This window comes from Pseudopipra pipra, chromosome 17 (genome assembly GCF_036250125.1).
Source record: "Pseudopipra pipra isolate bDixPip1 chromosome 17, bDixPip1.hap1, whole genome shotgun sequence".
NCBI classification, from domain to species: Eukaryota; Metazoa; Chordata; class Aves; order Passeriformes; family Pipridae; genus Pseudopipra; species Pseudopipra pipra.
The window spans coordinates 1,108,522-1,172,312 of NC_087565.1; the positions used below are offsets into that span (position 1 = coordinate 1,108,522).

Consider the following 63,791-nt stretch of genomic DNA (forward strand, 5'->3'; position numbering starts at 1 on the left):
TTTTAGACAGAACTCTCTAACAGCCACTTTTCAGATCTTCCAAGAACTGAGTTTACTTAATCAAGTGAAAATGGCCGCACACTCCACAGAAATCACGGCATGCTGTCACTCTTCCAGTGCCACTGCTGAGCTCTGATCTTGCACTTACTTATTCCAGCCCAATTTTCCACGGAGGGAACGTGGCCAAGCTCCCCATGTGTAAAGTACTAAAGGCAGGGCTCTCTGGGGACCACCCTGCTGCCAGGATTGAAGGGTTTAACACCCACCCTATAAACCTCAGCCAGGTTCTCTGCTCCTATCCCTTCCCTGGGCATTTCTGCAACTGGAGCTCACAACCAGGGGATAAATTCCAAGGCACTCCATGGAGGAAGGGGGTACAAATGGTGTGGATCCACTGCCTTTGTGCAGAGCCTGGGGATTATTTAGTCCATTTTATCTCCTTGACAAATTTATTGGCTTCATCAGATGCTCTGTAGAAAAAGGGGGGGGGGGGGAAGCAAAATCCCTACCTTGTTTGGGCAATGGACACTTTCCTATTTTTCACTGTAGATCTTGTGTTGAGATAGTCTTTAACAGAGAGATAAGGACAACAGGAGCATTTCCACATGCCAGCAGGGGTAGGAAGCCCTGAGACTGCATAATCAGGGAACCAGGAGCATAAAATTAGAGCTGCCTCCCCTCTCTGGCTCAGCCTGGTCCATACCCAGGTGTTCACGGGCATCTGGGGGTCTTATTGTACGTGACTCCATGAAGGTAAGAGAGGGATGGCTTGGGTGGCAACCCATCCCTCAGGAAACCCCATCCAGTGATTCTCCACAATGCTCTGGTAGCTTCTTTACTGTGCTGAAACTCTGACACCAGAGAGGCTTTCTCACATGGTTGGGAGGGAAAAATAGTTTTTAATATCAGATTTTAAAAAAAAGAATGTATGGCCCCTATAAACTGTTAAACTTCACTTTATTGATCATAAATCTGTGTTTTGCTCAATGCAAAAGTTTTTCATCTTGCACAGAAAAATGCTGAAACAGCTACAAATGTCAAAAACACAAAGTTTTCTCTCCTGGACAATTTATATGGAAGTTATTGGATTTTTTTGTTGTTGTTTAAAAGCACTCTTACCACGCTGCAGTCGCCCACTGGGTTAGGAGAAATTGCCTTTCAGTGCCAAGCTTTGTTCCTGTCCTTCATTGATGGGAAGAGACCTGAAAAATAAAGCAAGGGTGTTAAGTCTCTTCTACGTACCACTAGGGACAGAAGGGCTGAATTGGCTAAGAGATCCAAGCAGTGGGAATAAGACCTCAATAATATCAGAGAAGGAGATATTCCTTTGCAAAGCCACTGCTAAAGTAGGGCACAGGCAGGAAAAGTGGTACAGAGCTGAGCACGAGGCTCGGAGCAAACCCCTCACCCTGAGACTCCTGCCCAGGTCCACACCCAAACACAGTGGCTGTGCCAGTGCAGGATGGCCAGGCAGGTCCCAGGGGGACATTGCAGGGAGTTAAGGTGGCCCTGGGACGTGTCCCCCTGCTCTGTGACCAAGGGCCGGGTCCCATCGGTGTCCCAGCCTCTCTCCCTGCACCTTGGGACCGAGAGATTAACAGCCCTGTCTTGCTATTAATGATCTGCAAAAGCTGTGAAGGTGCAAAGCAGGGCAAAGAAATCTTGATTTATTAATGGCAAAGCAGAAAACTGGAAGGAAAAAGTGGAAGAAAAAATTCCAGACCAGCCAAGGGTGGTGTCGAGAGAGATTTACCCTGTTGTATCATGCATTTAAAATGGGTCATTTCAGCTAAGGCAGTTCTGTGTTAGCACACTGAATATATTTGGTCTCCTATATTTTTTTTTAATAATAAATCCCATCCAGGAAGAGGAATAATAGGAAAAAGGATTTTTTTTTTCATCCCGCTGTCCAAATTACAAGAACTGTGCTTTTCCCTCATAACCTGGAAGCCCCCTTTTTCTGCTTGTTCTCCATCACATGGTACAACAGGTCTCTGTGCTCCACTACAGTGGTCAGCATCTCCCTAGAGATAATGGACTGGATCATCAGCTGGATGCAATGCTTCTATTTGGTCATAAATCACGATGGGAATACAGTAACCAAAAGCCATGAAATATGAAACCACATAAATAAAGGAAGGGAAGGACTGTGAATTGTCTGGGGAAATCTGTGCAAAGAAAGGGAGGAGGGGGGACTTGCACTGTTGGAGGAACCACGACAAATATACATCCTGATTTTAAAGTTGAACTGTTGCTATAATTATTTAAGATTGGCCTTCTCCTGTGTCTCACAGGATGAGGCTTTGTTCTCCTTTCCGCTAATTTCATGTGCTTTCTGTTCCTCTTGGCCTTTGTTTTGATTTCTGTGCTTTTCCCACTTCTAGTAGTTCTGTCTACAAATACCCCTGTTATTTCATCACCCCTCCCAGCACACACAGTCCCCAGCTCCTGGACACTTTCTTCTTCCTTAGCCTCTGTTCTGTTAAATTCACACACATTTTGTTACCAACCTGAGAACTCCAAACAGCTCCTACAGGGAAAAGCACAGGTCAGTCAAGCCAAGGATTTTAGCTCTCATCCACGTCCAAAAGGTGGGGTCCAAGCACATCTACATGTTTAATTAAACCAGAAATGTCAAATCCTCCTTCACAGCTGTCCAGCCTTCACCACTGTGATCAAGTCCACAGTTTAGGAGATGCAGTGAACAAAATTTGGCAGATTGATCTACTAGGAGGAAAAGTAGAAAGAAAAGGAAAACAAAATATTGAAAAGTTTAAAAAAAGAAAGAGTATTAGGACTCTTGGATGGGAATCCTCAATGCTAAAACTTTGCTTAATCTTGTAGGCAGAATTTCAACCTTTAGGTTTATTAAAATGAGGACAAGGAATCTGTCACTGCTTTGTTCTACACCAGTAACTGGAGCAAACCTGTATGTCCATTGCATTGTGGAAAGAGCTCTGTTTTCCTCAGCATCATTGCAGACATACCAGGTAGTCTAAAATACCCTGGGATTTATAATTTGAGCACAGTTATTTTATATATGTCAAAAGCAGTGGCTGATCCTGCAGTCCTGAGGCTGCTCCCATGTGACAACCACAGCACTAAACACACTAAACACTTCCTCCCCAAACTGCCACCGGTGGTTCCCTCGTCCCTGGGATCCAACACCAGGGGTTTCACTCAGCTGAAGAACCCTATTTAAAAAATATTATTCCTATTGAAACATGGATGATAAGATTTTTAAAACATTTTATTTTCACTGACCCTCTTGGGTTTTAGCTTACCCTTATGGATACAGCTACATATTCACATAGGTGATATTTAAGATGTGACAAACTCCCACTTTTAGTGGTTTGTTCTTATGGTCAGTTCAGTTTCCTCCTAATAAATTAAAGCATCTATGAGGATTTTTACCGTGGGTGTAATTTTATTTTCTACAATAACACAAATCTATCTGTTTGGTGATGTGTGCATATTAGAAGACAGGATAAAATATACAGAGTGTGGGGCTTTGATTTGAACCACGTTTAAGAGGTACAGGTAGACCTGTGTTTATTTTGGATCAGCTGCTTTGCTTCAGCTCTGCAGTGCAGTTAATAAATGCTGCAGACTGCTCTTTCAGAGCTTATAAACTTAGCAGAAATAAAAGGAACTAAGGGGTCTGACAACTGAGTGAAGCTTATAAATGCCACTGAAAGCCTTTGGGGCCCCAGCTAATGGGGGATATATCAGAGCCCCTTCAGGGTTTATAAATTCTGCTTATTTACTGGCAGGTTTCTCTCCTGACCATAAAAACCATAGGTCAGAAAGGATTGCTAGATGGGAAACATGAAGCCTAGCTTTCATTTAACTCCAACTTCTTCTTTCACAAGTCTGTGCAGCCCATCAGCAAGCTGTGGTGTCTAGTGCTGGATGTCACACTGAGTCCCTCACAGGGAAAGCATCTGCAGCTCCTGACGTGATCTGGGACTGGTCCCCTGCAGCAGGGAGCTCCTGGCTCCTGGTCAGGTTCTGTTTGCTAGCTCTTCACACTTTACAAGCTGGAGAACTGTGCTAGGAAGCTCAGATAGGACTGCTCTGGGGTCAGTGTTTTAGAAGCACATGAGTAGGTTGAGCTGCTTCTACAGCAGGGGACGAGCAGGACCAGCCCCCGGGGCTGTGTCTCTGCTCACCTCGTGTCCCCCACTCCCTGGGCAGGCTCCCAGCCCCAGTGAATTGAAACTGCTGTTTGCTTCCCCTCTGCAAACCCATTTCCATTTCAACTTCAAGGAATTTGGGCTCATGAACAGACCAATTTATTTGTAGGAACCCAACAGGCCCATCACCAATTCTGTGCTCCTGAGTGTTATAGGCAGGCATCCAGCTTCCAGGAGGAGGAGGAAGCACTGTGAGCCCGTCAGGTTCCTTCTCAGCATCCTGATCCCAGTTCCATTCCGCTGCTCCCGCTGCCTGACAAGCTGTTTTAATGGATGGGCACTGGCCTTCATGCAGGGGTTAAATGTAAAACTTCCCGATGCTTCTCTTGTCAGAGTTAAAAGCTTTTCACGTCTGTGTTAATGTTTCTTTTTTTTTCCTCCTGTCTGCTGGCACCCATGACAAATACTACATCTTGCATTGAGTAGCAGTATATTGAATGGCTGGCAGAGGCAGAATACGGCACCTGTAATTTATCTCCGGGAGTTTGGGTTGGATGACACTGCTGGGAACAGACGGGGGCTCGGAGCTGTCACCTGATTACTAATTCTAGGATTTCTCCTCCGAGAGTGAGAAGGAGTGAGCTGGGATGAAGGGTACAAAAAGCAAATCAATAAACAGGTTAGTGTTTGCATCATTATTAACACTCGGGCTGTCAACACACCCATTGAAACTATCGCTCAGGGCAGGCTCCGATTTAATGGTCAGTGTAACAGATTTACTGTAAATGTTAGCTAAGGCAGGGCGGGGGGGGGACCTCATTGACAAATAACAGGGATTTCAGGGGGCTGAGTGAAGCCCTCTCTGTGTGTCCATAAATAATGCCTGGATTGCGGGGCGCGGGCGGGTGGTTTTCCGCAGGATTTCTCGGGGGGGGCTGTGCTGTGTCCCTCTGTGCCCCCCTTCCCTCCCCAGAGTCCCTGCCTCCCTGCCCTCACAGGCAGCAGCTGCACATCAATTAAATCCCCAAGGGAGCTTTGATCTTGGGAACCCCTCACAAACCCCTTAATAGCCCAGAGAAGGGAGGGAAGGAAGGGAGATGCTGTCATCTTCACACTAAATTAGCCTGTGACAGGAAAGAGCTTTAAATGAAGTTGGGGTTTATTGCCTTTACCCAGCTGATGAGCTTCTGCCATTTTCCTCTTTCCCTGGAAAAAGTCACCTTTACAGAGGTTTCCTAGGAAAACTCCTGACATTGCCCCTTCCCTGGTGATCTGTCCTCACACTTTCCCAAGTAACACACAACCGAGCAGCTCTGAGCAGAATAAATGAATGCACGATCAAGTGTCTCTGCTTAAATTACTGATGAAATGATAAATCTGCTGCAGAGTAAATTGGCTGAAGACGAATCTTTCTGAGCCCTGTCGGTGCTGCCACTTTTTCAAATGAAAACCCTCATAGAGAAATTAAACTGCTTAAAATGAAAAGTATCTAAATTCAAGTAGCTTTTGCAGTGGAGGGTTTCCCAGATTGCACTGTCATCCCAAACAGATCCTTCTCCAGAAACACTCTGCTGCTTTACTTGCTCGTTTTAAATGGTTCCCACATGCACATTTATAATAGTGCATCAATCTCCAGGTAACTGTTTTCACTCACTGCTGCTGCCAGGAGAAGGAGGGACCCAGAGGCTGAAGCCTCAGAGTGTCAGATGGACCAGCCACATGCAGCTCTCCCTGGCCCCAGGGCTCTCACTCTCTTGGAGATTTGAGGCTAATGGTAAAATATGAAACACTGGAGCTCAGTGTTGATATTCCCAAATGACATCTTCATCTCCTGTCCTTCAGACAGACACCTCAGGAGCTGCCTCACTCAGTGCAACCTCAGAAAGTGTTGTTTTGTACAACAGGGTAAATCCCCTGTGCTCCAGGGTTAAGGAATCCTTGGGAATGCCCACTCCAGTTGAACTCTGCCTTCAGAGCATGGACTCAGGACAGAATCAAAGAATGCTTGAAAGCTCCTGAGCATGTCCCAGTAAAGTTATTTCTATTGTCTCTCATGGGAAACTCCCACCCAGAGCAGCTGCAGAGACCCAGCAGGAACCCAGAGCAGAGTCTGAGGCCGTTTGAGAGCCACATCTCTGCAGGCACAGACCAGTCCCAGAGCCCCAGGAGGTGTGAAGTTGGTCACCCAGGAGGACTCTGAGGAGCAAGAGCAGCACAGCTGTGTCTCTCCCTCACTCCAGCCTTCACCTTAGCTGTGATGGTGTCTCAAGATGCCTTTTCTGCTTATCTGCCCCAGTGATGTTGATAAGCTCTGTCATTAGTGCTGCCACTCTTAGAACACACAATACAGTGGGGACAGGCTTCTCTCAGCCCTTAATTTCATCAGAAACAAGCCCAAGATGAAACCCATGGAGCTCATAGCAGACAGTCCTGAATGCCCTTCTGCCAGGAAAAGTCCTGCCAAAGTGGCAGAGGATTGACCTGCTCACACCAACATCTCTGGGACAGGCCATGCACCACCTGCAAGTGTCTTCCACATTTTGTGACTTGCATTATCTTCTGGGACCCCAAGCTCTTCCAAAGGACTGGTCAGGAATCCCAGGTTTAGTAGGGCATGGGGGATGCAGGCAAGGCTGTCTGGTGTTACAGTTTGTAGCTGCAAGTATTGAAACCCTCCAACATCTGGCTCAGAGCCCAGCAATGTGGATCTCTGCTCACATTACTTGATTTTGTGGTGCTACATTGTGGTTCAACCCCAGATCTCCTGAGCAGATCTGGTAACTCTGTCCATTGTGTGGGGAGACCTCACATGGACATCCCAAAAGTGCCTCCGAGATACCCTGGGGCTGTGCCATCCACTCACACAGTCCAACCCCCAGCCCTGCACAGGCCCATGCCCAGCAGTCACCCCCTGTGCCCCAGAGGGACATCCAAACCCTCCCTGAGCTCTGGCAGCCTTGGGGCCGTGCCCACTACCCTGGGCAGTGCCCGACCACCCTCTGGGGGAAGAACCTTTTCCTAAAATTGAACTTAAACCTGCCCTGACACAACTGCAGCGCTGAGCTCCTCTCCAGAGGGCACATCTGCTTTGTGCCACAGAGATGTCAGCTCAGCCTCCAGGCTTCCTGGGACTTGCAACGTTAGAAACTCAAAAAACCAGCTGCAGCAGCTGCAAAATCAGCACTAACGTGTTTCGGTTTGATTTTGATTTTTAAAGGGCTGGTGGCAAAGGGAAGCTCTGGAGCCTCTCTGAGGAGCTGAGCTCTAATTCCTGCAGAAGAGAGCAGCCCCCATGAGTTCAGAGCGCCGCTTGCTCCCTTTAATCCTCACACTATTGACTGGAGGAAGAACAAACCTCCTTGGAAGGCTTAATTGGAGCAAGTGGCGTCTGACGAGTTTTGTTTAAACTGTAAAAGAAGACTCCTCCCTGGTGGGAGATGCTCAGCAAGCAAAATGAGGAGGAAAAAGCCAAAGCTTTGCTGCACACAGCTTGGCTGTGCAGTGGATAACCCAGTGGAGAGCAGCCCTGGGAGCTGCTGGGATATTTGGACAAGGTGACCCCGCTCCGAGCACATTAGCTGTGTTATCGGCCTATAAACTGTCTCACTGCTTTACATATCTGGATGGCCCACATATTGAAGGGGAAGATTAGCTTGATTATCAATGGGAGAATGAGCCAAACAATTACTTTCATTATTGAATATCCAATTAATTATTCAGGAGGCAAATCAATTATTCATATCTCATTTAAACTGGGTGGAGGGAGAAGCGTTGCCACTTGACAGAGCTGTTCACAGCCTCTCTGGATACAGCAACAATCCTGCTGCAACAGGGAGGGATTGTGCTGGGAGCAAAAGCCATCCCCAAAATTACATTCCCTGGGCTATATGGATATCCATCCATTTTCATTTGGTGGTCAAAGCCAATTCTAGAGAACTGTGACAGTCTGGAGTTCCCTGCAGGGTCACTTCAACCATGATTACTGCCACCTTTTTATGGGATACAAAGCCCCCTCCAGGTCAGCACCAACAGGGGTTCAGAAGCCCATGGGAGTTGAGCACATCCCATAGGAGCACTGAGGCATCAAGGACTTGAATGTATTGGGTCTTATGTTATCACCCAGATAACAAGAGGGAATATCCTGGAGAACAGCAGACTCTTAATCATTTTTCCAAACATGATGTCATCACACTGACATTTTACCAACTAAATATCTGTATCTTGCTTCCCTCATTTAAATAATGGAAATTTAAAAAAAAAAATGGTTTTGCCCACTCTCTCGTTGCTTTCCTGTGCTTTTTTTGGAGGCAGGAATGGGGATATCACACTGACACACAGCATCAGCCACAGTCTAACCTGCATCCAGACAGCATCACCCCAGTGCTGCAGTGCCCTTTTGCCATGGCCACGTGTGCTCCCACCCCAAGCACCCCCAACAAACAGACTGGTGGGTCCAGAGCAGCAATGGCCCTGCAGTGACCACGAGAGAAACAGGAGACTGAGACAAGGCAAGGCAAGAAATGCAGCCATGGAGAGAGTGGATCTGGGAATACAACCAGGGTGCAAATGATGTGGAAAGGCCAAGGTCTGAAAACTCTGCTTTTCTGTAAAACTACCCACACAAGAGGTGACAGCTGGCTACAACTGTTTGAAAAGCAGGGAAACAGAGAGAATCACAACTCATGTGTGTGTGTGTGTGTGTGTGTGTGTCCCTGGGACAAGCAGAGTCTGGGAACACTCCTTTCCTCCACACTCTCTCACGCAGTCACTTGTCCTCACCATGGCCAAGCCCAGCCCTCTGGTAGTCTCAGTTTTGTTTCTTTTTATTTCTTTGCACAAGGAGGAGTGAGTGATACCATATTGGAAACAAATTGTCAATTACTGAACAATCAAGCCCTCCATTTGTTTGTTAGATTGACTCTCAAATAGCCCGATTAATTATAACGGCACTAATTATTAAGATACACTGGTAGTCATCTCCTATTTCAGAGAGAATGAGAAAGTCTTTCCTTCTGCTTTTGCTGTCACAGTAGCAGCCTTACCCAATAGGGCGATTTATCTCTGTCAAGCCAGTAAAATGATAATGCCAATTAAATCACACAAGTAATTGCTGTGGGGGTCCCCACGGATTTCTCCCAGCAGAGTCAGGTGGAATATGAATGCAGGGCTGGATCCTGCACAGGGAGCACAAGGATGCACTCCACCTGCACTAGTCCTTGTCCCTCCCTGACCATCACGGTGGGGACACTGGGCAAAGCTCTCTCAGGCTCCCTGGTAGCCCCAACAGAGCACTTTTAGATCCAGAAGCAGGTGAAGTTGCTGAGTCTCACATAGGGATGCCACTGAGGACTCATGGCCTAAAGAGGTAAAAGGCTGTTCCTTTTTGTTCTCTCCAGATGCAGCTGGTTTTCATCTTCTCCTGGCTTTTCCTCCAGCATCTCCTGCTCCTGGCCTGCTTGGACCTGGGCTGTGCCCCCATCCCCTCAGACCAGAAATGCAGCTGAACTCTGGGCAGAGCTGGTGTTTTCAGCCTCCCTGTGCACACATGCTGTAAAAAATAAAGACATATGCACAACACACACAAACATGCAGTCTGGCCTAGAGAGGCTGGAAGGATCACAGCCACAGATAACAGTGGTTATGATTGATACAACTGCTGCCAAAGGAGGGGATGTGCCCCCACCCCTGTCCTGTGCTTTCTGCTTATAGTAATGAATCGATGTCTCTGCAGTTGGGCAAAGCCCACCTGAAAAGAGCAGTGTGATCTAACCCAATCTTCCTTCTCATTGGATTAAAGCCCGTGAAAGCAGGCATGTAACCTTGTTAATATCACCTTTATTAGGGGGAAGGGGGACAGAAAATTAAGATATACTTCATGTTGTTGCTAATTAGAAAAATTGAGACTTTGCATCTGTGCAAGGCAGAGCAACATGTGGCATTAACAGATGTGAACTCATTACACAGCTGCATCAGAGGAAATTGTGCCACCACAGCGACAAAAATCTCAAAATCAGATTTCCCCCGTTGCCTCAGCTTCCCATGGCTTTCTCCTTCCTTCCCCTAGAAAAGTTCACTCTCAGGTTGTTGGGGTTTTTTACTGTTTTCTCTTGGCAGCAAAGAGGAAGGGGGGCAGTTCTTTTTGCAAATATCCACTGAACCCCCAGGGAAGCTCTGAGGGGAAGCAAACCAGCCAAAAGGTGCTGCACGGCTGCAACAAAATTTATCCTGCCTCTCCCTGGCTGGGGTGTTTTCCACGGGGGAACAGGCAGGGAGCAAAATTTATCCCACCTTTCCCTGGCTGGGGTGTTTTCCACAGGGGACCAGGCAAGGAGGGCTGCTGGCAGCTCTTCCCCAGGGCTTTCCAGAGACGCCTTCTCTGCCAAGTGGAGGGAAGTGGGAGTAATACCTTAAATGAGGTGTCACCGATAAAGTGCTTCAAATCCTGCCCTCCATCCCCCTGGGAGCTGTCTAACATCACCAGACCACTTGTCATCAGCAGTAAAGAGCAGCCAAACAGCATGAAAACAGGCTGCTGGTTTATCATTTCCGCTGCACGTCCTGCTTAAGTTTTTGTCTCCGTGGAAGCCAGTCCCAGGGGGCTGGTTTGGAGCCTCTGGGAAGAAGAAGTCAGATTTGGGATTCCTCCCTTGCAGAGCTACCAAGAGCTGATTTTCTCCCTGGCACAGCTGAGAGCAGCCCTGCACAGCAGCTGTGTAAAAATGCACCAACTTTGCTGAGGCTCATTTCATTTGTGCCTTATTCAGCTCTGGAGAGGCTCAGCTGCATTTCTGGGCAGTCAAAACCCTCACAATGTCAGCAAGAGGCATCACTGCAGCAGGGTAATTGGTTTGGGGAGGCACAGGCAGGGTGATGGGGGAAAGGGGCTGGAACCCTCTTCCCAAGTAGGTGAACACTGGATAGAAAAATAAATAAAGCCCCCAAAATGAGCCCCAAAGGCAGTTTCTTTCCCTGAGAAGATTTTGCAGGGCCAAAAGTGGAAGTTTTGTTTGCAGCAATGCAACCTTTTTCTGCCTCCCCTTTCATTCTCAAAGATTTCTTTCTACTGATTTCCAGCATTACACCCAACACCTGATCCCAGCACTGCTCCCAACCCCTTGGAGCAGGAGGCAGTTCAAGAGCCACACTTGGGACAGCATTTAGAAAGTGAAATGCAGCTTTCCTCCAGGTCATAAGCTCACAGCCTTGGACATTTTGCTAAATTAACTCTTCTGTTGAAGAGCTGTGCTGAAAAACCCTTCAATAAATACAGTTGGTGCTCCACTGTGATTTGACTGCTGCCTCCCTCATCAAAAAAGCACCGGGGAGGGGAACAGAAACAAAAATCAAAACCTTATTTTTTAAAAAAATCTATTTGGTGAGCATGCTATGGACTGCCTGGCAAAGTTCTTCCCTTAATTTGCACAGGCAAAGAGCAAGCTAGCCCGGATTTTACCCCAGCTGCTCTGAGCAGCCACAGGCAGCAATGTTCCTCACTCACACTGCTTCATGGAGAGCCCTTTATCATCCCTTTGTGCCAGGCAAACATCCCACGTGCAGCACAGAAACCCATCACCCCAGCCACTGCCGAGGCCCTCGGTCCCTTTGTGCAGGCTGTTTCATTTCATAGACTCAAGGGTCACTTTTATTGTGGTCTCTGCTAAATGAAATCACAAAAGCAATTTAAAATCGCTTAAGCAAATCATGAAAGATGCAATATGAGGAAAGGGCTGTGAATAATGGTTAGCCTAAAGCATTGCAACAAAGGGGGTGACAGTGCTTCTGTCAGGTCCTTTCTCTTGGTCTGTATCCTTCATGCTGAATTCCTCATCTTCTGCCTCAGATTTTGGGCAGGAACTCATCAAAGGAGAAAGCCACTATCAAATTTCTAACATTGCTTGCTATTCTTCATGGAAAATGATCTGCAGGACGTAGGGAGAGCTACAACTGAGTATGGCATTTCAGATATGCAATAGCCAGAAAATAATAACAAAAACAGAGGATAGCATTATTATCCTGGAAATTATTTTTCTAGGAGAAAAGAAATGTCACTGTACCCTGTGAACTTCATCCTTATCTGACCATCTAACATTCAGCAGAAGCTTTTGGCTGCCTCCAATCTTTGTCCTAGTAGGCAACGGTCCAATATAGAACAAAGTTAGAGGTGACTAAAATGTCTGTGAGATAAATTTTCAAGCAACTGTTCTGCCCATTCCATCATCAGGGATGCCTTCACACCACATTTTGGTTGCCCCGTGGATGACTTCCTTGCAGCTCTGAAAAGGTCTGATCATCTTTCATCAGCCCTTTCAGTTGTATGGCACTGGCTCCCATCCTGCCCTATCCTGCAAGCACAGTGAGCATGTTTTCTCAGGTGTTCCCTGGTGTCCTGGATCCTGTGAGAGCAGAATTCCCAGTGCTCAGTGCCCAGGTAAGGGGTGAGAACCACACTGAGCAAGGGGCAAACCCTCACTGCAACAGATAAGCTGGGCAAGATTAAGATGGTTTAAGACAAAAGGCAGCTGGGCTCACTCACGAGCCAAAGTCATGGCTGAGGGCTCAGAACTCATTTCTATCCTTATTTTCTTGATCTCTGTGTTCTCAGGCAGCTACAAGTCAGCAGCACTCAAAGACTTTACAAAAACAGTCAGTTTTGGGGCCTCAGTTTCTGGCTGGGAAAGGGGAGAGAAGAAAATGAGAGGGATTGATCCAGGAGTCTCAATGTGGTTCTCAGGAACTGCAGTCAGCACCACAAGAGGCTTTTGAAAAGCCTGGACTTTTGCTCTGGTGATGCTCAGCCTTAGGGAGGGGGAAGGCACAGCCAAGTTTCCCTCCCATGGCCAACACTTCCCAGCTCCCAGCACTGAGGTTTCCAGATGGACCTACTGGACAATAGTCAAAACTGGACTCAGTTGCTGCAACAGACCCTGATCTATAAAATGTGATCCAAGAAGAACCTACACACCTGAAAAGGCAGAAATACTGCAAATGGTGGGCCAGATGTGCCCTTATTTTTATCCGAGGATCACATTGGATCCCAACACCACCTTTTCAAGTGGCCACGCTCTGCCAGTCACAAAAGGATCCTACAGAGTCACAGCCTGAAGAGCACCAAAGGCTGGAGAAGATTTGGTGCTATGGAAAGGACAGGTGGATTCCCACTCCAGCTGTTCATGACATTCCAATCCCGCTGCACCACCCGGTCCCCAACTCTAAGGATGCCCAGAGTGTCTGCATGGCTCAGCATGAAGGCAGCAGAGAAGATGGCCCAGAAAAGAAACCTTTCTATTCCTTCTCTCAAGAAATGTCTCAGTAAATGCTTTCAGCATAAGCTCCAAAAAAAAAAAAAAAACACCAAAAAAAAACCAAACAAAAAAAAAAGTCCTTCTAAGCTTATGCATGATAATATTTCCCACATTTTCAATTAGCTCAAATAATCTTGCTAAAAGCCATTAATAATCCACCTTTAGCTGCGAGCACAGTGCACCTGTGTGTGCGAGGAGACAAGGCATCTCCGGCGGAGGGAGAGCGGCAACGAGGAACGAACCGCCCGAAATTAACTTCGAGCGTCCAAGTGATTAAACCATTGTGCTGTGATTGTGTACGATGCTCCCTTTCTTCGGCAATTAAGGCTGTATTGATCAGATACGGCGAGGAAAGGGGCCGGCCCAGCGCTGCTCATTCAGGCTGCCGTAATTAAGAGTGATCAGCTATTGTTGTGGAGCGCACGGCACAGCCCAGCCCCACCGGGCTCTTCCCTCATCCCCCACGGGCTGCACGAACACCGGCACTGAGCATCTGCTTGGAGCACCGTTTGGAGCACAGCTGGGAGCAGGAGCTGGCTGGAGATGCTCTGCAGCAGGTCAGGATGAAACCTCATCTTTCCCCGTCCGTTCAGCCTCCAGACAAGCAGCTTCTGCTATTTACCAGCAGGAAGGGGGGGAAATGGGAAAAGGAAGGGAGTAGGAGGGAGCACAGCCCATAGCAAAGTTTTGGCCTGATCAGAGGCACCCAGAGTTCCTCAAGACTTGGGAGAAAAGACACCTCTGCATTGGTGGGGGTCATTCCAGCAGGAACGAACAATTCCTGCTCCCAAAATCAGAGCAGGAAAACAAACAAACAAAAAACAAAAACAAAACCCCCAAATAAAAAAACAAACAAAAAAGGGAAAAAAGAAAAAGAAAAACAAATAAACAAAAAAACCAACTTTTTTTTTTTTTGTTTAGGGTTTCCCTCCCCACCAAATATACTCAAACCAATCTTCTGCCCTTAGATACAGCCTGAAATTGGCTCTCTATTTATATCTTACCTAGTGAACTTGTTTCTTACAACTTCTGATGAGCCCTTGCTAATTTGCAGCGTGACCAAACCCTCACTTTGCCTTTCTTCACTTCCGTGACTCCAGCCTGGGAAAATTGGCGTGGAATAACAGCATTTAAAATATCAGCTGACAGACTGTAAGTTCATCATTTCTGTGACAGCAGTCCTTGGGCATTTAAACTCTTGTGGTAAAGGATATTTCCTTGCTTAATTTTTCTAGTTCCCAGAATATCATTTCTCAGGGTATGGATGGTACTTACTGCGAGCCTCAGAAAAATAATATGTGTCAATCAAAGCGTGTTACTGTGGACTTGGGGGAGGATTTGGGTCATTTCCTCATGAAAACTACAGAATGCAGCACCTGAAAACACACTTCCCCAGAAAGCAAGGGCATGTGGCACTGAGCCACCACACTCCAGAAGTGATGCAGTGATTTATTATTCATCAAAAAGACCTTGCAGAACCTGATGCTGGCACCTAAAACTGTGATAATCACTGATATTTGTCTTCACCTCTGTGGGTTGTCATCAAACTTGAAACAAAGAGAAAAGATTTGCATACCTGGGTGACATGTCACACCACAGCCACAAAACAAACCAAGACAGCCAATTTTTAGCTTGGTGTTTTAAACCTAGGAGTGACTTCCCAGCCGTGTGGAAGCCGTGACTGCAGCTGTCTCATTTTCTGTCTCTGTCCTACTCATCAAGCCAAAAGTCTCGATGGCAAACAGGGTTGGCACAGGGTGGTCTGACCACGCAGTCCACAGTCATGTGGGACCTTCAGAAAGAGAAATCAACGGTGCAGTCCTACTCTGGCAGCCTAGTCAGCCTTTATTCACTTTAAACACATCTCATACTTTATTCACAGTTCTGGTTTCTGTAGATGAGTTGTGGCCTTGCCATTGTTTTTACGGTTGTCTCAGTCCTGGCCCTCCTGAAGATCATTGTTCAGCTCTGTCAGCCCATGTCCCCTGCTGAACACAGGTTTCCTTTCTGCCTTTCAATGAGGAGAGTTTGCTTTTCCTGCTTGACAGAACCCATGCCAGTGATAACCAGCATGTCCAGGTGCTGCCAATCTGAATCCTGGCACTGTGCAAATTCACTGGGTGCTGCCCTAGACCCAGCCTGCTTCCTTGCAGGACTGAATGGTCCAAGCTGCTGCAGGGTAAGAGATGGAGATCCCTGCTTTGCTCCTTTCTTTCCTTCTTCTCTCACAGTTACTCAACAGCTGTTGCCCAGGCAGAGCAGAGTTAAGCACGAAGACCTGGCAAAGCCTGTGCTGTCCTGACACAGTGCTGCCCTTTTGCCTCTTCCTCACACATCCCCACTGCTCACATAGCCTGCATTCCTCCCCAGTTAACACCATTAAGCTCTGACCTGAACCAGAGACAGAGCTAAATATGTGTGCACCTGTCCTCTTATAATGACCTGCTATTATCATTTCCCACCCCTCTTTTTTGATTGATGGGTATTATATGCAGAGTGACCCTCAGGATTTTTTTTTCCCCTCTTCTTTTTGTTAGGCTTTGCTAAAGCAACCTGCAAATTAATTTAATATCCTCTTTTGGTTGGGAGCTATGAAACGAGGGCTCGAGGCTGATGATGCGTAAACCATTTGTGGCATGTATTTAATCTCTGGACAATGGATAGAGATGTTAGTGCATGCTACACTAAGTTCTATTTACGCTGGCTATTAAGTGCAGTCAAGCTGAAGGCAATCGGAGCACATTACAGGGCCTAATGGGAGAGGATGCTACACAACAGTACATTAAAGACTGAAAATGAATTAAGAAGGAAGCATGGTAGAGAAAGCAGACAAGGAAAGGGTTCTGTATACAGATAACTCTTATTGACAGCACAAATATTCATGTACTCTGAGTTCCCAAATCCAATTTTGGTATTGGATACCACTCTGGAGGGAATGTTTTGAACTCCATTTTCATGTGGATACAGAGTGACTCGCAGTCAGCCTGCCCCTCCCACCTCCAGCTCAGTGTTTGCATAACCTGATGCTGGGAAATGTGTCCCTGTTAGCTGCCCTGCAAACCTCAGCCAGATCCCTCTGGACCACCTAAATCAGGCCAAACTTTCTCAGCCTGGTCCCTGGAATGCACCTACCCCAGGAATGATGAGTGCCTCGCTGCACCCCCAGTCCTGCTCACTCTCCTTGGTACTTTTGCACTGGCTCTCACTGAGAAAACTCAAGCCCCCTGGGAAAGATGGGACAAAAACACACAGTGAGAGAAGTCTATGAGCTGAGAACACTGTTGTGAATCTTTGCTTCTGACTTTTTTTCCCTTGTTATCTGGATGGGAAGAACTTGGAGATGACAAAATAATGCCCTTGCTATCTTTTCAAAACCAAGCTCCAGAACCCAAGACTGACATTGGTTTACTCCATCTCACACACATGGTTTTATGAGTTTACTTTTATGCACAAAAATCTGCCTTTCCTCTTAGATGACAAGCTCCTTGCAGGGGCTTCTCCACCAACTTGATGTCAACAGAAAATATCTTGCAAGAATCAGAAAAAAGTTTGAGGTCTCTTAAAATTCTAGCAGAGTAAAAAATCAATTAATTGCTAGCACAAGCAGAAATATACTGAAACCAGTACTTGAGCTTAAAATACTACATACACAGGAATTCAAACTAATCTTTTCAAGGAAGGCATGGACCAACCACTGACTTTGTCTGGTTTCAAGAGCAACCTTGCAGTTAAGCTCTGCAGAGAAAGAAGTGCATTTGTGTGCAAGCAAATCTTCCAAGTCCAAGACAAATGACTTTCACATGGTACTTGGATAGGGCTGAAGGGAAGAGGAAGGAAAAATAAGTTGTTTCATGGAGGTCTTTTGGACATAGTGAAACACTTTCCCCTCTCAAGGATATTCTTGTTCTTGTACAAATAAATGTCCTTTTTGTTTTCCAGATGAAAACGTCTTTTGGAATAAATATGTCATTTACATTTTCTATGAAAGGTACCTTCATTATTTATTTTATAATTATTTTCCTAGAGAAAAGAGCCTTGTTTATGTTTATAGGAATTTGAGACCTCCTCATATTTCTGCAGTAAGTTCCTCTGGTCACTGTCATTACTGTTTGCAGCCTCTTGTGACACCAAGCCAGTCTGAATTAACCCTGGGGTGTTTGTAGAAGGCAGATGCTACACAACTGCCATGGGCTCTACTGTCCATGATAATTTTAGCACAGCCTCCTGCCCCTTTCCTGTAACCACCACCCAGCACACTCAGTACACAGCTCACAGCTACAGTCTTTCAACAAAGCCCCAGGTTACACAGTGTGATGACATCCAAATCCCAAACCCAAAATATCTTCATGGGCGTCTTCTTCCTTTTTGGGTGTTGAATATGATGCTCAGATGCTGTGAGCAGCAGAACAGTTCAAAAGGGACCTGGTCTGAAGCCAGTTTGAGATTTTACCTATTTTTAAAAGCATCTTGAGAGGAGGAAGAGTAAGGGAGAGAAGTGAGCAAGTGTTTCCTTCTTACTGTCACTGTAAATCCAAGAGAGACTATATCAGCACAAGGAAGAACAGGTAGGGGAGGAAATGTTCTCAGAGCTCTTACAGAACTCAAAACCTCCATCCAGAAGAGTAAGGACTGGATGGACATCATGCTGGGAAAAACTTCCAGCCTTGGAGGAAAGAAGAGTGCAGAAGTGAGTGGGGAAGTGAAGCAGTATCACACACAGTCAGCAAGAAACATTTGTCAAAGACCCAGAGTTCCCCTTCTCCTGGGGTTTACAGGAACAAATTCCCACTGTGACCACAGAAGAAGGTGCCCCTACCTTTGGGGCACCCCACAGTGCTCTCTGGTACAGCAGGGACATTTCTGGGGCCTCTTGTGCAGGCCTGTGAGGAACACAGGGCTGGCAGTACTTTGCACTTTGCCTTCTCACCCAGCGTTATACAGCTTAACAAGTTCTCCACAGTTCAGTGAGGGTTTAAAAGGTTCAAAGTTTCTTGTTGTTTATAAGAAGAGTGTCTCTGGTTTATCACTGAGGCAATAAAGCTGCTGAAAATAATAATCATAATCAGTGGCTGCAGCCCAAGAGGAACGTCACAGTCCAAGGCAGCCCCTTCCCAGCCCAGCTACAACTGTCACTGCAGGTAATTAAACTCTCTGGGAAAGCCAAGTCCACCAGTGAGAACCCGTTGGGCAGTGCCATAACCCTTAGTTAGGGGTAAAAAAATCTCTTAGCAACAAGGCAGCACAGAGGACTTTGAAAATAACCCTGTGAATGCTTGCTTGCTGGGATCCAGCTTCACCTGGAAGGTCTCACCACCCTCACCTTGATTAATACACCTCTCTGGGCACTCTGCACATCCTCAGATGGTTAAACCAGTCCTTGGTGCTGTCTCACATGGGAAGGTAACCTGAAGGAAGGGGGCAGAGTGTCTTAGACCCACTACTGACATGGCAACACCATCGATTTGAATGTACTGCCCTAGAAAGAAAGACTTAGTTTCGTTTTAAGTCTCCATTTCTAAAACTATCATAAACTATCTCTGATCCACTGGCCCATTCCAGGGCCATTGCTCACACAAACATTGGAACATGCCCTCTTCATGCATGTAACCAGAGAAATCTGTGGGTGTGTGGAAGGAGAGGGCAGGACAAGCAAACTCTCAGGAACAGCAAAAACTTCCATTGAAGACATCAAGGAAAGACAGAGAAGGGTGGGAAGGCACTGAGCAAAACACAGGAATGCACTGCTTTGTCCAGCTGCTGTTGCTGATGAGCAGAACAGGCCCATGAGATGTGAAGTGGTAGAACCACAAAAATTACGACATAGGATTAATTTAAGATAGAGACCAACTGAACTGTCTGCAATCCCTGACTGGGTTTTCCACATCACAGGCTCACATGTCTGCTGCCCAGCATTTGTGCATTGGGCAGATGGCAGAGGGTGGAAAACCCACAGTTCCCATACCAGTTACAGAATACTTCTCCTTTCCCAGAGAATCCACTTTTCCTTTGTCCTGATGACTTTGTGATGTTTGTGTAGGTGACAGATCCTGACTGTTCCCCTGACACCCTTGGAATGCAGGGTAAATAGAGGTGCTGTAGGTAGGAAAAGCACATTGTCCTGATCCAGAGGGCTGATAGGAGAGCACAGGTAAACACCAGGAGAACAGGAGGGCCAGGCAGAGAGGTAAGAGCCTGAGTTTTGTAGAGAAAAAACATTAGTTCAGCAAGATTGCTGGAGAAGTATGGCATGATTCTGCATGAGCTGCTTTATCAGGAGTTAATCATTCATTTAGCTGACTTAAAATCATTTCAAAAATCCACGCAAGGCTTTTGGATTCTGAGACATCACTGGCAGCGCAACAAAAGGACAGAGGCTTTAAAACACTGTTATTAAACAGGAAATTGTGCAGCTCTCCACTGGAAATCTCTTCCCCACCTCCTTTTCCGCATTCTTTTGCACTCTTCATCATTCTGGAAATTGAATTTTTAGGCATTCTCAGAATGGCCACAGCAGATAGTCTTGGCAAATCCAGCTCTCCAGGAGAAAGGCAGATGAAGGGTCTGTAGCCTCATACTATCCCTTTCTGCCATAGCTGACACCTTGTATCTTGTGATGAGCCTTGCTGCTGAAAGGTGGATATTTTTACTTTTCTAGTTCCCCTGAGGAGTTTCTAAGTAACAGCCTTTGCCTGTAGGTCAAGCAATTACCTCAGTTATATCCATCTACCAAACTGTAGCTTTCTCTTTTTATGTTTTTAATATCATCTTCAATCAGAAGGGATTGAAATAATTACACCTCAATATTTTCATTTCCTAAAAGATTTTGGGAAAGCACATTAAAATAATCCTTTGTATACCTAAAGTGTCTTGTCCTCCTCAGTATTGTTTCCTCAGAGTTTCTGTTTTCTTGTTCTCTTTTCCCTATAGAAAACTTCATTCTCTAATTTTGATTTGAAAAGGTATAAAAATCTTTGACTGTCTATCTCAATTCCAATAGTTCTCAGCAGCCCATAACAATGTCAGCTTCTCCAAGGATCATTTTTATATGTTTTTTCCTAGCTTTGTCATTAAACTAGTAAAATGAGGAGCTGTTTCATTGTTAACCCACTTTCTATAATTTCCTTTTATATTTTATAACAACTCTGATATTTCAAAAGACAGCCCTCTGCCTCTCTCCTTTCCTTTCCACTGTGTTTCATTAACCAGCAATGCACGATCTGAGCTGCAACATTCACAGAATCAATAACCAAAACCTGCCCCTCACTGAACATTAGACCATAACACCCTTTGGAAAATATATATTAGTGATGTTACGAGGTCTGTTGTTACCAAACTCGATTCATTTCAGCCCCTTCCGTGCAGGACCAATAAACACGTGCTCTTTTCACCTACAAATCCCCAACAGCCCCTGCAATTAATACCTAATTAACAAACAAAAGCAGAGATGCCAGGTGGAACAGCACAAACCCATTCACAGCTCACAAAAGGGAGCAATTAACTCCTGCCAGCTAAGGACAGCAAGAAAAATATTTTGTTATTGAATAAGGCAGTGTTGCCAAGATTGGATGTGTTTAAAAAAATGGAATAAAGCAGCTCCAGCTCAATTGCAAGATGTGGGCTCTGAGTCAGGAACTGCTTAGAGAAAGCCAGGGGCTGGACCAGAGGGTCATTATAACTCCCTTCTGGCAGTAAGGACCATAAATCCACTGTTATTCCAATAGTTTCTAAAACAGATTATTTATGTCTTTTCATGTAAGACACGAAGTTGCTCCCACAAGAGGTAACGCACAGAATGAGCTAAAAAAGGCACAAACTGGCTTCTCCCAGCAAACTTCACACTTGTACACGGCCAACAAATTAACAGCAGCGTCTGCAGAGGGGAAAAAATATCTTTGCTGCCCCCAGCTTGAGGGTTGTGGCTGCCAGACCATGACCCTGGTGCACACGTGTGTCCTGGCAGGACACATGGGTGCCTGTGCCCCCCTCAGTGCCCAGGAAGGTGGCTGTGCTGGCTCTGCACTGGGACAGACTGTCCTCCCACCCCCTGCATCCTTCTGCAGGGTGGGCACTGGGGATGTGCCCATCCCACTGCCTCTCCTTGACCTGTTTTCTCTGAACCTGAACACTTTGTCTAGAGGATACACCTGCCCTCAGAGCTTTCAGTTTGTTTCTCCTCCCATTCCACACCCTGTGACCCCAGAGAGGCTCTGGTTTTGCACGTGTTCGTGTAAAGAGCATCAGAGCTGGGTCACACTCACCAAGGCAGGGATGGATCCTCTCCACTGAGAGTGCTGCAGTGGGCAAAGAGCAGGGTCAGCCCCTCCTGCTCTCCAGCTAGAAATGACACATCATTTAGGTTTAAGGATAAGAACTTTTCCTGTGTCTGGAGCTGCACAGTTGTCAGGCAAGGAACACCATGCTCACTAGTAAGAGTGATATTCCATCATCCCTGGAAGTGCTTAAGGCCAGGTGGGATGAGGTGTTAAGCAACCTGGTCTAGTAGAAGATGTTCTTGCCCATGTCAGGGGAGTTGGAACTACATGATCTTTAAGGTCCCTTCCAACCCAGATTATTCTCTGAGTCTACAATTCTGGGATAATAAAAAGGATAATTCTGTAAAAAAATCTACTTTGCCCTCAAGTCTGAGTCTTCCTCACATGTGTTGTATTTCTGTTGGTGCAAGTACCAAACCAGGACTCATCACAGGTTCCTCAGCCCTGGTTCTGGGGCCTTCCCTGGACACCAGGACAGATTAAACTCTGTGTTTCCCACCAGCTACCCAGGCCTTTAACTCCCAGGTATCAGCTCAGCAAACAAAGATGTGTTTGGGGAGGAACAGATGCCAGTGGAGCAGCAGCAGCTGTCCCATCCATCCCTTCCCACCAGGGCTCACGTGGTGACACTCAGTGCCCACCTGCCCAGCTCTCAGGTTTATTTTTGGACACTGTGACGCAACACTGGACTTTGCCAAACCCCGCAGACCCAAGCCAGTCACATCCCCACTGCAGCTGATGCACACACAGTTCCCAGCCCATGCACGGGCTGGCCAGTAAATCAGGGCTGTAAAAGTATTTTTGGCCCCCTGCCCAGTATGTGTACCTCTTAATCCCTAATTCCAATTGTGTAAACAAGGCATGACATAACGGGTGGGCCATGGAAATATGCTCTATAAAGTTGATTACCACGCTTCATCCTATTAGAACAGCAGTCACTGTAAAACTCTAGATAAGGCTAAAGCAATTTATTTGTGTTTCTGAAGGAGATGGGCACATTTCGGCTTCTCAGGGCATGATCAGACTTGACAGGCAGACTCTAGAGCTACTCTGTAGCTCTTATAACAGCTCGTTTCAACCTGTACCGGCCAGGAATTTTAAAAACAGATATCCTAAAAGGTCAGCTCAGCTGTGGCCTTTTCTCAAGTATGCAAAGAAGGAGAGCATAAAAAGCCTTGGATTGCCTGGGTGACGTCTTCAGCCAGATTTCTTCCCAGCTCCTGTTCTCTCCCGAGTGCAAAGGCACCTCCTGGCACCTTTGGAGGGGATCAGGAGCTCCAGGCAGCAGGAAAGGAAGAGCTGTACTGTGTCCCCAAGCAGCCAAGGTGACTGTCACAGGAAGATTTTGTCCTAGGATGACAGGGGGAAGCTGTGGTCCCCTTGTCCATCCAGCAACCTCCAAGAGCATCATCCAGCTCACAGCTCCTCCCTGCAGCACATGGGTCAGGCCTGAAACCACCTGCTTGGGGTCACAGCCCCTGTGACAAAGCTGGGACTGCAGCCCAGGTCTCTTGGGTCCCATCCCTGAGCACACTCTTCCTCGTTGCCTGCTGCTGAAGGGTAAAGACTCAGGTCAACACTATCCTACAGCCCCACAACACCCACACAGGGCTTAGCTCGTGGCTGTCTCCCATCCAAGATCCTTCAGCAGGGTTAGACACTTACATTAAAATGTTTGGGGCATGACACAGGTCCCCCAGACTCCAAATCTGAGCCAAACCCTGCTCTACCTGCAGGTGGAAAACCCTCTCCCTGGAGAAAGCATCCATTACCTCTCCTCTGCTTCCCCTGGTGTCACAGCTCCAAGGGAACCAAACACAATTCCTCCTGGTTCCAGGAGGAATTGTGCTCATGGACAGGCAAAAGCCAGAGCTGTTGAGCCTGGGGTTTCCTTCCCTGCTCCGTGGGCCAAGGCCACAATTCTCCAAAAGCACATGAAACCTTGAACCTGCCCCAGCTTTTCAGCAAGCAGGAAACCTCTGCAGCTCAGATCTCACTCACAAATCAGCTCCGAGGAAAACAGCTACTGTGATCGGAGGCATTAAAGACTGATATAATTAACACAAATCAAGGGTATAATATACAGCAACTTGTGCCTGAGTTCAAAAGCTCTTTTTAAAGGCATAGGAGCAGAGGAATTTTTCCATTATCTCAAAAAGAGCTTGATAAAGTCCTTTGCTTGTAGAATTAAGCCTGTAGCAGCTGGTGGGGTTACTGAACCAGCGACAGCAGCCCTGTACTGTGTTATAAAGACATCTCTCTCGCCAGAGAAGAAACCATAACATGCATTCATACAGGCATTTTGTAACCTGATTCTTTGGGCACCGCCATCTCCCGCCCTCTCCCTCTGTCACCTCTTGAAAAGGTTTTTCAGACTGGAACTGTACTTGAATTTAGTCTAATTGGAAGGAAATGTGAGACCCAAATCTTGGTTCTCATTGGCATGGAGACACTTGCATACAATCACGGTATGCAAAGCAGCAGAAGTCTGAATTCATAATTGGACGTTCCAAAATGTAATTATGAAAGATGAAATGCTCCTTTCAATGAGAAGGCTGTAAATAGAATAATTAATTTTGTGTTTGCTTGAACAATTCTGTATTATGGACCTTACACTGGAACTGAAATTAATTAAGTGCACCAGGATTTATGGAGGAGGTGAAGAGAGAGGGAAAAAAAAGAATTAATCTGAAGTAAAAGATAGATGACTTTGTGAGTGTAATGATGCGTTAGTCTGGGGTATTCTTTAACAAATTTAGCAGGCATGTTCTGGGTACAAACAGCACTCACTGACAGAATTATCTCAACTAATGCAGCTGCTGGACTCTGAGCAAATTGAGATTGCAGATGAGTACTTTAGATTTAGATTTAGAGCTGTTAACCCTCCGTGTGCTGGATATGTGTGTCTGTGCCCCAGGGAAGGGAAGGTTGGCTCTGTGTCCCCTGCCAAGGCCACAGGACACGGATGTGCAGCAGTTCCCAGGGCTCCTGTGGGCACACACGGGAACACACATGAGCACACATGGGAACACATGTGTGCACACACACAGGAACATGTGTGCACACATGGGAACACATGTGGACACACACAGGAACATGTGTGCACACACACAGGAATACATGCATGTGAATACACAGGAACACACATGTGCACACTCAGGAACACACATGTGCACACACTCAGGAACACACATGTGCACACTCAGGAACACACATGTGCACACACAGGAACACATGTATGTGCACACTGAGGAACACACATGTGCACACATAGGGACACATGTGTGCACACTCAGGAACATGTGTGTGCTCGCCAGCCCCGTGCCCAGCACAGGGTGCAGGGCAGTGCCCAACACGAGGCAGTTTTGGGGAACAGCGGGACAGGGGCAGAGCACTGGCAGGAAAGGGAAAGGAAACGAGGAGAGCAGAGTCCAGGGTAATGTCTCCCAAGGGACTCAGGGAAAGGAGGGATGTTGGCCACTGGCAGTTGGGATTTTTAAAGCAAACAAAGCCAAAGTCAGTGCTCAAAAGAGCACAAGTGAGCTGAGCTGTGTGGAGCTATTCCTGAGGTCATTTCATATGAAAATCCAGAGTTATTTCTTTTTTCTGCTGAGGTCAGGCTATAAAAACCCAGGTGTAAAAATCTCTTCCGATGCTTCATTCAGGACTAAAGTGTTTTCCAGCCCTGAATGAATGAGGGGTTTCAGATTTACCAGCCTGGCAGAGACCCCTGAGGCAGCCAGGGCAGTGAGCACTTCCAACATCTGGAGCAGTCACTCAGGAGACATTTCCAGTCCCATAAATATTATGCCTTACTGGTATAATTTTGAATAAAATAATGTAATTCACTATAGATCCACGAATAATCAATGAGACACTTCCCTTGCTAAGAGTCCCTCTGAAGCAGCACTTTCTGAAGGGTTGGCTTGGCCGTGCAGTGTCCTTGCACCATGCAGGGACACTCTGGAGTTTAGCATGTTGTGCCTGTGGAGTGTCAGCTTTCCCTGCCCAAGACCCAGCTGCTGAGAGACACCCAGCAGCTGGAACCAGCCCCCTGGGAATTTTGTGAGATTCCAGGAAGGAACCAACGAGGACGTGCTGGTGCAGCCCTGGAACGGAGGGAGAAGCAAAAGTATTGAAGAGTGGTTCCCTTATCTCTGCTTTATCAACTGCTTCTCCTCTGCTGGGATTTCTTTGCTAGGGAAAAACTTTCTCAAGGCTGGTTTTATTCCTTAGTGGGATTATGACAGTGTGGGACCTCCTTGTGTTTCATGGACATCTGCTCCCAGAGATTGACAGCCCAATTAAGCACAAATGGTACTACAGTTCATCAAAGTTCAGCACGACAAACCTCTCCCAAGTCACTTCTCCCTGCAGAAAGGCCAGTGGAAAGCTGTGCTTGGTGAAGCCCCTGGGATGGGAAAGGTGTGAAATCCATGGGTCTGTAACCCTTAGGTACAACCTGAGGAATTCCCAGCCAGGGCAGGGGCAGGGGGTGAGTCTGAAACATTCAAGCATGTTGTTCCCAAGACCCAGGGTTACCTCCAGGCTGGAGGGGACTCCACAGAGGTGTGATTGCTTTGTCCCAAAAACTGAAGCACCACAGTGTGGGAATAAGGGCCTCTTTCCTCATGAAAGAATGAGCTGGGATTGCACAGCAGCATCTTGCTGCTAGAGAGAAAACACCCACAGACATGCTTCTGAGAGTTATGAGCTGCCTGGATGATGGTTACCCAACAACATATGTCGATCTCTGGGCAGCAGAGTGCACTGGGGACCAATGCCTATTTGCTTATTGATATTTATTTTCATTTTCCACAATAAAATGCTAAATATGAACTACTGTTACTTTGCCTTAAATTGCAACAAGAGCTGCATTTTCCACTTGCTTGGTTATAGCTCTTTAAGTGATACATTATATTGTTTGCCAGAATACTTCTACAAAGTCTTTGCTTCATTTAACTTGTAGAACAATTCAGCCAGATTGGTCTATAAAAGGTGTACTTAAAATCAGGATTACCCCGGGACTCAGAAGTGCTGGGTGCTAAAATGCAGTCTCTCATTTCCCATGGCCTTCCGAGCATCTGAACATATTTATACCTTCTGCATTGCAGCAAACTTAATCAGAAGGACAGGCTTGCTAACATCTGTGCATTCCATTCACTTCTGGAGTCGTCTCAGCCTCTTCTGAAACCTGATTCTGGCTGTCAGAGAGCAGAGCTCTGCATGCTGGGCATTGCTGGGACACGGAGACATCTGTCATCAGCAAGGGTGATCGATGGTTTGATTAACCCACAAAGGCAAAGGCTGTGCCAGCCAAGGACTCTCACGCAGGGAGAAAATATTCTGCAAACCTCACAAGTCCGTTCCACCCTCTTCCCAGCCCGGGGCTGCTGCAGGGACCCAGCACTGGGGAGAGGAAGGTGTGTTGCACAGCTCAGGCTGGACTTCTCCCCCACCAGCTTTGGCCAAAACAAGTCAAACAAGTACCACAGGTGGAATGGCAGCCCCAGAAGCAGAAGGGGAATGGCTTTGAACAGAAAGAGAGTTGTTTTAGGTTGGACATTAGGAAAAATTCTTCCCTCTGAGGGTGGGGAGGCCCTGGCACAGGTTGCCCAGAGAATCTGTGGCTGCCCCATCCCTGGAAGTGTTCAAGATCAAGTTGGATAGGGCTTGGAGCAACCTGGGCTAGTGGAAGGTGTCCCTGCCCATTTCAATGACATGATCTTTAAGTTCCCTTCCAACACAAACCCTTCTGTGATTCTGTGGTTCTATGACAAACTGATGTCCAGAGCAGAAACTCCTGCAAGAAAGAGTTTTTGTAGCAAACTGTAGCCAGAAATTAAGATTGTGCTTGACAAATAAGTTTATGGAAAATGGAAACCTCCTTTAATAGAAATCATGACAAATATTTCATTTAAATCATTCAGGAATTAAACACAAATTCATCAGCTAGTCCCCACAGCTCTTCTCAAATTCCTTCTCCTTCCAGTGTCCCATCAGGCAGTCACCTGCAGGCAGGACTTTGCTCCAATAAAAGGTTAAGGCAAAGCCTAAAGCCAAAATGGAATTTTGGGATGCTTAGTTTTGGGGTTTGGTCTGTATCCATATGTAGTTCCAGCCTGAGTAGGGACAATCTGTCTCACAACCTTCCAAAAAATAGTCAAGTGCAATTAATCCTTACTGGTTTTCCATTTCCTGTGATTCCAGGATTCCTGTGCTGAGGCTCCCAGAGAATTAAGACCAGATACAGACAAGAACACATCCCTACTGCTTCTTTTCCAGAAAGCCTCTTACTAAGCAGCCAAAGGCTCACAGCTCGGAAGTGACGTGGCTCCTGTAGGTACAAATAAAAAATCCAAGGAATTCTGGGATAAGATCCTGTAAGGAGCAAAGTACAGGGACCTGAGCAGCCTGTCCTGAGAGTGCTGGCAGTGTGCTGTGTTACCCCTCACACAGGTCAGGAGGTGGTGCTTCTGTGGTTAACATAGAATTTGGACAAATACAGTTTAACTTCCATCTTTTACACCAATTTCCTTTGTGGTCCATAGAAAATCTTGTGACCTGAGTCCTTTGCAGGATCCAAGTGCTCTCTCAGCCTCAGTGATTGCACTGCTGTATTTGTTTGCCTTGTGACTCCAGTTATTTGCAGTCACAGAGCTACAGAGCTGGTGTTGGAGATCCAGGGACGCTCATTTTTCCCTCTCCACCTGCTTTAGGCTGAATTTTATGGTTTATTTTTGGGAGCAACGTGGCTCCCTCACACTCCCTCTGAGCCTGGATTTGATCTGAGCCCCTGCAAACATGCCAGGACACGTGTGTGGGGGGAGTGTGCAGGGACACACATCACACACACAGACACCAAGGGATGGAGAGCCACAAACTGCTGGTGAACCTTATCTTTCTAAGGGCACCAGAGAGATGAATAAGGCAAAATCAGTTGTATCTTTTTATTTACAAAGGTGAGTGATTGCACTCTCTGTTTGCCTTTGCCATTTGGGAAAAGCTGCATTTGAAGCTTTAGATTTGTAGGTTTTGGCTTGTTATATATACTGCAAACATTTCAGGGGAATCCATGCTGTTATGTCCCATGACACTACTGCAGATTGTGAGAGATGGATAGATAGTGATTTTCTTTAAGCCCTAATTTCTGGAAACAAATGACTGTCTAGAAACCTTAGCTTTCAAAACGAAAAGAAAGATAAAGAGGTTGGTAAAATTTCTGTGTATGGGAAATCTAAAAATGGGATTTAAGTGGAAGGAAGAGTCTTGCAAACCAGACAGGATTTAAAAGTTTATATGGAGCAATGAACAAACAAACTCATAACCCTGAGCTGACTTTTGTCCACTTGCTTTGACAATGATGCCAGGCACCTGCAAAAAATTACATGTTTTATCTCATGCAGAAATGCAAAGGTTTATTTTCAGAAACACTCTGTCAATAAAAGCAGAAAAAAAAGGCAAATCTCCCAAATCACTGTAACAGGATAACTCAAACTAATAACATAACCTGCAATTTTGCAGTTCTATATTATTAGAAGGAATGAAAAAAAACCCTCACCAATCCCCCTGACACTGATTCATCAAATAAATTAACTGTGTTCATCAGTTAACTTTCGCTGGTCAAATAGGGTTAAAATTCCCGGATATAATTCACATTGCTAATTTTGCAAAGGGGAAAAAAGCACACCGAGATAGCAGGAGCCAAATATGCTATTTTGCCATAACTGACTAAACCTTGGGGGCTGGTGTTTTATTCTTGCAATATTTCTTTTAATAAAAAAAGTGCCTGATTAAAATAGCCTTTTAGAAAACATTAATTCAGGAGCTTAAAAAAAAAAAATTCAAATGAACTCAAATAGATTTTCTCTGGTACGTTAGCGTTGCATTTAGGATAATGGATAGGGGGAAGGATGGATTCTGCAGGTATAAATCAATAGGCGAGGGGGGTTGATGAAACTGCAACCTGTGAGAGTGAAGCCCTGGTGGTTTGTGATATCATCAGGAGCACAAGATTAATTCGTTTGACAGTCCAGTCTCCTGCATTCATTATTTTAACAACAAGCACACGGGCCCAGGGTACACACGTTAACCAGGCAGCCCAGGCACCCTCACCCAGAGCCCCGGGGTAAAGCCCAAATCCCAGCTGACTTGTCAGCAGGATCCATGAGTGGATTATCCTTTTCACTGCTGTAAGGGAGCTGAGAGAGGAGGGGGAATTGTGGAGAGATGGAAACACAACTGGCAGTTGTGGCTCAGCCCCACTGCTGGTCACGCTGGCCGGGCACACACCCGACTCTGCCACTCCTGCAAGGCTCAGTGCTGCCCTGATGAAGATGTGTTAATGATTTCATTAGGGTTTCAAGGGGAATGTGACCGGATAAATGAACAGCACTCTGCTCCCAGCCTGCTTTCTCCATGGTTTCTGCCTTTGGATTTTCTCCGGCTGAAAATAAAAGTTTTAAGAAACGTAATTGTTGGTTTGCAAGGAAAAGAAAAATGAGTTAATGTAAGTCAGTCAGGTGCTGGGAACTCCAAATAACCTTATATGCTCTCCATTTTCTCTTCAGATATCTCACTGCCCATTTTTCTTGCAAGCTTGTGACCAAATCCTGCTTTCCTCATGCTGAGGGCCTCTGAAACCCCATGAAAGGGACATTGATTTTAATGGCTATTGGATGTGGTCCTCCTTCTTAGGGATGGCCCCATTCATTTCATATGGCCTGTTTATGTGAGTAAATTGGCCCCAATTTGGCCCCAAGTCTGTGACTTTCCCAGCCCCAGTAAAAGGCAGAAATCCCTGTCATGTTCTGCTGTACAGCCTATCCCATCCAGCTGGAGCTAAGTGTACTCATTACTCAGGGAAATTTGGATTTGGACAATTCTTCACTGATAAACAACATACTGCTATAATTAGCACGTGTGGACTGGGAATCCTGGAAATGGAGTCAGTCCAATCTGTCAATTCAGGAACATATTGTTTAATTTACACAGTGCAGAGCATTGTGCAACCTGAGAAGGCTCCCCCAGCCCAGGCTGGAGCAGGGCTTGCTGCTGCTTCCAGCTTGGAAAAGCAGCTATCAGCTTCAGACAGTGAGTTTTACACTCTTCTTGTTCCTCTTGACCTCCTTCTCCAGGTTGAAAGTGAACATGGGTGGCTGAAAGAGGCCACGAACAGTTCCTGTGCAACCACCCCCAAGCTGTATTTCACAACTAAACCCTGAGATTCCCTGTTTTCCAAAAGGAAAGTCTTCCAAAAGGGGACACTTTGTGCAAGAAATGTTGTGAGAGGGACAGTACAGCCCAAATGACAGAATCACAGAACGGTTTGGGTTGGAAGGGACACTAAAGGCCATCTTGTTCCAACACCCCCACCATGGGCAGGAGCACCTGCCCCTCGTCCAGCTCGGCCTTGATCCCTTCCAGGGGTGGGATATCCACTTCTCTGGGCAACCTGTGCCAGTGTCTGACCACCTTCACAGCAAAGAATTTCTTTCTAATATGCAATCTAAGCCTGCCCTCTGTCAGTTCCAAGTTGTAACAATTGTACTGAAGTGCCAGGGTTAGGGAAGCCACCCAGCCTGGACAACAGCACAGAGTCCAACATGACCATCCAAAAGCTGCTCCACAGAGGGCTGTTGGGCTTGTAACTTACCTCCAGAGCCATGAAAAGGCCAACAGAAATGCACAGCAGAGTGTTTTAATACACATACACACCCTTAGATTTCCCCCCAGACTGAGCAGGCTCATGGAGCATCATGTTTTGTCTCCCTTTCTCCAGGCCAGATTCCTCTTCAGTTATCACACTTCCCTTTCGTCCCCCTGCTTGTCTTCTAATCGAAGCAAACCACTCTAACTTTCAAATTAAACTGATTTTCATATTGTCCACATATACATACAGTTAAGAAATTACTGTGACAGTGATAAAAAATGTTAATTTTTCTTTCCAGATGCTTGTAAAACAGCCTTAACATATGTCCGCTGTTTAATTAAGAGAGCGGCAGCACGGTGGAGGGAAGCCAAACTAATAATTTAAAGAAGCATTCTCCCTCCCTTGATTTGAATCCCAAAACACATCCATCATGTGCATTTCTGAAACTGCAAAAGATTTAATTTTCTGAACTTTCAGCAAACATCATAAAACAAGTCAAAGAGAAACCTGGAGTCAGGAGTGATCGCCTTTGAGAGAGTTCAGCTTCAGAACTTGCACAGAAATTCATTTCATTAAGTGACTAAAAACTCCAGTGCCTTTTTTTTTTTTTTTTTAAATTAACTTTTATTGTCACCTCTGGCTGGGTGGCCAAAAGGTGCCATTTTGCTGCTCAGGTTCTGGTCCTGAGTTGTCCCCTTGCTCAGATTGATGAGGGTGTAATTCCTTCCTACAAACAGAGCCAAGATGAAGCCACTTCATCTCTCACACTCCAGGACCCTTTTGCTGCAATATTTGTGAACTGCAAAATTTCTGGGGTATGTGTGTCTACCCCCCAGGAGGTACAGACATGCCGTTGTCCCAGCTCAGAGGTGGGGGGCTGAGACAGTTTAAATTTCATGTTCAGCACATGCATTTTAAGTAACTCCTCTTTTGAAAGCCAGCTGTGCACAGGTCCCTCAGCCCAAGCTCTGAGGGGAGCAGGGAGGATGCTGAGGACCTTGGTGCAAAGGGAAGGTCTCAGTCTTGCACCCTGGGGCAGACAAAGCCAAGAGTCCCAGCCCAGCCCACAGCTGATGTCCCAAGCTCTGTTCTTCCAGGGTCTCAGACAGAGCCAGGCTTGCTGTGAGTGGTGGGGACAGAGAAAGGGCTGCTCTCTGAGCTCATATACACTCACAACACTCCCCTTTGTGCCCTCACAAAGACGAGGCCACAGGGACAGGGCAAACTTAGAACTGTCACTTGCAAAATTGGCACAGAGCTCACGTCTCTGCAGCCAAAGTGAACCTCGCAGTGGGGGACCTGCCCTGACTCCAGCAGCACATCGAGAGCTTCATCCCCTCTCTGCCCTCTGCATGTCTGGGATGACTGTAGGTTATTTAAAGGTGCAAAAAGCTCTCCTTACCTCCCATCTAATAGTTGTCAGCAAACAACAACTTGTATGCAGAAGGGATCAAATCCCACATGGAGATTACTCTGAGATCCACGGGGGAGGAGGAGATGCCAGCTCAGCCATTAACCTCTTCTGGGATAACGAGGCACACAGAACATCAGCACTGCCCACTGCTCACAGTTGGAAAAGATGCTCTTGCCCCCATCCTCTGCAAATCTAATGACTCCTCCCGAGGGACCAATATGCCTGGGGAAAGGAGGTTGTGTTTTATCAACCTGACGGAGCATCCTCCATTCCCACACAGACACAGTGTGAAAGATAAAGCAGCACGGTGCCAGCTGGGGAAATACACCCTTTCCTCTGTGAAAAGGAAGAGATTTGTCAAAGGTGATGCTATATTTTATTAGTGTATTGAATGGAAGAGCACATTAAAAGACTTCTGTTAAATATTAGCCAGGAAGAGGAAAGACGGGGACAGAGCATTTTCCTTCTACAACTTTTGTAGGGAACGCTCAGTCATAAAGGAGCTCAGAAATTAATCTGCTGATAGATTAGAGACTGTGAGTGTTAATTGACCCTTTGGTCTCCCAGTTGTTATTTTGGGTCTTTCAGGGAGGGATATTAATGAATCTGAAGTTATTAAATGAATTCCTCACTTGCTGTGGCAGCATTTGGCTCCCAGCAGAGAGAGCATCCCTTTGGATTGGCCCTGCTCCGGCTGGAGTTCTCGAAGGGATGGAGGCACAGAGGCAGGTACTGCATGACAGGCAGGATGAGAGCACCCAGCTGCACTTACTGGACAATCTTCATGTTCTACATGGCTAAAGGGAGTTGAAAAAATCTCCAGCTTGAAATCAAGAGCATTCCCCAAACTCCTGGACCAGTGTCACTGCTAATCCCAGCACAGCTCAGGGCAAGGGGATCTGTCTGTCCCCTTTCCCCTTTCAAAGCCCAGCAGGAGGGTGGCACAAACAGGCCAGGTCACGTCTCCCCAGGTCCTGGTCATGCCTAAAGCAGCTCTGTACCCTGTGAGAGGGTCACACCAGCCGTTCCTTCTGCCTTGCTTGAAACTTCAGGCTGTGTTTTCCAGAGGTTCTTCTCCAAAACCATGAGACCACTGGGCCATGGACAAGTGGCAGGGACGGAAAGGCAGAACCCAGCAAAGCCTGAGCTGGGCTCCTTCATGTCGTGGCCCTGCGTGTTCCTGCTGTGACCAGACAACATTTCTCCAAGGCACACGGACTGTGGAAGGACCATCTTGGATGAAGTTTCTTCTTAGTCTTAAAGGTAAAGGTAAACATTTGGGAAAAAAGAAATTGCAGGCATTAAGTCAGTTAATATAGCAGACACTTCCTCCAGAAAGCTGGCCAGCTCGTCCCATTAAGGAGCTGGTCTTTGGCTGGCTCTCCCAAGGAGGCACAGTGACTGTGTACATTAAAAATGCTATCACCATTATGGGCTCTTCACTAAAGGTACAAGAGCATGACAAATATATGTAATTTGCAAATTGGCTGGTCTTTTGCAATAATTTAGAGACACTAGTTAGAGGCAATAGAAATCTAACAATTACTGATGTTTAAGGTTTGCATTGTTGCTCTGTGAATATTTCATGCATAAATGAACTTCTCCTGGACCAACTGCTGTTTCTGATGAGGCGCTCTGAGGCTTTATTGCCAAATACACAGCGGGGCTCCCCCAATGAGCCACATAACGGATGATGCATCACCTTCACAGCTTAAATAATGCAGAGTATCTGCATTTTACAGAGTGGTGGTACACTTTATTTACATATCAAGTGAGTGGCCAGACTGAATATGAAGAAATATGTGAAGGAAAGAACACAGCACTTTTAATATTTCATATTAGCAAGCACCCTGCAGGAAAAGCCTCAGCAGAGTGAGAGGAGAGTTAATCTGCCTGATTTCTCTGTGTGTATGTGTCTCTCTGAGAAAATCTCTTGCAAAACTGATCCAACAAATGCCTTTTCCCATTCTTGTGAACTTCTTCAGCACTACTGAAAGCAAAAGGCGTAACCTGCTAATCAGAGACTGACTTTCCAAGTGCCATTTGTTTGGGAAGAGAATCAAACCCACCCTTAAAATCTCATCCTGATCCTTCTTGGGGCTGCTGGGAGTTGTAGTCTTCCTCTCTATCACTCTGGAGGGAGTTGCAGAGTATTTCTATTCATAGGGAGGCCACCCACAAAACCCCATCAACTGGCTTGGGCTGCAAGGAGGCCCAGGTCTCAGAGGAAAAGCATCATCAAAAATGCAGCACTTTTGCAATAGCTGGTGATGCTTCCTATGTCAATGAGTCTGAGTTGATGGAAGGGGAAAATAATACATAAAAACACGAACTCCTACTTCTTCCCTATGAATAGTGGGCTTGCACATCATAGTCTGTATGGGATTGGATCTCTGAGTGTGGATCCCCTCTCTGAAAGGGATTATCCAAGCATTCAGACTTGACCATCTCATAAAATCCTCCTTCCTCATTCATGAAAGCCCCTCAGATCCCACCCCAGCAAGGCCCTGCCCAGTGGACTGGTCCAAGCCCAGGAGTGTTGGCATCATTATTGTCCCCACATAGCAAAGAGTCCCAGTCACTAAACATGGCAGATATTGAATTGTTTGAAGCAACAATCTGCCCCCTCCATTGGAACAACAGCCCAGCAGAGCACAGGCACAGATTCTTCACCTGCTGTCCTGCAGGACTGGGGGGGATGTGTCTGCCCACCACAACCTCTCCCTCTGTCCAGCATCTGTCGAGAGTGTGCAGCGTGTCCCTCACATTACACCTCATTCAAAGAGGAGCTGATGTGCACCAGCCCTTTTTTGTACAAACCTATTAAAATTCCAATGCAAATGACCGGATTCATAATCTGAGCTTCATTGAGAAACACAGTTTCCTGCTTTCCCCCGTAATGAAATTACTGGTTGTGCAGATGCTCCAATTCTAAGCTAATTCAATCTCTGGTTGGTGTTGGAAGGTGGTTTGTGTGAGGGCAGGGGTGTGTGGATGTGCAGGTTGGTGTGTGCCTGCACACAGACCAACACATCTGCACAGCATGTTTCCCAGCACACAGACCCATGGGCTGTTTAGTTAGATAGCCAATTATAATTATAAATGCAATGGGAATACGAGCACTGTGTTGTATAGACACGATTAAAAATAAACTGGGAAAGCTAAAAGCAGCTTAGTCGCCAGAAACTAATACACTACAGGGGCAAGTTGTGGAAATGCCTGATTATTCTCTTTTGCTCACTCCATCCCTGGGGGATCTTCCTGAACTGTTACTTTAACTGCTCAACTTGCCTTTTCCACTGTGATAGTCAGCAGATGAAGCCCTTCACATTTAAGTGTAATAGTGCCAGAGAGACCAACTGCTCCTAAGAGTTACAACCTATAAATGTCGCTTCTGTGTCAGAATGAGAGTGTGCCACTGAAGATGCTGAAGTCTGCAGAGGGTTTGCTTGACAATTCATGCAGGCCATAAAACTTACTCCTCCCCTCATCCCCCCAGCATTGTGTACGCTGGGATTTCTTGCTTGCTTTCACAGCTTTCTGAGTAGTTCTTCCAAAGCTGGCAACAACTGAGCAATTTATCCCTGGGACAGAGTGTACTGCACAGCATTTGTTCAAGTTGCTCTTCTCTTCACCTGTCATGGCCAATGAGAGCTCTGGGACAGACTGCCTATGCTTTTTTGCATCAAGTGTGGGTATCCTTACCCAGAGCAGAGGGAAAACTGAGATGGACACCAGGTGATGGATGCCAGGGTGTGACAAGGAGGTGTTGAAGGGAGTGTCAGGGCAGAAGTTTAGATGATACTCTCAGGCACATGATGTGACTCTTGGGATGTGCTGTGCGGGGCTAACAGTTGGGCTCCATGATCCTTGTGGGTCCCTTCCAGCTCAGCATATTCTGTGGTTCTGGGAGAAGCCACGGGCAGCAGAGGGGCTGAGGTTGGGGTGAGTGCTGGGCCCTCGCTGCAGAGCAGAGCTGGGCAGGGCTGTGCAGACAGGCTGGAGCACACAGACATTGCAGGAGGAGGGTGGCAGAGCCCCTGCAGGGAATGGAATGGAGGCAGGTCATGTGGGCAGCTGCTTTCTGGATAGGAGAAGGGAGTAGGACAGAGGAGAGCTGAGAGGCTGAGGGGATGGGCTAACCTCACCTGGGGTGTTCTTATGCTTCATATCAGCTTGAAATCTGGAGGAACAAGCCTATGACAGCCCCAGCCTGCGAGAAGTCAGACGCAGCCATTCCCATTCCCATTCCCACTCCATCCCATCCGGGGGTCCCTACAGCCCTTCCCAGGGTGGCTCTCCCCCATCCCCATGGCTGCAGGCCGGTATCAGCCTCTCCCACCTCCATCCCCTCCGGAGGGGCGGGTGGCTCCAGTCCCACCAGCACACAGGGAGGAGGCAGCAGCTGATTGTGCAGCCACTTGACCGGAGCCGTTGGTTGAATCGCCCGAAATGGGGAGGGGAAGAGCTGAGGATCCTTTTGAGGCCGCCACCTGGGACTGCAGGCACTTCTACTAATGCACAGTGAACAGCTAAATCATACATTATTGATTTGTCAGACGTATTTGCATATAAATAAGCATGATCATTCATACAAACCTTAATGTTGTTGTTCTCCCTTTAGTGTTGTGATCACAGATGAATGACTCTAGTTAGACACAATTCAGGAAAGCTTGTACCACTGCAGCAAAGTAAGCTGCTGATTTAAAACTACATTTATTGGAGCATGTAAGTGTGACAGTCTATTGGTGAATTTGGGGATAATTAGTCTAAAAGACAAGATAAATGAATCCTGAAAGTGGTATTGTGATGAAGAAATGATCCCTCCATGCTAGTAAAGCTTTGATGCCAGAAATATTGTAAATGATAATTAACTGGGAAACACAGAGGAATTATATTTCAATTGTGTTTTCAAAAGGACTTAGAATTTTACAGGCAAATTGATTCGGTTCTCCCCCTCCCCCAGCCCTGTGATTATGAAAGATTGTCTAATTTACAACATGAACTATGAAGCATATGACAAATCACTGCCTTGCTTTTATGCATCTTGTTTGTACGTTTTTCCCTGGTAGATATCTGCTTATTGTTTTTAAGCAAACCAAGACATGTATTTTTCAATTAGTCTTTCCCTAGGCCTAATCTAGACAGATCTGCAGGCCAGCACAACACACTGACCCATGAAAATTATATCTGCTGTATTAATTCATTAAGCATTGCAGGATCAAGCTGTAAGATCTCACTCCCTGATAACATCAGCAGCGTTAGCCGGGTTAGTCTGCATCCCTCCCCTGAAAAGAAAATATTATAGATTGTGCAATGCAGGGGAAACATTGCTTGCTAACACTTCATTTTAATTGTCCTAAATTAGAGCTGAAGACTTACAAAACTGTGCGTGACAGCCAATGAATACCAAATGAATTCATTAGGATCAAGGCTGTTACAATGAATAACTAACGAATCCATAACAACGGCTGGATCCTCTCTGCCTCCCGTGGGCTGCAGAGGAGCCCTGGAGGGACCATCCTGACCCTGGCTGGCCGAGGCTGTGCCCACTGTAATGCCCCAGCTGCAGCTCCAAGGGCACCGGGGTGGCACCCGGGCTGCTCAGGGTGAGGGAACGGTGCGGGCGGATGAAGAGCATCAAACAGGGTGTTCCGGGGGAATTTTAGGAGCAGGGCACAACCACCACCTGCTGAGCTTTGGAATGTGCTGCCTGGACTCCATGGCCCCAGAGATGCAGCTTAAGCCACATCCTGCTACTCGTTCCAGGACATCCCAGCATTGCTGCTGTTGAGTCCTGCCTTCCTCTGGCATTATCAGGCCTGAGATGGACTGAAAACCACCCCTTGTCACCCAGAACAGCAGCAAGCTCAGCACACGCACTCTGATCCATCCCAGGGGCTGCAAGTGTCCTTGGACTGCCAGGTTCTTCTGTCCATGGTGTCCCTGGTGCACACAGAAAGGTGTTGTTAAAGGAGGAAAAAAAGAAGAGAAACAGCTTCATCTGCAAGGAGTTTGCACCTTGTGTTCCTCTGGTGGGACTCACCATAACTCACACAAGCTTCAGTGAGTCTAAACTGCCACAGAAGGGGTGAAAAGGGATTTTTATTACTATGGAGAGGTTTTATATGGTATTGTCTTCCTTAGCAGAGGATCTAAATTTTTGGGTGGATATTCAATGAAAGAAAATACAAAAGACAATGACTCTGCTACGTTGCCTCTCAAACCAGTGCAGCTGTGTCAGGGAAGGGAGCCTTGGAGCAGGAGGGCATGAAGACCACCCTGCCAGGGAGCATCTCAGGACACAGTGGCTGATACCAAACCATCACCAGGTTTCTACCAACAAGAGGAAAACACTGTAATAAAGCATTTCTGCTAATTGGATGTTCAAAGAAACACACGGAGAACCAGGGGAATGATTCATTCAGCATTGCTACATCAATGCTGTTCATTCCCAAGGGATGCCAAATTCTTCTTCCTCTGGTCAAGGTTCCCATATTTTTTTTGCACAGACATGGTGCTTGTAAAGGAGGAGGGAATATTTCTGAGTTGAGGAAAGATTTCCAAGGAGCCCAGAAATTTGCAAAAGGTCTCAAGCTAATAGCTTGAGCTTAATTTAAAATGGGTGCTCTACTGCACGGGGATCCTGTCCCAGCACAAGCAGAAGGGTGTTCAGCCTCACTGCCCCTCTGGGCTCTGGAGGGGATGAAACCTGGCAGGTGAGCTCTTGTTCTTGCCTCCAGCTTTCTGCCCCACTCCCTAAATAATGGTTCCTGTCCTCCAAAGGGAACATATCCCTGACACTGCCTTCAGCACACCTTCACCAGCACCTTCCACTTTCCGTTTGCAGTGAAGCTGCAGAGACTGGGAAACAAGTGTCTGTTGCTTGGGAGCTGAGCAGGATAAACACCAACGGGCAGCTGCTTCTTAACCTCTCTGCAGCAAAGCTTCCTGAGCCAGCACATTTTGGTCAACGTTTCCAAGTAATTTTGAAGTCTTGGAGCAAAAAGCCTGGGTTTTGTATGAAAAATTGTCTGGATTGTATGGGAACCCTGGGGAAGGAGTGCTAGACAGGAGAGAAGGACAGCTGGGAAAATGGAGGGACAAGAGGTAATCTTCCCCTGAAAACTGGATTGCAGGAGCAGGGCCCCTGCCCTTGCTGATGTGCTTTTGGGAAATACAGCTCATCCTGGAAAAAGAAAGTAAAAGCCAAGCATGTGCAGGGAGCCTCTCTGGTGTGCAGCCTCCACCCCCGTCCAGGCTGTTTGCAAACTCTCTCTGTGCTTATCATCATGTAATTGAAATAATGTGTATTGACAGAGACTTGAAAACAACTGCTCAATTTTCCTGAAAATTCAATTAAACTTCGTTTATTCTGGGGATCGATCCAATTAAAAGGGGGGAAATTTCAGATGGTCCGAGCCCTACAATCCATCTTAACACACTGTGTCTATCACTGTGATGTAATAATTCTCCCAATCAATGCTTTAAAAGCATTTAGCAGTCTTGATAATGAACTTTTGTCAAAATAGCCTTACAAAGCAATAAATGAGAGCAGATTAATATGTAGTCATAAAGCTATGAATGCTTTAACGCTTTGAAAGGTTTGCTTCATAAATTACACTTCTTTATTTATTTTTTTATCATAATCTCTCTCTCTGATACTATTGCCCAAGGTTTTGGTGGACAAGAAGGACATGGGCTTCTGGGGTGAATCCTTGTTGAGGGAGGAATGGATGGGTCTGAGCTCAGGATGTCACATCCTGGACTGGTTCATCAACATTGCAGACAACTGTCGTGGCCACCATTGGCAAAACCAGAGGGGCTGTAATTAAACTTCTCATAGCACTGACTTTCCCATCTTGAACAAAGAGATCTCTGCCCAAACTTCCAGCAAGGCTGGGACCACCACAACTGTGTGAGAGTCCTCTCACAACCCCTGGGCACTGAGAAAGGCCCCGTTCTGACACTGTGGGGGGTTATGCAATGGCTCTTCCTTGTGGCTCTTCTTTAGGAAATGTCCAGTTTAAATATTTGCCTTCCCTGGCACTGATTTAAGATATTAAATCATCTTCCTAATATCACTGTAGCTTCAGGACCCCAGCAACATTCCATCCATCCATGGATGCCATGCTTTTTGACTCTCAGCTAGAATTGGTTCCTGAGTAGTTTTCTGCTTCTTGCACATCACTGTGCTTAGGAGAGTTACCCATTTTCCCTACTGCACTCTCAATGAGCTGTTCACAAGGAGGTTTTCTGAAATATCTGGTACTCACTAGAAAAATCAAAATTAGCAAAGATTCAGCTTAGAAATGGGAACTTGAGAGGGTACATTACTGTTCTTTCAAAGAAGGGTATGAGGTCCTAGTTTAGAAATGCAGATTTCTATTTTAATATTAATTCTAAGTGCTCTGGCTAAAATTCTCTCCTGGTAAAGTCTAATAGAGAGCAACCTGTGTGCAAGACCCCACTGCTGGAGAGGGCAGATGGTTTCAAACAATCATTTTTATTCTTCTCCAGTGCCATGAGAAGTTGATTGCAGCGTGTGTGTGGTGCTGGAGTGTGACATCTCGCAGGAGACAGGCAGAGGACAGCTTTGCCCATTCCTCCTTGGGCTCTTTTAGCACATTGTTAATGCACTAGGCAAGCTGCCAGCTTCTGGAGAGGAACCCATGTGTCACAAGCTGAGAGTTTCGCCATCCTGGGGTTTACTGTCCCTCTGGAGTTGCAAAAACAGTGTAAGGAGAACTGGCCCCCAGGACCTTCACCAAATTCTAACAGCATCCCACAGGTGAAGAGCCTCAAACTTGTGTGTGAGCAACTGATCTGGAGTTCAGGGATGCTGTGGCCACCCCGAGCACAAAAGGCAATTCTCCACCTCCCATAAAAGGTGCCCTTCTCTGCAGGAGCCCAGCAGTGCTTCAGCAGCTCAGAGCAGCAGCCTGATATTCCTGAAGACACCAAATGGAGGGAGAAAAACCATTACACTGAGTGGGAGCTGCAGGGAGAGCAGAGGCTGCATCCATCTCTCCAGTGCTGTCAGTCAAACAGGTTCCATTCTGTGATATCAATCCTTGTGCCTTGCTGGTTCCTGCACACTGGATGTACACTGAATCCATACAGTGTTGATTTACAGACGTTTTGCCAGGACTCAATAACTGTAAAGCACCAGCACGGCATGAAAAATGTTATCTGCACAAAACCTTTTAGCTCAGCAGAGATGGTGGTAAGTGGCAGCATTCCCTTCTTGCAAACTTTCAGTGGAAACATTTCATTTGCATATGATATTAATTGCAGAAGGAGCAGGCATGCTCCTTGCCATCTAACCCACACGGGCTTTTCTGGGCTGTTTTCCTGCGAGGGTGAGGAGCTGGGATGAACAGTGTGAAAACAACCTGTTCCCTCAGCAATCTGCAGAGGAGGTGACCTGCTCAAATTGTTGCTTTTTGAAATGATACAATGCTAATTGCACCCAGTGCCCTGCTTTTTGGCTCACCATAGACAGCAGCTTTTCCTACTGCATCAGAAAAACGTGTGTCTTTTCCTCAGCATGACCTGGAGTCACACAGACACTTCACAGAACAATTCCCAAGTACATGTCCAAAATTAATGTGGGGAAATGACAAACCAGGGAAGATCATGGCACAGATACGTGGTTTGTTGCCCTGGATGGATCTGAAAAAAGTCCTGTTATGCCCTTGCTATGTAGAGGATTGACATTAATGAGTTATTTTATATGTTTTCTGACCACCCAAATCTTCATGCAGGAAAAACTAAATGTCTCCCAGGTTTATCCTGCCGACCAAGGCAGCCCCTTTGCCCCCCAGGCTTGTTTTCTCTGAAGCCCGAGCACACCCTGTGCCATTCCCTCAAGAACTATTTCACAGAATCACAGAATATTCTGTGGACCCACGAGGATCTTCGAGTCCAACGCTCACTCCTTAGGGATTTTCACCAGTTTGTCTCCCAATTCCTGCTGCTGAGGGATCAGCCCAGTTTGGGCTCCAGGGTGCACCACTGGAGGGCTGGGGCAGCGCCCTGGGGCTCAGAGGGTCCTGCCAGCAGCTCCAGGCACAGCACTGAGTCCTCAGGGAAGGACTGGGCCCTCCTTCCTTCACCCCAAGAGTTTCTATTTCAGGCTTCCATTTCCAGTGGCTTGGCATTTTGGGGGTGGATAAGGGGAGACTAAAGCATGTTTCAGAAGTAATCTATTTCTCAGCATTTAGTCCCTCGTGTCTCTTTTGCTGGTCCTTTGAAATATTCCAGCAAAAGAGAAGGAAAAAGAAAATTAATAAAGAATCCTACTAAATCCCAGATAAACATATGTAAAAAAAAATAATTCCAGGTAGGATCATTAAAGGTTAAAATGAAACTTATTTCTTCTGAGTGTCACCAAAAAATATTAAAATACCCATCCTTCCTGCCTCCCCACCTCAAAAAAAAAAAAAAAAAAAAAAAAAAAAGAAAAGAAAAGTAGAGATCATTTTGATACTAAAGGTATTGCAGCAGCTTTAAGGGACTCACAGATCAAACATCATTTGGGAAATTTCAAAGGGTTGTTTCAACAGTATCACTTTCTACCAGTCCCCACTCGCATCCCTTCTTCTTATATTTTAGCTCCTGATGAAGTTTCAGCTGCTCCTGAAGTCAGTCCTTGTGTTCTTGGCTATCAAAGAGCATTGCAACATCAACGTCAGAGTTAAACTGAAAAAAAAAAAAAAAGGCTCTAAAAAAAAAGCATCCCTTTTCCTTTGGAGATCAGAAAGTCAAATAAAAAGGATGCTGATTTGTGGAATAAAGGGTGGGATTCCCTGCTGAGACGATAGGAATCTTCTGACTTAACTGAGTTAAGATTTGAATACATTTGGCCCAGACAAGGGGGAGAAAAAAAAATCCATTAGTTTTGAGAAAAGCCTCACACAGTTTCAAAAGGAAATATGTTAATACAAAAATATTTTTTTTAAAGAGGGAAAAAAAATGATTTGTATGTGTGTTTCGGAGCCCAGGAGTTTAATACTATCAGCCAGAAGCAAAGAGAGAAATTAAATTACATGACTAGCATGAAGTCTTGTCTCCTGCTGCCAGGACATGGGTGAGGGAACAAGAGAGTCCTCTGCAGCCCTGCTGGATCTGGCCATGGGAAAAGCATTCCATGGCCATCCCTGTGGCACTGCTGGGCCCTCCACGGGAATCACTGACCCTGGTCCTTGCTCTGGCTCAGGGTTCACTCCCCAGCAGCCCCAGGGCTGGTGCAGAGCTGCCCCACAGGGATGGGTTCTGAGCCTCCCCCAGCCCTGCCTCAGTTCCCCCCCTCTGCAGGGACCCCAGTGATGTCCCTGCTCTGCATCAGCCCACACCCCTGAGCCCACAGGGAAGCTCATCCCTCCCAACACACCATCCTGATTTACAGCCCCCTGATGCCACACTGCCCATCCTTCAGCATCCCCCAGGAACCCCCAGCTCAGTGACTGTGGTGCTTCAGGAAACACAATTTGCTGATGGCCCAGGTGCTTGTCCCTCTGGTGTGTCCCTGCTGAGGGCAGGGGGCTGGCTGCCTCCAAGGGGAGCTGGCAGGATTGCTCTGCATCACAGAGCTCTGCATCACAGAGCTCTGCTGCCATCCTGCCCAGGAGCAGGGCAGGAGACCCCCACGGCCATCAGTCCCTCCTGGCTCCAAGAAAAGGCATTTTCTACTCTGCAGCTGCCCAGGAGAGCAGATGGTAACTCATACTGGTTGTGGCTTCCTACAGCTTGAAATGTCCCCTGTTACTCAGCAGCCTGGCATGGCAAATATGCCCTGTCCCTTCATCCCTGCAGAGCTTTCCTCTCCTCCACGCCTGAGCAATGCTGAGACGTGTGTGAGGACTCACCCAAAAATAATCCCAACAGCAGGAGATTGCCCTTCGTAATGAGGCCCCAGGAAAAGCCGGTGGCTGGGGAAAGGTTCAGTCCAGCCATGGAGGGGCTGCAGGCTCTAATGTGGGGTTGTTAGAAGAGCAGCTCAGTATTAAATCCTTTTGATGGTTCTCCTGCTGAGAGAAGAGATGATATCTCATCATTAATGGAGTTGAATTAATATAAATTAGCCGAACAGCTCCTCGCCGCTTCCGTTCAGGCAGAGAAAAGGGGTTTATTGGGGAGGCAAAAGCAACGATCCCTTTCACCTCACATTCACTCCACCATCCATAAAGATGCTGCTGACCTCGCAGTCTCGTCCCTCCTCCTCCCCTCCCCTGGCAGGACCGAGGAGATGTAAAATGAAATGATTATGTGACATCCCAGGAACGTGGGGACTGTCCACAGCACAGACCTCTGGTGACCTTTACACAAGTGACAGGTGACCTCTCTAAATCAGCCCTGGGGAGGCTTGGGACTGCCAGGAGGGCTGGAGCCTCCACACACCCTGTGCAGCAGCATCACCAGCTCCAGGGCTGTAACTCATGGGCAGACCAGGCTGGGGGAGAGGGGACACCTCTCTGGAGCCCCGGGCTGGGCTCTGAGGGCTCTTTCATTCCCTCTCTGCCGTGTATCCTCCTTCTCCTTCCATCTGCACCGTGAGCTTCATCCTTCTACACCCCTCACACACAGGCAGGAGCAGCACTGAGTATTTTCTGCAGCCCTGTCCAGATTTACTGGTTTCCAGCCTGTGTGACCAGCAATGAGCTCCAGAGAAACAGCCGTGAGCTGAGGGCAAGGGAACTGCCAAACTCCCGGGAAACAAAGACCAAAAAATTATTACTGCAAAGTTTTAAAGGCAAGAAGGGTTATTTCTTTACTGAGAAGGTGATAATTATTTAAGAGCAAACCTAAAGCTTGCAGTGTGTTTCAGCAAGTGCTGGAAGGTGGCAGAGTGTCTGTGCATCGGGGTGGAATGGATCCATATGTCAGGGCATACACCTGATTCATTTTTTAAAGCCATAAAAGGCAGACAGGAACAGACGATGTATATTATATTATGCACTTTTAAAAGCTACATTAAAAGAACATCATTAAGGTTGCAGAGCCAAGCACTCAGACAGTAGCTATGTCATGCCCAAGGCTGCCTGCCTGGGTTCATCTGAATCCCTCCAGCCTATAAATGTGTGACACGGACTAAGAATATATGTCCAGGTATTTTCTCCTTCTCCCCACACTGGACATGGGATGGATGAATTGTGACATCTTAGAGGTTTTCCTAGCCTGTTATTGTCTTACTGCTGTAGCCATGGGCTTGTTCAGCCACAGCCCAGCAGCAGCACCTCCAATCCCGACTGGTTTGTGCTGCTCCGCACCTTCACCAGGAGCTCCCACCATGAGCAACGTCACCACCTGCCCTGCCAGCCCAGCCTGGGGCCAAGGTCCCCTCAGAGAGCACCCCAGCCACACACCCACCCCTCACAGTGTCCAGAGGCAGAGATACAAATTCCTGCTGGTACCACAGCCCGGTGCAAACCCACCCGCACGCTGCGAGAGCAGGGAGTGTGCTGCTGCTGCTGCCTGGCTGGAAGAAGGAGAAGAGAGAGAGAATTCAAATAAACTAATTTCTTGTTCTAAGACCTTTTCTCCCCTTTGCAGCTGCTTCTGATACAAAGGCAGAACCTTATCTCCCTGCAGCACGGCTCCAGCGCCCCAACAACCGCCTTGTTGTGATGCACAGAATGTGAGGCATCTGAGCAGCCCACACGGAGCCAGCCGGGAGCAGGAGCCACATTCCCTGACAATTTCTGACCAGCTTTTTTTTATTATTATTCCCCCTCTCTCTTCTTCCTGGAGCTGCTTTGCTTTCAGAATCCTCCCCCTGCACCCTGCCGAACCGTGGCCCCACAGACCGTGTGGGCAGCAGAGGAAGGAGCCTCATCTTTCACTCTGCCAAACCTCCTCCTGTCCCATGCCATGCATGGCAAACAGCCTTTTCCACCCCTGATCCCAGCAGGCAGGAGCAGGGGCATGCAGGCAGCAGAACAGACATCTATTACCCCATCACTGGCCTCAGTTCAGGCAGCGTTGGGGAAGGGGGAAGGCGTCAAGGATATAATCCATCCCAAAAAACAGATGCTAATCAAAGATGCTGACACTTGAGCTTGGACTCTGGAGTCCTACCCCAGCAGCTCAGACGTCCAGGCCTCTGGCACTATAAGGTCTCTCTAAGGTGTCATATTATCATCATCATCTTTAAAATTTTTAACACGCTTATATTGAAGTTTCACTTTGAGGCAGGAAACTGCTGGTTTAAAACAGAGGGAAACAGCATTGTCAGCCCCAGATGTTCAAAGCAGAGAGTCTGAGCCTCTCCATATGCACTTGGCCTGAAGAGAAGCTATTTTTTCTCTTCAGTTTTACAATCTGAGTTTTTGTTTACTATGTATAATGTCCTACAAAACCTACTGTAGTTCTCTGAGCAAATGGAGTACTTTTGTTTCAAATAGAAGGAAAAATACAGGAATACAGACAAATACAGGAATATTGCTGAAATTTTGCAGTCATGTGCAAGGCCTGAGAAGAATGTTTGGAGGAAAGAATAAGTTAATACTGGAGAAGTATTAACTTAAATGAGAAGTTCAGAGAAATTCAACATGATTTTATGCTGCAGTAAGAAGGAGAGGAAATGTGTTAAAATCTGGATGAATTCCAGGCCTACTAATAGAGAGAGCTTCATATTTAACCCAGCAGTTGCCCATGGAGGAGGGAACTGGGCTCTCAAGCTGGCCCTGCAGTGTAAGGCACAGACTGACTGGGAGGAATTCCCATCAGTGAAAAGCAGGAATGAACATCATCTTATGGAGCATTTCAAACCTCATCAGTCACTGCTGTTCAAGAAGAGCCACTGAAGCTGGGACACAAGAAGAGAAGTTTGCTGGGATGCTGAGGATTTACTTAACTGGGACAAAAAAAAAAGAGACTGAGAAGTGGTAAAAACAGCCCAGGGTTTATCTGCCTAGACAGGAAAAAAGTTAATTAAGTTGAAGGGAAAACCTGGCAAAGATCAACTTCATAGGAACTGGACAGGAATACATGTAGAGCTGGCTTCCAGCCAGTGGAGCAGGAATACTTTTGAGGACCTTTCAGGCATAAATAGTGGAAGAGAGTAAACATGCTGCTTACACTTAATTTGGAGCCAAAGACCCTGTAATCCTGGTGCTCAGGCAGAACATCAGCATCTGTGGGAGCAGCAGTGCTGCAGATCACAGCACTGGAGAGAAGATCCTGAGCTCTGCCAACACCAGCTCTGGGAATGCAGTGGGGTTCAAGGTCTCCACCCCTGCTGAAGTGGGAAGCTCTCACCAGCGGGCATCTGAGTGGATCCTCCTGAGGATCCTGTTGTTCCCTGGCACAAGAGGTCTCCAGGGAATTAAACTGGAGGTGGTCACCACCACATCCACAAACACCATCTGCAAGCTCCCAGAGCTGACCAGCTGCTGCTGAGGCAGGAGGTGGGAGGCTCTCGAATCCTCCAAGGGAAGGGAGCATTTGCTTGAGTTCATGTATTCCAGGTAGTTGGATAAAATTGTTGGTTTTCCTGCCAGAATCACACAGCTACCACAAATACTTTTCATGCCACACAAAATTCTTTCTAAATGCTCCAGATCTGCAGAGTGTGGGGAGACAGGGAGATGGAGACAATCACAGCTCCGACCCACTCCTCCGCGGTGCAGAAGCAGGAATTTGCTCTCCAACTGGAATGTGGCTGCTTAATAGGGCCACAGAAGCGAAGAGGCTGCATCTGTAATGTTTCTGTCAAAGCAAATGAGGTCATTAACAGACGAGTTCAGTGATGGAATTGTCTCTTGTAGTATTTATTATATGGTCCTTTTCCTGACACCTCCCACTGAGAGAATATTAAATATTTAATGCACACCAAGGCTCTGCTCATTTTTCATTCCCACTTCAGCATTTCAAGTTGGCTCCAATCTGCTGCTAGCTATAAAGTCGACTGGACAATGGACCATAATGAATTAACTCTTTGGAAGCCACTGTAGCATTTACAGGAGTGCCAAAAGACTGGGTGCTTTATCATCTCTGACTCATGCATGTGCTCTAGAATTCAATCCTCAATTCATTAAAACAAAGTAGGGGGAGGAGGGTGAAGGTGGAGAATTTGGGAAATAGGTTTCAGGAACCATACATAAATAAATAATGAAGGGGGAGATGGAAATGTTAGCCTGTCAAGGTGACAGGGTTTATTTACTCATTATTTCTGGAGCTGCTATCTCCAAAAATGAAGGTTGTTCCTTTACCACAGGATCAATAGTTCATTCAGGATTTTGAAGACTGTCATGTTGCAAAGTGAGAGCAAGACCTTTGAGAAACAGCTCACAGCCCTGGTCATTACAAATCTAAGAGACATCTCCAAGAAAAGCAGAGCAAGATGTTTCCCACAGTGTGGTGGTTGCTGCCCATCCAGTCAAGCAAAGACAAAGTTGGTCCTGCCTGGTAGCTGAACTCTCCCAGGATGTCTATACATTTAAAAGTCAACCTGAATGTCTAAACTTCTAATTCTGCCCCCAAAACTCTCTCTCATAACGTTTGGTTAGATGGTGCTTCAAGAGAAGAAGGCCTGTCTGCTAAGAACGTGCTCCTCTGTGAAGCTTTCACCAGATAGTTCTGGAGGTTACAGAACCTAGAACTTCTTATCACCACCCTTCTGCCCAAAAAGGGAAAATCTAAGTACAAAACTATGCAGATGTGATGTCTACATGGACTTATGGTCAGTGTGTGGGAGGACCATCCAGGTGGCCTCTGTCAGGGCTTCACCTGACAGCTGAGGCTTCAGCATTTGGATTCCCTCTCACATGAAGGTATTTACAAGCAATATTTTTCCAGGGCAATCAGTGCCTTTATTTACTGCTCCTTTTCCATCTTCCTACAGCATCAGCAGATCTGCAGAAACTCTCATGCCTGTGGTACCAGGACCACACTGAGCAGAGAAAGACATGCAATTACAGTCAGACCGTTTTCACCCACAGGGAGGAAATTTCCAGGAAAACTAAATGTCATACATTTTTCCTTGAAAAAAGATCCCCTGGCAAATTACTCCTGGTTTTAGACTTACAAGCTCCCATTTGCTTATCTGGTTAACACTATCTGGCACTTTTACTGAGATACAAGGAAATCTGATTCCCACTCGTGGTGCAAAAGCAACCTGTATGTGCTTGACCTTTCTAATGTTTTGTAATTTGATTGGGTGGCTCTTCCCATATTTCCTTGTCACCAGCCCTGGTAATGTGAGAGGCAGAAGTGGAAAAGACAGACAGTAAACACACAAGCAAACACAAGTGGGAATTGGTTGAGGCCCTGAGATGCCCAAAGTACTCCAAGGTACATCCTCCCTGAGAGCTCAGCCCACGCTCAGCTCAGTCGTGTGGCTGGGGCTTGCTCAGTGACCTTTCCATGTCACCCAGTCTTCATTCCAGGTTCAGATCCGGGGTTCAGCCTGGATCTCTTTACTAATGAGCTTTTAGAAGTGTGATTTTTAATTCTTTTTTTTTTTCTGTTTGCTGTGCCCAGTATGAGCAGAGTTACCCCAGTACAACCCTGTGTATCCCTTGCACTGGGGATTCATCCCTTGGGAAGGGCTGCTCTGTGTGGTGGTACCAGCACGTCAGTACAACAAACTCAGTCACAGAGGGGCCTTAGCTCTGGTTTCTGACCATTCTGCCTCAAAACTGGGGCTGTTTAGAAGAGTAAGACAAATCTGGGGAGGAACAGGTGTGTCAGTAAAACCACCTCTAGGCTGCTCTTGTTCTGCATCCACGAGAGCAGTTGTGTCAATGGAAACTTGGACAAGTGCACAGTCCTTCTGCAGAGAGGCATTGCTCTTCTTGTATAGTCTCCCCATCTATTTAATGGTGACAAGGAGAGAGTACAGCTTTGCACCTGAAGTCACAAATGACAGGTCCATAGGAGAGCAAAGGAAATTTAGAAAGTTTATTTCTAAACTTTCTTGTAAATGCTTTCTGTTCTCAGCCCCCCCCCCCCCCCCCCCCGAACACAAATTCCCTGTGTGGCTTTATGCTGAATAAATCAGTCCTCCACAATTAAAATTCTTTTAGTTCCTGCACCAGGAATCCCAGTGAAATGCCACACATTTTCTCATAAGCCCTTGTGCCACACAGGCATTTCACTTCTTACAGACACAGGCTGGGCTCTGGGTCGGTGTTCAACAGCATCTCCTGCTGCCCCTGGCCAAGGAAGGACACAGCCAGTTGTTCACTCTGAGCAGTGTGATCCCAGAAGCAGAAGCCCCATTTGTTTTTGTTTCCTTTCCACAAACCCCTCCCCACAGATCGATTCCAGCCCAGCAGAGTGTCAGTAAATAAGCCCGGAGTAGCTGTAGCAGTTGGCATTTTCAAATATTCATCTTTTCAGATGATGCCTTTTTCTCCCCCAGCCCCTTAGCAGAGAGCTTTGCTCTTCCCTGTACCCAAATTGTCTGCCATACATACTCAGGTTTTGACTTAAAACATCTCCTTTTCACTCCAGTGACTGTATACAGAGAGACAAGACCACAGAACCACCCCAAATTAGTGTATGTTATGGCAGCCATTCAGTTTATTTATTTATGTGCATTTGGCCATTTCTTTTTGCAGTCATTAATAACGTGCAGTGAATCTGAACATGAGCTACTGAAAATGGCTCCTAAAGGGAGCCTTGTGCTTGTGGAGCAGCTGCTGGGTTTCCAGTGCCTTTCACCCAGTGCTTGGAGAGAAAAAGCAGTGAGAAAGGGTCTCATCTTATGGAAACATGATGAGAGAGTTGGGATTGTTCAGCCTGGAGGCTCCAGGGAGATCATAGAGCCCCTTCCAGGGCCTAAAGGGGCTCCAAGAGAACTGGAGAGGGACTTGGGATAAGGGCCTGGAGTTACAGGATAAGGGGGAATGGTTTCACACTGACAGAGTGCAGGGTTAGATTATATATACAGGAGGAATCCTTCCCTATGAGGGTGGGGAGGCCCTGACACAGGTTGCCCAGAGAAGCTGTGGCTGCCCCATCCCTGGAAGTGTCCAAGGCCAGGTTGGACGGGACTTGGAGCAACCTGGGCTGGTGGAAGGTGTCCCTGACTGTGGCAGGGGGTGGAACAAGATGATATTAAGGTCTCTTCCAACCTAAACCATTCTGTGATTCTATAAAAAATAACTATTCTCCTTTTCTTCATTCACCCCAAAATAGATCAGTCCTGGCAGTGACTGGCAGGGAAGTGAACTGTTCTCACTCAGATCTGCAGCACATCTTTTATCCACTCTCTCCCCAGCTCCTTTTCTACCTTTTCTTTCCTCTCTGGCTCTTGAGCACTGATGCAAGAATTTCAAGCCACATCAACTCTGATGTAACTCCATTTGATTTACTGGCAGCTGGAGGCTGTTCCTCACTGGCCATCACGCTGAGTGGCAGGTGCTGTGAGGGTCCTGTTCCTGCCTCGACAAATCTCAGGTTAAAATAAAGGTAGTAGAGACCTTTAGACACAAGAGCGAGTCACAAGGGAGGAAGAATCCGGAAAGCTCCCCTTGAATTTAAGGAGTGGGGACACCAGGCACATTTACCATGGGCTGGATCACAGTAAATAACTTGGGAGCTGAGAAAATTCTGCTGCATCAGGATGGTGAGAGCAGCTACTGTAGGGGACCTTTTGAACATCCCATTAAGTTATGTCCCATCAGAGGAGTCCTGTAGCAGGTCCATGGCAATTGGATTGTGGCTGCTGAAACCAGGAGGATCTGCCAAGGGTCCAGAGGCTGCAGAGAGCCACAGCAGCAGAGCTGTGCAGGAGTGTGTGTTCTCTGTTCTATCCCCCTTGGACAACAGCAGGACAGCTGGTGTTAATGGCCAGAGCTCCACTCCAAACCTCAACTAGTGTTATGCTGGCTGAGGATCTGCTCCTGCTTCTGCTCTCTGGTTTCTCAGAATCCTAAAGCACTGCATGCAAGGGTGGCAAAGTACAGGACTTATCACATGTGATACCGTGTTATAAAGTGATTTGTGGCTGCTGAGGAGCCCTTCCAGATCCTCAGGGCTGTGGCTGAAACCTTTGCTCAGTTGTATCACTTCTCAGAAAAGAGGGACTGGTGCAGAGGGGGGGAAGGTGGCAGGTCCTGGGCTCCCAACCCCAAGGGGCCACTTTGGCCTTGTCTGAGTCAGACCCCATTGTGATGGCTGTAAAAGAGTGATAAAACTATTTACTGCAGGATGCTTGCATATGGAAAGTGTCAAGGATCACCCTGATTAACGACGAGGTGATATCAGAGGGGATATCACTGCATATAATAAACCAGGTTTTTCCATGTGGGTTCACTTGGGTTACAAACTGCATCTTGACCAGAGTCTTTTTCAATTTTCTGTGAATGGAAGTGCAGCCTGAGCTACTGAATTTTACTGAGCAGGTGCTCAGCCATTGCTACATCAAAATGGAGCAAAAATATGAGGACATCAGGTGTGGCAGGAGGGGTTTGCACAACTAATCCCCTCTGATTCCCTCCAGAGTCAGATGGACAGAGAACATCTTCCAGTGACAAAGAGATGAAATTTTGGGAAACTAGGCAACTAGCTCAGCAAAAAGAGGGTGGATATGAGATGTTAGTAAAGTCAAACAGCATTTACAAAAATCAGCTTTGGTCCAGATGCAAAGCAAGTGGGGTGTTCCTGCTGGGAGCCCAGGCTGGCACTGACTGCAGGGCAGCTCAGTTGGGCACTTTCTCTGTTAAGAAGATTTGCAGACCTGCTTCCAGTGAGATGTGATGTTGGGATTGACCTTGCCTTGGCTTCCCTGCTCTTCCCACTGGGGAGGCAGAACACCACTGGGGGGGTGCAGCAGCATTTTGCATCCTCTCAGCTGAGGACACACAAAGTGTTTTACAATTTCACTCACCCAGACCCGAACTGGGGATGTGGGAGCAGTACTTGCTCAAAGCTTGCAGGAAGCCATTGAACACTCCAAATATACAGACCCACCCAGAGCACGAGCCCATAAGAGTGAGGCTTACAGGAAGAAACAGTGCCTTTTATAAATCAAACTGATATTATTGGAGAAAACTTCCAGGAGTGCAACTGCTTCTTTTGTGCAGGGAGCAGAGAATGTGAGGCTTTGGGCTATGGAATCAAACCTTGTGCTCAGGGCAGGATTGGGCCCCTGAGCACCCTGCTGTGCTCTGAACTGGCTGTGATGTTGTTCCATCGTTTGCCCCCCGGGGATCCCTGTAACTAAGGGAACCATTTTGTTTTGCAGATTGAGAGGGGAATCAAATAGTTGAATCCTTAGTAAACATGCAAACACAACTGGTTGTCTTTGATGATTTGTTAGCTTGGACCTGAGCCAGGAGACCGGGGGATTGCAGTCCAAGTTCCTGGAGCTCCACAGATGACATGCAGAGCAGCAGATCAGAGTCGGAATGAGTGAAGCTTGTTATCAGTTGGAGACGTGGCCAGCGGCTTTTCCAGGTGGAATCTCCCTAAAATATCTCCTGCCCAGTTTCAATCTGGCAATCTTGGCTGAACCCGAGTCACCTACTTAATAAAAATTCCATATTCAGTCCATAGAAATGCTTCCAGCACAGTTAGATCAATTCCTTCTAAGTAGCAATAAATGTGTTTTCCTTTAAAAGGCCAACACAAGCACATTATCACAGCCTATAATCCCCATTCTCTCTATTAGCTCAAAGTACATCCTAGAGGCCAAGGGTCACAGCTAAAGACTAATCAGTCTCATTAGCCTGTCTAATTTATCTTAACTAGGGGGACACAAACACACTAAAACTGTTAGGGAGACTTTTTGATCAGGATATGGGAGTCATTCATCAGGGTCCTGCAGCTTCCAGAGACAGGAGGGAGAAACGACCCAGGGACAAAGCCATTCTCAGGGAAGCTCTGCACCAGGATGCACCCAGGCAGCCAGGATGGGGCAGGAACCCTCCTGGAGGCTCCTGCTGTCCTGCCAGGCCATATCCCAGCAGGATGGGGGGAGAGAGATGGAAAAGCATCTCCTCCTTGTTCTCACCCACAGGCCATCCAGCAGCTCAGTGTCTTCCTTGCTCAGGCTCTGCTTTGGCACCGCAGGCGCTCCCTGGACCAGGAAAGGGTTTGAGTCCATCTGGTTAAAGTTTAACCTTTCCCTGGCTGTGAGGGCCCTGTCAGCCACCACAGTGACTTGGGAGCATGAGCTGCCCCTCCTTCTCCCACGTGCATCACTCTCCTGATGGCTCCCAGCTCACCCCCTCCCCGCTTCACTCCCAGGCGGATGGAGAAGGGGGACGAGGGACACTGTGCTCAGATGGAGCAGCAAGCACCATGAAAAGGAAAAACGAAGCTAAAACTGGACTCCTGTGGAAGCAGTTTCGTCTCTGGTTATCCAGAGAGGTGTTTTAGACACTCCAGCCCAACAACACAGCTCTGCTCCAGACCCTCCCTCTCACCATCAGCAGGCAATGTAAATGCCCTCACAAACACTGCCCAGAGTTATTGCCCAGGCTCTGGGCTTTAGTAGCCCAAGGCAACAAAGCAAACCCTGAGGCTTGTTTCCAGCCCTGAGGCTCTAACCCATGTTTTCATCCTGGAGGTTCCTGGCTGGGAGGAATTTCAGAATTTGCGCTGCCTGCACACCTTTGTTGGGTGTTAAGACAAGAAGGTTTTCCCCTAATAAAAGAAGGAAATATAGATTATTTAAAGAGTTTCAATAGGAGGAGGCTGGCCAAGCTCTAAATCAAAGTCACCTCTTGAGATTCTCCGGAGAGAAAGGAAAAGGTTATCCCTCAAATCCTTATTTCTGTCTCGGAAATACGTGCCTCCAGAATAGTTGCACTTCCAGTGACAATCAGACACAGAAAGGAAAGCATTGTTGCTATAAACCCTTTTCCTCCTGCACAGCCCTTGTTTCTGTACCACATGTGTGTCCTCAGCCTGCCCTGTGGGTCACTGCAGGTCCCAGCCAGGCCGAGCTGAGCTCAGCTTGACCCAAGTCCAGCTGCCGTGCAAACCTTTCATCACCCGGCCAAGGGGCTGCTGCCAAGGACAACAGTCATGGCAGAGACACTCCTTGGGCACCCATCTGCCTCCCTGGCCATGGATCACTGTCCATGCAACGGGTCACAGGCACCGAGGCTGAAGCCTGGGTGGAGTTCAGGGCTCCTGGCCTGGGATTTCCCTGGGGGAGGGCAGCTGGAGGTGTATAACATCACACAAATGGGTTAAACTCTGAAGGTGCAACCACCCCGACAAGAGGATTTATAAAGTGTCACAGCAGTTTGTGTCACCCCTGTCCCATTTTTTGTCATTCACTTTTTCACTTCCAAGAGACTTGAATGGGAAACATTTAGGGGAAAAATAGCTCTGCTCTGCCTTTCACTGCAAGGAGCGTGTGTGCTGTGATGCCATGGGGGCCAGTCAGGCTGATCTGGGCAGAAGAGGGGGGAAGAGGTGGTGAAGATCCTCAGCACAGCTCAAAGGAGCCATCTCTAGTTTGCTGCTTCCTTAGTCCCTTAGAACTGTCACAGGCAGGACAAACTGCAGTCAGGACCATGTGCCTCAGCCTCTGTGGGTAATTGGCCCCACTGCAAGCACAGGGACAGGAGTTCCTCATTCAAATAAGCAGCTGAACACCCTTGTCCAGATTTGTTTTCAGAGAAACTGTGGCCATCACAATTCCCGTGCACAGAAGTTAAGTAGATATTTCGTATAGAAAATCTTGAGAATATCAGTCTATCCAGATTTTGAATATTTTTTTTTAGTTACGGATTGAATTAAAGCTCCTAGCATTGACTTTTTCAAGAGGTCTTAAACAACCCATAGCAGTTGTCACAAGTCCTCTCCACTGGGGAAAAGGCAACTCATGGGTCTCAGGTACTCACAGAGCTATGTGCAACTTTGAAGCTGGTCAGAAACATTCCTGTGCATCCCAGCTCATCAAAGAAATCAAGCTCATGCTTAGTTTTAATCACAAACTTACACCTGGTTAAAGCAAAGCGCTAATGAACAGTGAGATTTAAGTGGCCACTGAAATATTCCAAATGTTCATGTGCATCGAGCCTGCTTTTTCTTTTCTTTCCTTTTTTGTTTCACTTAAGACTGTTGTGTGATACCAACCAGGAGTTTTTGCCAAGGACGGTTCAGGTCAGTCTTACTCACATGGCCAAGCTCCCTTGGGAAGGATAAACTCACCCCACGTAGCATGTCCAGGCTGGGCACCTTGTCTAAATTGATAGCCCCAGTTTCTTCTGCAATCAGGAGAGGAGTTGGGCACCTTTGAAGAAGGATTCATCCTTTCTGTCTGCATTTTAGGGCAGATGAATCACCTTGTGGAGATCCTTGCCTTTTTTCCAGGGCAGCCAAGGAAGTCTAGACTGTAAGCTTGGATTAGTCACTTGATTTCTCAGCAGCAAAAACATTGCACCCTTAACATTTTTGAGCCCATGAGGTTGGGTGAGATGAATGCAGGTCTCAGAGCCACACAAGCCTTGCTGTGCAGTGAGTTATTAGTGAGTTATTTCTCGAGAGCAAGGCTGGGAAATGCCCACTCTTGTTCCCAAGCTCTGCTCCCAGCCACCTCCACATCACTCAAGGCACAGCCCTGGAGTCAGAAACACACAGGCAGGTCATTGTATTCCACACATGCAGAGACTTGCAGGGACAGATTCCCAGCTGTAGGTCCTGTCCCCCAGCTCTTGGGGATATTTATTCCAGTGCTAATCAGAAGGTGGGATGGAAGCACTTGCAATGTCCTGGCAATAAGAAGAAGTGGAAGAGATGGAGGGGAGGGAAGGAAATTCATTTGTTGAGATGATGGAGTGACTCCTTCAAACAAAAAATTACTAATGATTAAAACAACGCTTGAGACTGTCCGTTTACATTTTAAAGGTGTGTTATCCCAACCAAAGGGGTCCAGTGCTCAGCACCTCTTCCTACTGATTACCATCTAGCTTTCCATTTTCATATAACCTTGAAATGCAATAAAGTCAATGTATGCACAAGGATTCTCTTTTTCTGATGGCTCAAGTGATTTTTTTTTTTCTTTTTATCATCCTTTACCTGGAATCTGTGTCAAAGCCCCATCCTACAGCATATCCTTTTAGAGGAAAAGAGAGGAGGCTCTGTGTCCACCCTGCCTGCTTTGTGTATCTGGTTGTCAGAAGTAAATCATAAGGTCATAGAACAGTTTGGATTGGAAGGGGCATTTAAGGGTCATCTATTCCAACACACCTGCAGTGAGCAGCAACATCTTCAACCACACCAGGCTGCTCAGATCCTCATCCAACCTGACCTCGAATGTGCCCAGGGATGGGGCATCCACCACCTCTCTGGGAAATCTGTTCCAGTGTTCCACGAAGCTTCCTGTAAAAAATTATTTCCTTATATCCAGTCTATCCAAATATCTTCCACTCCACCTTCTCATTATCCTTATATCTAGTCCATCCTATATCTAGTCTCTATCTAGTTTATCTCTAGTCTAAATCTACTGGGTACAGGAAAACATAAAAGAGATTCCTCTTCCTTTGATTTTATATCTGACTTGGTAGTTGGGAATGTGCAAAACTCTCAACTCCTCTGAATGAAGACATTTTCTAGCACTGAATTCCCACAGCAGCAAGGGATGGCTTTGTCCTGCCCCCTCCTCCTCCTCCTCCCAGCACCCATGCTGTTCTTCCTACAGCAACACCAGAGCATTTCCTGTGCTGGAGATCAGCCTGGCCAGTTATTTTGCAATGCAGATAAACCCTCTTTGCATTATTTCCAGGAGAGAGAAAGAGAATAGAAGATCCCCTTTTGGAAATCAGCTGCTTCTTTCCTACATGATGCTTTCCACTCACAAAAACAGTGCATCCTTCCATTCCAGACCTTATATCCAACGAGCTTTTGCTGACTACATAACCTTCACTAACCTGAAATTCCTGAGCAGTCCCAGGAGCTCAATGCATCTTGGAATAAAATTTTTGTAATGTCATTTAAGGGTATTCCTAATCCAGAATTATTGAGGAGGCCTGGGTCATGGGAATTGAGTTTGACACTTGACAAATACTTGGCTTTGTGTAAATGGACAGGCCACTGAAATAACTGCCTTTGGATGTCACATGAAGAGAAATTAATTCTTTATTAACTTCCGCAATGATAATCTAATAAACTCATTTGGTCTACTAGTTTCAGCACTTAAAGTGCTCAGTCGATTGGATGCAAATAGATTTTTTTCTTCCCCTCTGGAGCGGTGCCTCTGTGGTGTGCAAAGGGACATCAGTGTGGAAAGTCAGGCCTGGCACGTCAGGATGCTGTGGATGTGTCCAAGTCCTGCTGCTGCTTGGTGTGAGAGAGACAGGCACAGCAGAAAGACCAATAGCAGAAAAACACTTTATTAGGAAAGAAAAGGTGTTTCTATTAAAAATTCATATTTTAAACAAATTTGCTTTAACTTGAATTCAGATCCCATTTCTTCCTAATCAGGTATTTTAAAGTAATATATAAGAAACCAATATATTAGCTGTTTCTTTTCAATGTTATAGCACAAAAAATTAGTGCCAACCCTATTAGGACTCTTTGCTGGACACTGTGCAAACACAGAGAAAGTAGAGCTCACATCTTAAAATTTTAGTGGTAAATGCTAAAAATAAAAATGGAACTATGCGGAGCAAGCAAGCCTCTAATTCTAGAAGCCAAGTGTGTGTGTCCAACAAGAAAATAAAGCTGTAATAAGTGACCCAAGTATCCAATCAACCCAGCCATTGCCACTTAGAGGTTGAATTTCAAATGTCAAACCACAGGCTGCTGCAGACGGACCAGGAGCCCTGTTCAAAATAAACAAACAAAAAGGCTCTACAACACAGAGCGAAACACGAGCCCACTCTGCTCATTCCAGACCTTCCCAACAACAGAACACTGACACAGCTGATCAGTCCAACTCACTTTCAGGGTCATATTTCTATATGCCAAAGTGTCCAAGGGTGCTGCTCTGCCCATCAATAAGTTCATGCAACTGTGATCCTTCTCATGTCAGTGCAAACTGGAGCCACCAGCAAACCTGGCTTGGATCAGAAGATCTGCACTCCACCACTGCTGCTTGTCCCACCCCACCACAGCACATCCCCACTGGCAGCACAGCCCAAGGGGAGCTGGATGAAAAAGCCAGGACAAGGCCTGTTTCCTGCCAGCAGGCGTTTCTTACCCTGCCTGTTGGTGCAGCACATAAAAAATGTTTCATTTGCAAAAGCCAAATATTTATTAGTATTTGCTAACCGAGTTGCTCCATAACAACATGAGAAATTGTGATGTCTAAGTCTGTCAGTTCCATGTAAATATATAATTTGCACAGGGAGGTATAAATATATGTATGCGTGTTTACTTCTGATTAGTGGCAATTATCCTATGAAAGAGACGCTGGAAATAGAGCATGGGGTTTCTAGATTGCCTTAAGCATCAGTGTCCTCTCTGCTGCTCTCTTTTCAGGGGCAATGTGGGGTGGAGGACCTCTCCAGCTCACTGTGACCTCCTCTCTGGCTCCCCTGTGGAGCTTCCAGGGAGGTCAGGTCGTGGTCCATCACCAAAAGGGCTGATCTCTGTGAGTCCTTACACAATTAAAGGAAAAACAGATTTAGAGAGATCCAGAGTGCCCAGATGAGCTTTCAGCCCTGAATCAGCCTCAGCAATGCCTTCAGCTTTCCTTCCTGAATATTTCTGAGTCCTGAGTAACCAGCTGCCTTTATTTTGGTTATCATTCACTGGTCTAGTCTGATGCCCTGGAGGACTTGAGCCTTGCTGACTACGTAGCTTCATAAATGGGATTTTGGCTTCTTCATGGGAAAAGGTCTTCTTTTAAAATCTGCATTAGTGAGTGTCGTGTTGGAGATGCTCCCCAGCCATCCTCCCTGCCCCCTGTCCTCACTCTGGTGTGCAGCTTTGCAATCAGTCCCTGGGCTGGTCTCTCACCATTTATTCCTCAGACTTTGACACTGAACCTCATTAATAAATGCATACAGAACAGACTCACAGAGTCACAGGAAATAACCTGGGAGGGCTCACCAAAGCTCCTGCAGTCCTTCCCTCTGCACCAGACCCTCAGTTCTGCCTCTGTTATTCTCAGCAGACATTTGTCCAGTCTGACACTACTGCTGCATCTGTTAATGGTGCAGAGGAGTGCCCTGCAGCCCACAGACAATCCTGGGGGCTCTATCAACACCCAGCAGCCAGTCTGTGCTGCTGCCAGGGTGGGCAGCAGTGCCTGTGACATGCTCCACACTGTGCCCAGGCCTGTCTTGCTGCTGCCTCAGCCAAGGGAAAAGCAGCTGTTCTTTACAGGCCACTCTCTGCTTCCTCCCAGGGCTGGATATAGGAGCAATAAAGAGGTAGAGACCATCCCCCTGTTTACAATGGATTTTCGTGTGTCTTTGCAGCAGCAGCTCAGATGGGAGGTGACAATCTGCTCCTCTCACTCAGACCTGCTATTGCCACTCTCTGACAGAGAGATATTCTTAACATCATAACAGTGTGGATGTTGGATCCTGAGCTCCTCAAAGACCATAAATACCATGCTGGCAGGTTTGGTGGTTTGTTTGGGTTTTTATTTCAGGTTGCAGGAGGTTTTTCCTCTTACAAGAGGAGTAGAATGATGATGTTTCCCTCAGCTGTAGAGTTTGCTGCTTGTTTCTGCTGGATGGACACCTGGTTCCAGGGACCATCTGCTGCTTTTTCCAAAGCTGATGGCAGAAATATCTCTCCAGCTGAGTAGCAGGTGGATGTCTCAACTCAGCCTGCAGGTAAAGAGTCAGGACATGGACCAGGTACAACTGTTGGGTGCAGGGGCATCTTTGGCTGCTGTGCAACAGCACTGTGTCCTTTCCCAGAGAACTGAGGACAGTCAACCCTTCTGGGGAATGAAGGTACGACCACTGGCTCTGGAGACCCTCCAAACCAGGCTGGCACTGTGCTGCCATGCAGATCTGCTGCTTTTGTCCACCAGGAAAAGAGAATTTCAAATAAGACATTCCAGGCAAGGGAACACTATTCCGAGCTCAGTTCATTTTGTAATCCTCTGGGAAGCAGTGTAAGAGTAGGAAATCCATTTTACCAAGTAAATCAGGGCATGGGTGTAGCAACAGCTCAGCTTAACCCATGTGGTGTGCCAGGGACAGTGCAGACTTACAGCATTGCCATGAAAGCACCACCCACTTCCACAAAAGCAGACTGAGTGACACTCCTTGCAGCTCCAGGGGCATCATCCCCCCACCTCCCTGGGGGCTGGACAGTGAGACAAACCTGCTTCATTATGGGAACACTCTCATTGTCACAAAGACAGGTGAGAACCAGGATGACATTAAAATCAAGATTAAAATTCCTCCAGAGAACCCTCATTCATTAGTGGGTCTTGTTTGCAAAGAAATTTTAAGCAAATGTTGGTAATAACAGGACACAATGGAAAATGATGGTCCTGCACAGTTTTCATATTGCATTAGTTCAGATCTTCTTGCAGCACCTGCTTCATTTCACCTTTCTCCTGCTGATATCTCCTGGAGGTTTCAGGACTACCTCCCTACATCTATATTTGGGTATAATTTGAGTGTAATTTGATACGTAATTAGGGTAGAATAGAAGACTGAGTATTTAACTACCCATACATCTCTCCCTAATTTAAATAATTCCCAATATATCTAACTAGTTTGCCTCATCCTGCACTGATGTGTATTGAACTGGGGATAATGAAATAAGAAATGTGAGGGGGAAAAAATGTTATTTCAGAGTCGGAAGATCACCAATTAATGACATGAAAAGCCTAGTGGGAATATCTGTACACTTAATGCCCCTTCTGCTTCCAGCTCTGTGCAGTCGTAGTCCATGGCCTGAGGACTCTCAGAATAGTCCTTAGAACAACTTGTATTTCTGTGAGCTGTCTCAATGTGATCAAATGTCCTACAGAGTTAGGACAGGACTTGAACATACAGAGAGTAAAAAATAAGATGAATTTCACTCTCAGATGGATTCAGCCATGTCTTAGACATTGCATTTAAGAGGGGAAGGAAGTGTCTTTTGCAGTTGTATCTCCTCCTTTCCCTCTCCTATGTCTAGAGAGAAACCAGATTACTGGCTTGAAAAAGAAGCCTAAATTTGAGATGGTTAAAGACACGTGAGTTCAGCTCTTTGGTGAGACCACACATCCCTGAGGACTCGGTGTGTCATGTCACACCTGGGGAGATGTTAGGCTGTCAAACAGGGGCAGCTGGGTTTTATTCTGGTGAAACAGCACTGCTGAATTTTGTCCTGAAACATGGGAAATATTTTAGCACATTCCTCTTTTTAACAATACAAATTGTCCCACTTGTGCTTCAACAGGGGCAGGTGCTGATGGATGCACATGCAGGCAAATGTCAGAGGAACATCGAGGAAGGGGGAAGTAATAGGAAATCTTGAAGTTTTGAAGAGTAAGAAAAGTTTCATTTTGCTCAAGATGAAAAGTTTTATTCTGCTATTAGTCATCTTCTTTCACACAGTGCAAAATATAATCATTTAAATAGCGTAATTTTAGTATGTAAAATATTGAAAATACAGTACAACGTGGCCTAAAACCAGCTGGTTATTGGAAAAACAACATGTCTATGGAAGTTGTTAACCATTCCATTGAAAATTTAAATGAAATCCACTCTGCAGTGGAATGCTTTAATTTAGATGGATCATTACTCTTAGCAGAAAATTATTTTTCCAGGACATTTTCCATCCCCACAAGAGTATGGCAAAAAGCAGCTTGTGCACAGGATCCCAGCCAGCCTGGGCTCCCACCTGCCATGAGCTGCTGTGGAACCAACACCTTTCCCCAGCACAAAGCCTGGGAGAAAAGAATATCTCAGCTGAACATTGTTGGGGCATGGTTTTATGGTTTTTTCCTCAGCACAATCTCTCCTGTTCCTTCCAAACAGTTCCCAGGGCTGCCAACAGCATCCCTCTGTGTCCTGCACCCCAGCACTGGGCTCTCCCCTTGCCCCCCTCCACTGCTGCCCACCTGCCCTGCACGCCCCAAAACACCAGGTCACCTCACTGCCCAGCCTGGGAGCATCACTCCACAAACTTTTGGACTTCTAAGGC

At 46.6% G+C, this 63,791-nt stretch overlaps 1 long non-coding RNA gene across 1 annotated transcript; it reads right to left on the reverse strand.

The window, feature by feature from the left end:
• Positions 1-43,306: 43,306 nt before the first annotated feature.
• LOC135423829 (uncharacterized) lies at positions 43,307-58,062 on the reverse strand. Its single transcript, XR_010434974.1, has 3 exons — positions 57,936-58,062; positions 44,648-44,809; positions 43,307-43,481 (listed from the first exon to the last, which is right to left on the reverse strand). It is a non-coding gene; the product is annotated as an uncharacterized LOC135423829 (long non-coding RNA).
• Between the last annotated feature and the right edge of the window lie 5,729 nt (positions 58,063-63,791).